The sequence below is a fragment of the Pinus tabuliformis genome, chromosome 8 (genome assembly GCF_031772625.1).
Source record: "Pinus tabuliformis cultivar Carrire ecotype Pingquan chromosome 8, CPIR1, whole genome shotgun sequence".
In the NCBI taxonomy this organism is placed as follows: domain Eukaryota; kingdom Viridiplantae; phylum Streptophyta; class Pinopsida; order Pinales; family Pinaceae; genus Pinus; species Pinus tabuliformis.
This window is the reverse complement of record NC_142294.1, coordinates 642151953-642224041: the sequence shown is the minus strand read 5'-3', so window position 1 is coordinate 642224041 and position 72089 is coordinate 642151953. Positions and strand designations below refer to the sequence as shown.

General features: G+C 35.0%; 1 pseudogene; it reads left to right on the top strand.

The window, feature by feature from the left end:
• Positions 1-49450: 49450 nt before the first annotated feature.
• Positions 49451-55125, top strand: LOC149237172 (enolase 2-like; annotated as a pseudogene).
• Positions 55126-72089: the final 16964 nt, after the last annotated feature.

Sequence of the window (72089 nt, the reverse complement as noted above, 5' to 3'; positions counted from 1 at the left end):
TACTTCTTTTAGGGAATATATTCATAATTTTCTTGAAGTCTACATGGAGTTATAATAATGATTAAAAATGTAATCAAATGTTGGGAACCTGGGTTGACATCTTAGATGTACTGTACCATGTCACCCAAGAAAAAAATATATTTCTTTCAACACAAATCCCATTGGATTTTCCTACCACTACCAAATATCCTTTCGATGTATAATACATTGAGAAATTTTGATACCAAAGTGTAATTTCACACATAACCATAAGGGATGTTATTAAATGCAATGTAAATCAAAGCATAAAAGTGAACAAAACATTAATCAAAATTTCATTAAGGGTAAGAAATATCACGATGTCATGTAACAATAACATTTCACATATATAAATATAAACCCTTTCAAACACATATATACCTATGTTATGAAAAACTTCATGAGAAACAAAGCATTGACAATCCATAGACTCGTATAATACATAATAATCATGGCCCACATGCAAATTTAACCAAAATCAGAGCAAGGGAATATATAAAACATAATGAAAACTTTAAAATTCATATGTAGGCTAGGTTAAATAGGTTTATGGCCTCATGAAGTGACTTAAAGAACAAGGGTCATATTATTACCACTAAAAAATAAGAGGTGGCCTTATGACCAAGAACCATAGTCAATAGAATTTGAGATGATTTTTTGAGTTCCTTTGAGGTCATTAACATATCACTTAGGAAATGAAAAGAAAGTCATATCACAATCCAAAACCAAACTTGTACTTCAAAATCGTTATCATTATTTCAATTCAAAGCTAGTAATGAAAATAAAATAAAAAATAAGGAAATCAAAATAAGAGACCCATTTCATTTGGAAAATGAGAGGAGATTATGTTGGGTGGCCAATAATACTCTAGTAGAATATTCCATGGCATCAGCCATACTGACCTAACCATCGAAAAATCCTTAAGGGTGGGAGCATTGACTACATCGATCCAACTTCATAGTAGACATCTGGTAGTCATCATCACACATTTAGGGGCCTCCCATGACTCTAGGTTTTAGAGGATAAATGGTGGGAAATGTCTCCATCCCTATTGGTAGGACCACGATTAACACCCTAACATGGATTCTCATTTATCCTCACTATTCCTGGAGTTTTGTCATCATGTAGTTGTTTTGGATAACGATAACATCTATAACATAAATAACTATACACACATCACAACATATGCATTGATATCTTCGTAACCAAAATATATTCAAATAAAATTTTCCCATCATTCATATTTTGTTGACATCTATGATATTGATCTTTAAGTTCATATAACATAACTTGGCTACATCTAGCCAATATACCTATAAATTAACTTTCACATCAAATAGTCAAGTGTGATTACTATAATTATATCCATCTCATCAATAATAATAAATATATGGTCTTTAACATAATATCACATGCTCATAAGTAAAACATAATATGTAGAAATCTCATTCATAACATAATTCATGTTGGTATCCATGTACCAACAATATGTGCACATTTAATTAAGCATACATGACAAAACATAAGCATTTGAAATAATAGTCTTATGTGTAACTCTTCATAGTTATAGATAAGTTCAAAATGATAGTTTCATGAATCTCGCTAACAAAAGTAAGGATATACAAAATAAAGTTTTAAGTGTTTCAAAAATCAAAACAAGTTGGGATAATTCCAATGCATGGTCTCTATGTCTTCCTAGGTAGTAGATCTAGGACCATACATGTCCTAATGGACATTAGCATTGTCCACTAGTCAATGCCTAAGCTGTCAAACTCTATGATCCAGTATACATAATGGTTAGACCATGATTGTTCCATCATATGATACCTATGTTCCTTCCATTCAAGTTTATGAGATTTGTCAACTATGTAGTGCCTTGGTATAGATACATGAAAAACATTATGAATTTTATACAAGTGGGGTGGCAGTGCAAGATGGTAGGCAACAGGTCCAATTCTTTTAAAAATTTTAAATGGTCCAATAAACCGGGGTGACAAATTTTTACCCTTTCCAATTATGATGGTGCTTTTGTTTGGTCTGATGTAGATAAAAATATGACCTCCCATTTCATAATTATTTTCCATCATATGAGCATCAACATAGCTTTTATATCTATCTTGTGCTTCTTTTAACCATTGCCTAATTTGTGTTACTTTCTCTTCCATCTCTTGAATTAAATTTGTCCCCTCAATCACTCAATCCTCCAACCTATCCTAAATTAGTGGTGTCCTACAAAGTCTTCCATATAATACTCCATATGGAGGCATTCCAAGTAAACTATGGTAACTGTTATTGTAGGGAAATTCAGCTAAAGGAAAGCACATGTTATCACCTAAAAATTAATCACCTATCCATTTTCCACTAGGATGATCGAATAACACCATGTAGTATGGGTTTTTAAACATTAAAACACACTTTGACCTTAGGTAATAATTTAGGGAACATTTTTTCTTAAATTATTTTTGAAAATAACCTGAAACCCCTAGGAATAATTAAATAAACTATTATTTATTTATTATTCACTTGAAGTAATTATTAAATCACTATTTATTAATTATTTCTAATAATATTGCCCAAGAATAATTAAATAAATCATTATTTATTTATTATTCCTTAATAATCACACATTCCTCGCATGAAATAATTATTAAATGATTACTTAGTAATTATTTCTAACTCACTTTGACCATCTATCCTTAAAGTATTTGATAAATAATTTTTATTTATTGATTACATTAACCTTTTTTATTAATTAATTGAATTAGTTATTATTTTTTTGGTTAGGTCACTAAATAAATATTTTTGACCCATTCATTAATAGTTCCCTCTCTCAAATATAATAAATTACTCCTAATGTTTAGATCTTGATTTACTCTAATAATATTTTATTGTTTGACTAGGTCTATATCTATCTTAGCATTCTGTTATAAATAGAGAGTCTTTTTCTCACTTTCTACACTTGACCATTTCATTGTTTTCATTATCATATCAAGACTTTTGAGCTTCAATATTTGAGTTCATATCTTCTCTTTGATTTTTTCACACTTGCTAAGGAGGAGAGAGAAACTAGCCTACAACAAAAAAGGGAATACAAAGAACCCTCCCACAGAGGAGGACTTGGAAGCCCAAAGTCTCACTTTTCTTGATCCACCAAGTGTAATAATTTATTATTGATAAGAATTCATCTATTCCATTGGGTATATTTGTGGGTTTCTCTTGCATTTTAGTTTTTGTAATCACTCTTTCGTAGGGTTTTTATCTAACTATTTTTGTAGATCTAAAGTTGAAAGCTGAAGACTACTAAGTATATTCTTCTTTTTCTTTCTTTGTTTCATTGTTAGGGATATATGTCATCGATATCTAAAGTGGAGACTTTTGGTACATCTTCTAGAAATTTCCATACTAACAAAAGGCAACTCCAGTAGGGATCAAACCCAAAATCAGCGATTGATGCACAACCTCAAGTATCCGCAGATCCTATTTCATCATCAAATTGTACCTTAAAGATCCATCCACCTAAGGTAAAGGGTCCATTGAAGATTTCCAGAGTTCCTTTATGTCAAAATGTTGTCAATTCTCAAGCTGCACATACTCACAACATAGTAGATGACTTAGCATAATCTCTTGTTTCTATGTCAGTGCTGGAAGTTCTCCAGGCATGCCCAACTCAATGAGAGTTCTACTATTTTCTTTAGGTGTTATGTACCCTTCACATTATGGCATGATAATTTTTGACATTTACACTACATATCATCGATGCCTTCTTATGTCACTTTCTAGATACCAATCTCCATTAAGAACATTGTTTTCCAACAACGTATCATCAATGAAGGCACATCCACTTGTGTGATGTATGCTACTATATGGAAGCGACTTGGTTCCCTAAAAATTTAACCATCCACTATCACTCTTTGTGCATATGATGGTCACCCCTCGCAACCCTTTGGTGTCACCATAATTTTCCGCATCTCAGTTTCTTGCAAGAAGTTCATGGTTGATGTTGAAGTTATCGACACCCATGTCGATTATAACCTGTTTCTTGGTCATAGTTTCATGTATGACATAAAAGTAGTTGCATATTTCATCTTTCATACTATGAGATTTCCTCACAATGGGAACTTTGAAGCTAGCTATGCCAACATTATGAGTCAGTTCTCTAGGAATGTAGACTCAACAACTTGGGCCATTTTTATCCCTTTCCATTTGTTAGTCCACTCCAATGGAGTATGCATAAGATCTTCCACCAATAACTAGGTAGAATATAATGCGATCATAGGTGTGTTGACCAATTCCCTTTCTCATCACATCCTTCACCTTCATATTTGCCTTGATTCCTTATTACATGTCATGCAATTGAATGGCATCTATCATGTGCATAACCTTGTCCTATTTAGAAAAAATATATAATTTAAGCTTTTGGCGTGTGAATTTGAATCCATTTCATTCAATCATGTTCCCAGAGCTCAAAATAACTATGTAGAAACCATTGCAAATCACATTCTAGATTTTCATTTATCTCATGCATTAATAAGAAGACAATCATAATCATAAATGATGACACCAAAATAACATGCATAATCAAATTATGTATCAAAATATCTATAACATGCATTTATAGTCCATCATTATAAATACATCTGGCATATCCTGATCTGGGTGGCTCCATAAATAGAAGTGGCCTTGAAATAGCTCTTTATCAAAGGCATCAAATTGAAATGAAACCAAGACCAGATTGTAGTGCTCATTGTCCTGATTCTAATGATGCAAATGACACTCAAATCCGAGTTCATATGCTCAATATATAACTGGTCAAATTTATGGTCAAACTTGGTGAAGTGGTAGTCACTAATGAGGCAAAAATTTAGTGAAGGGATGGCGCATGGAATCTAGAGGTTGGAAAGGGTGAATTTGTTGCCTCTTTAATTTTCCTAATAACCCTTAAAAAACTGTCAGTGAAATTTTAACTATATATATATATAAGGAACCAAAGTTTTGGGTTGGTGAGCCACCAACCCCACCAACCCAATGAAATACGTATATAGATATATATATGTATGTATGTATGTAAATGTGGTGGGCGAGCCATACGCTAGTGGATTCATCCCCACCCAACAACTGTCAAAACATTATGGGGCCGGCGGGGTTGAAACCTGCTCGACCCATGTGGGCTGGCCCACCAATCAGGCGACCCTTCATTATATTTAAATCGTAAGAAAAAAAACAACAAACTGCCTACTAACACACGGGCCAAGCCACAATTGGGGTGTGGTGGGTTTGAACCCGGTCTGCCCCCAACAAACATACTAAACACACCATTGTTTACCAATGAGCTAATGGCTTGATTATGTAAAATCCACCCACAAAAATATATTTAACTTGACTCATTTCCATTCAACTGACCGGCAGAGAGTAGAGTGGGGTCAAACCAGCATAACCCTGAGTGGACCATGGGGGCAGAACCACGAAGAGGGGAATCTTGGGATGCTGAAAATATTCCTTTGGGGTCCAAAAGCGGTAGTGTCATTATTTGGTAAATTTATAGTGGTGTTTACATGATTTTGCACCATGAATCCAATGGTGGCGTCTGTTTCTGCATCTGAGCTCTGGATTTTTCATCCATGATAGAGATTGGAGGTATAAGGGTCATTTATGTAAATTTGATTGTAACTCATTTCTTTGCTGCTATTTAATGAAAGAAGGCCTCCCCACTTTAAGCAAGGTCTAGAGCTGTAGCCCACATTGGGTGAAATTCGTAATAAAATTTTTTGTGTTCTTTTGATCTCATGGTTTATTTATGATTTCCGCTTCTTTTTTCATGTGTTTAAGTTACTTGGTTACATGCTCTTTCATACGCAATTTTGTATGCATCCTTGAAGTAAAAGATCTGGAACAAGTTTGGTATCAAAGCAGGTCTTATTGATGTGAGTTGCATTAGTGAATTCTAGCCATGAACAAGTTCCAAAGAGGTGAAGGAAAACTTAAATCCTTTGATCCTGAAGTGGGGAGTGCACCAGAAAAATGAAACATGGAAGATGAGGAAGCTCGGATGGTGGGAGAAAAATTATTTCAAGATATTCTTCACCATGGTAGATAAACTTGACAAGTTGTTTGCATAATATGAGAATACAATCAAGCTTGAGAAAAAAGAACTAGATGATCATCCCATGGTAAATTATGAAGGTGGAGGAGAAGAGCCTCCTCCCTCTCTGTCCTCCAGTTAGTTATTTTTCTTCCTCTTCTCTTCATTCTAACAGGAATCATAGGAATGCATATAAAATTCCCTTTTTCAAGATGGATATCAAGTTTGATTTACGTATATTTAGTGGAGAATCTAATGCAAAAAACCTAAATGATTAGATAAGACAACTTGAAGTATATTTCCGCATAGAAAAAATCAAAGAGGATGAAGCCAAGATCCAGGTAGCATCCCTTCGATTGAGTGGCACTACTCTCATTTGGTGGGAAGGAAAACTGTAGAAAGGTTGTAAGAATAATTATAAACTTCTTTCACCTTGGTCTGAGTTTGTCTTTGCTATAAGAGGACAATTTTACCCATTAGGCTACAAATAGAAAGCCATAATGAAATGGCAACATTTGAAACAAGGTAAAGGTCAAATTGTTTAGAATTTTACAGAGGAGTTTAGAAAACAAGCATTAGCATTGAATGTTCCATTAGACACTTCTGAGATGTTGATGAAATATATTGGCTATTTGCATAATTATTTGTGTCATTCATTGTTAATATTTGAACCTATGTCTCTTAATGAAGCTAGTGTGAATGTTGTACATATTGAAAGCAAGGGGAAGCATGAGCAAGATGCCCTACAAAGAGGGTAGAAACAACCAATAGAATGGAAGCAAGGCCCTCTTGTACTCATTGTGAGAAAGAAGGGAATGATGAGGATAATTGCTAGAAAACCGCATTGAAAATTGAGACCTAAGAGGAACGACATAAAATAGAAGCATAAGACAGTTGCAAATATGCAACAAGACCAAGAATCTAAATCAAAGGATGATGAGAAGATCACAACTGTGAGGTTTAAGGGTGTTGGACAATTGAACTGGGATCAGACTCAGGTGACTAAATGAATATTGCAGCTCTTGAGATTGTAGAGGATGGACCTATCAATTTGGGTTCCGATTCGGGCAATGAGTAAAATATTTTAGCAGATGTTGTGCCAAAAATGAAAAGGGAACCAAATGTGGCATGACTCCGAGAACTTGAAGAAATAAACCAAAGCATTCAGGCGGAGAACATACAAAAAGTAGAGAAGGAGAAACAAAGGTTGTAACATCAGTTACAAGCCAAGGAGGAGGCCTTGGAAAAGGTGCAACACAACAAGCCTGAGGTAAAAACTGATTCTTCAATTTCATGTACTTTTAATGATGATGACTTCGCTGCTTTTGAGAAACATACTACATGAATTGGATCAAAATTGTTGAAGAAAAATGGGGTATCAAGGAAAGGGCCTCATCATTAATGGCCAAGGCATTATGAATCCCATCAAAATGGAGGAATTTCCTCCTTATGCAGGACTTTCATATGTCAAAAATGAGTTTGGGGAATGCTCCAAGACATCCAGTGACAAACAAATGAAATATGATGAGAGTACTTCATCACATTCTAGTGATAGTGAGGGTTCCACAAGCACTTATCAAAGGCACACTAGAAATAAGCGTTCCAAGACAATTTTGAAAGTTTTGAGGAGAAAGAATCATTGTATTCACTGCAACGAGGTTGGAGACTAGAGAGCCATGTGTCATATGCTTTGGCTTAGAAAGCACCTCTGAAGAAACCAACGGGAAAAGTTGTTCATCAAGAAAATATGCTCCAGGATGACGACCCCTTCACTTTGATGAGTAAGAGATGGTTTTACTAGATATAGTACCTTGTCATGCCCACATTTTGTAAATCATGTGTTGCGAATAATTATAAAAGTGGTGATGTGTTTTGCATCACTTATTAAAGCAACGATGATGTTTTTGTCATTTTGTTGATAGCTATGGTATTGGTTTCTATTATGATGTAAATTTGACCAAAGAGTGTGTGTTATAAAATCTTGGCAAGTATGGGGTTGTTTGAGTCATGTGTGGTTTTGTATGAGATTGCAAAGAATGTACCATATTTGCATGGAATGCAGATGTTGAAAGTGTGGCTTGACAAGGACATAAGTAGTGTGCATGATGCGCTCATACTTTTGGAAGACAAAAATCTCTGTAACAGCCCTGGTAAAAATTCCATGTAAAAATATATAAGACCACTGTTGATGGGAGACGTATTCCAAGTTGAATGGTGAGCAAGACATCCTAGTGTGGGTGTTCATTTGGTTGTGTATGGCTAAGGAAATTGGCAAAGGCAATAAATAAGTCTTTGGAAAGGCAAAATGGCATTTTTGGCACATTTATTTATGAAAATAATGGAAATTAGGACAAAAGGAAGGTGAAAGGTCACAGGTTTCATGTGAGGATGAAATTCAAGGAAAATGATGGAAAATGAAGAAAATAGAGGGCTCATTGATAAAAAGGATTATGAGGATCAGTTGGTAAGCTCTTGGCTCGAACTTGATCAGTTCAGTTTTGGAGCTCTCTTCTATTCTCTCTCTCTCTCTCTCTCTTTCACTCTTGGACACTTAGAGTTTTCTTAGAGAACTTTAGCATTTGAGCAAGAAAGGCAAAGAAGGAAAGAGGAAACAAAGATCAAGCAGGAAAAGGCAAGATCAATTAGCTAAAATAGCATTCATTGTAGGTATAGATTTGCATGTGTATTTTCCTTTGCTAGGTTTGGAATGCATGATATATCATGTGGTTCTTTTCTATCATGGTATGGGTTTCTCTAGGTGTGACAGTGTTCTTCAGCCTAGCCTTCCCATTTCCTGATAACCTTGATGAGATGGGTTCTCATATTTGGTTAATTTGGGATGGCCGAATGGATTCAAAGCTGAGTGGGGTGGATCTATGAAATGAAAAACACATGGCCTAGTGGTCCCTGAACCAGACTGTGGATCACAGTAAAACCACTGGCCTAGTAACCCCTTAACCACACTATGGGTTGCGGTAAAGTCAATATTGTGTGCCTCGGTGGGCCTAGGAATCATTGTCAGTGAATGGTGGGATATACGGTAAAGCCAAGATGTGGATCTATCTCTATTGGGCCTAGTAGTCCCGAGATATGATGTACGCTAAATCCTGGAGAGTGTGTCTCGGTGTAGGGCCTAGTGATTCCTGGATCAGACTATGGACTATGGTAAAGCCTGAGAGACTAGGAGTCTTTTAAATTCCTCATGGTGTAGGTGGAGAAGTCTAGTGGCATCCATACTTATTTTGTTTTTATTTTTGATGTGTTCCATGAGTCCCATATTCACGCCTAGAATATGGCACGAGGGTGATTGGCTGAAGAGAGACTTGGCTCAGCCAATCTATGGTCAAGTTGAACGTGGTAGTCCCATATCCCATTGGTTTATTGCATTCATTAATGAGAAATTCATTCCCTTGATTTTCATGTGTAAATGTACTAATGTATATGTGGATTTTATGGCTGATATGCTTATTATATTTATATCCCTATTATGCTAGTTATATGTATTTTTTATGACAACAACTATGTATGGCTCTCAACATGTTTTTACTTGTAAATGAATGGATCATGCATATATCACCTAATAGATGATAATGCAGTAAATGACATGAGGGAACGATGGTTCATAGTGAATCCCAGATAAGTATGAGATCCCTATGCTTAATTCTGTTGTTTACAACTATAGGTTACATGTTGATGACATGTTTGACGAAATGTTTGTCATGGCTAGTAGGGATCTGATTAAGGTCTTGTTTAAATTATTGCTTATGCATCATTGTTTCCCTGTTCTTTGACTGATAACAAGCTATCATTCCATTTTGGGTAGTGACCTAGGCTCTGGTCTTAAAAAAGTGTCTCAAATCTCAAGGACACTGGCACAAAATTGGAAAATTGTCTTTGGATGTTAACAGGAAAGCCTATGAGAGAAACTCTGGGTTTCTAGATGCACTCATGCCTATAGCATGAGAGTGACTCAGGCTTAAGATGTCGAGAACATCAGTGGGACCTAAGGACATGATGTATGAGTGGATGACATGTGCCCCAATGGTTCTGTTGCTGATGTGGAAAGGTTTGTTGATGTGTTTAATCAATTCCACTTCCTTAAGGTCACATAGGAGGTTGAATTAAACCATGGTAGCCTCTCATCACATGTTAACCCCAGTTGGCTGCTTACTTGGGTAGATGTGCGAGGAAGGTGTTACAAAGTGGTATCACAGCATGGTTCAAACCTCAGACTAGATGGGCGGTCTGTGTTGGTTATGAATGCATGTTGGTTGCATGTGTGTCTCTTACACTTACATTCCATGAGCTTGTTTCATTGCATAATGTTGATGATGATTGTAGTAAGGTTGTCATGAGGAACTTGATGTTGATTTGTGGAATGCATCATCATGAGTATATGACTGGTTACATATTGTTATATGTCACTTACATGTTGCTTGATTACATCCTTGTATAGTAGGTTTCATTCTTGTATGTTTGATTACATGTATCATTCTTGTAGGTTGGTTACAAGAATCGATCGCTTATGCTCGACTACATGCATTCATGCATATGTGTAGTTGATTATGGATTTCTTATGCAAGTCAATGGTTTCATGTGGCAATGTATACAAAGGAGTAATGGTTGTTGTTATGCATGAGGTCATGGTTTGTGTAGCTGATATGGTCATGCATTGATCACTAGACTCTAGCTAGAATAATGTGTATATGTTTTCGAACTCGTGCTATATGTCTATATGAATTTTTCATGCATGTATGGTCCTGGCTATAGTTATGCATGAATAGTAGGTCAAACATGCCTTCTGAAGTCATGGTATGCAATTTAGATCATCATGGTGATATTACTATGTTATGATGATAATGTGTTAGCTGAGATAAAGCAGGAGATGTAGATCATCATAATCAGGTTGCAGCATTGGACTTAGGGGTAAGATTGGATCATCATACATGTACTGTATGTTTGGCATGCATATATGTAAGTCAAGGATTGTTATATGCAGTAGGTTTATATACATTAGGCTTATGTACATGTCTTTTTATGTTATGGTTACATTCGTGATAGATGTTAGTTAATTAGTGTAGTTATATGCACATGTGTCATATAGTCAAGAATGATACTAACATGTAGTTATATGCATTGCTATTGTTGATAGATATTAGATAACCTAATGATTATGTTATATGTTGTTGATGAAGTATCTTATAGGTTAAGTTTTTGTTTTTATATGATAGTTAGCTTGATGATTAGGTCATATGTTGTTGATGAGCATGTTATATGTTAACTAATTGTTGTTATATGTTAGTTAACTTGACGATTATGGTTATAACATTAATATCTTGATTTTATATGTATCATGCTAAGCTAGATTGGAATATGTAGATGGTTATGGTTATGATATTAAGGTATGATCTGACATATTTGTAATGACTTTCCACACATGGTTGTTATGCATGAATGATAAATTCTTATGAATTTATGATGTGAACATGTTAGTTAGTTAGTGTTATGTATATCATGATATTATTTATGTTTGAGTTGACATGTTGTAAAGTTATATCTTGCTAACTAGATTGATTGTGCAGACAGGATAGCCTCCCATGAGCTACACTAATGTATGAGTTTTCTTATGTAGTATACTTGGTGCTTCATTCTTGATTATGTTGTCTATTTGATGTTGACTGTTTGGTGTCTATCATGTCATGTAGTTGATTTATTTAACATGGTATGTTTGCAAGTTGGTTGGATGTTTGATTTATTGCATAACATGAGTATGCGTTCAAATGATCTTGTTTTAAGATGACTGTAATAACATATGTGTTGAGACAGTTGATATGTACTTGAGTGTAGTAGGTGAGAGTTGTAGCATTATGTTTAAGGACTATGAGTTGACTATGGATTATGACATGATTGTTAGTCTTGGTAAAAGTTGATTTCAAATTGATAGATATGATTGTCTTGACATTTGGAACATGTGGTTTACATGTGTGAAGAGTTGCAGGAAGCATGCTGGTATTATCCTGATAATGTAATAGTTGATGTGTTTATATCACTAACAACTAGTTGAAATGAGAGTACATAGTAAACCTTGATTGTAACAAGGTAAAAAGGTAAAATAAAGAAATTGGGCAAGAAATCCTTTGGCTATGTTTGGAAACCCTAATTCTATACGAATGAATGCTTCACATACATGAAGTCTTATTAACCTTAATCTTATATGAAATTATGTGGATACATGCTATATTCATGAACACGTACTTGACAGGTATATTATCTAGTCTTTAGTTACAGGTGGATCTGTCAAAGGATTAGAATCCCTTGAGAGATGGTGTGAATGTTTTCAGTTGCAAGCAACGTTCTTGGCACAACAAGATGAGGTAACTAGTGTATTGTTATGTTTATTTATGCACTAAAAGTTATGTGCTAATGACAACATGATGCAGGGAGTTGCATGGGAAGAGAGGTTGCCATGAAATCTTGAAGAAGGCTTGGGTTGAGCTTTCGTTTGGAATCACTGGGAACCATGGGGATTGTGTCATGGTGTCTGTTGTTATTCTTATGATTTTGGTCTTTTGTGATTTTCTTGTGCTTGATATGTAGTTTTGTTATGTCTAGTGCATGATCATGCCACTTTGTTTGTGGTGTCATATTGTTGTTGGTTTTCCATGGTTTTTTTCTTGTTTTCTTCTCGGTCTTTCCTTTATTGCTTTGAGAGTCTTGGGAATTGATTGGGAAAAGAGCAAATTAATGGAGCTTGGGGAGAGTCATGTGGCACCCAACCTGTAATGTAAGACTCATATGAAGCTCTGTGCATGAGTAAGCACAACGAAAGGTAAGACTATGATAGTCGATTGGACTGGCTGGGTCCATTGTGGTAAATGGACGATGGCAGTAAAGTCATGAGAAAGGTAACCAAAAAGGTAAAGTAAATGGATCCAAGGTGTCAGATGCCTTGGCTATGTTGGGAACACCTATTCTTAATGTTACGCATGTGTTGCATGAATAAAGGAATTTCTCTTAACCCTTGACCTTGATATCCGGTAGTTATGTTATGATCGCGATTATGCTAATGTTTATATATGTATACATGTAGTTGTGTATGTATGTCATGTTTTATAGGGTCATCGTGGATCATGAATATTAATGCTATATCGTTGTCTGAAAAGATCATGATTTTTTATGCTAATATTTACATATATGTAGGCATGTATCCATGTATCTATGTCACTATTTGACATATAATCAAGAATCCATCTTGTGGCAGAGTGATTTCTTATGATGGAGAATGGCATGAAGAAGTTCCTGGCTATGACGAATCAAGTGGGAAGAGTAGCCATGACAAATATATGAGGTCAGTATCATGTGAATATGAATTTACATTTTATGCTTTTATTATGCATATGCTTATGTTATGGACAGGTTATATTGAGGGATACAACAACAAAATGAAAGCAGTGTGGTCTACGACATGCTAGGATAAGTAAGGATAAGACACTAGAAGCAAGGTTTCTTGGTAAGGACAATGTGGTTTTGGATATGTGGTACTATTGTTGTGCATATGTTGTATATGCTGTACATTTGGCATAAATGATGTGTGCACATGTGGTGTTGTGTATACATAGTGTGTGTACATGTTGTTTATGAAATGTTATGCACAAGATGGTATAGATAGTGTTGTTGGAATATTGCATATGGTGTTGTGCGCATGATAGGATATGCCATGATTTGTACATATGATGTTATGTACATGTTGGATATGAAGTGCTATGTACAAGTGGTGTTGCGTGCATATTGTACATTTGGCACAATGTACATATGGTGTTGTGTGCATGCTTATACAAGTCGCTTCGTGTGCATGTGGTGTTGTATACATGTCATACAAGTGGCATTGTGTGCAGGTGGTGTTGTGTACATGTCGTGCATGTGGCACTATGTACATGTGGTGTCATGTACCTGATGTGCTCGTGGTACTGTGTACATGTGGTATTGTGTACATGTTGTATAGTGGTTCAACGTACATGAGGAATTGTGTACACGTTGTGCAGGTGGTGTTGTGTACATGTGATGTTGTGCAGATGTTGTGCAGGTGGTTCTTTGTACATGTGGTACTGGTGTACATGTGGGATTGAGTGCATGTCGTACATGTTGTGTTGCGGGCATGCAATACTATGTATGCTCATTGTGTATTCATGGTATCGTGACATATGCATTCATTGTTTTACACTCTATATACATATTTCTGTTGTGTTGTACACCAGGTGTAGGTGTATGTGTTGTATGTCAGGTTTAGATGCATGTATTGCATGGTTTTGTATGCAGTGTGTGATTGTATGTGTGTGTTGCACACTATGTGTACGTGCACATGGTTTAGGAGAAGGTATAGGGTGTTTGTCTGGTGTGTCAACTGATCCTGAGTGCGTACAAAATAAAGACAAAGGTCGAAGCTAAGGATTGATGAAAGGATAACTATTAACATTTTATTTAGTTTTATTATGCATGTGATTTACGATTATGGTATATGATGATTATATGTGATCTATGATTCTAGTTTATGATGGTTACATGTGATTTATGATGCTGATCTATGATGATTGTGTTTGAGCTAACCTAATGTGATATGTTTATACATGACGATTTGATCAAAGATTCTAGTTTGACTTGTTGTGAAAGAAGTAAATAGGATTGCAAGTATACCTTATTGACGAGCTACCAATGTGGTATTATTTGAAGTTTTTTCAATTTATTCTGAATCTAATTGACGTTATGTGCTTGTTACATGAAACACGGAAATGCTTATTTGGATGGTTGAAATCGACTGCAAGAATTAGCATCAAAAATGAAAGAAATAGGAATAGGCAGCAGTATGCTGGTAAAGCACTTCAGGAGCAAGGCCATTGTGGGACACTGTCTCCCAATAGTGTCCATTGATTTCCATGAGCACGTTATGACCGGTATGATGGTTTTGTGGGAGGTATATGCCTTGGTCATTTGATCTTCTGATGCGAAGAAGCCTTTCCATGGGATGGATCTAGCAGTATAGGGGATGTCGAGGAACGTGGATGGTGAGTGACTGCACGAAAGGGGTGATCGGATTGCTCGAGGGACTGTGTAGGAGAGGAGGGAATGTCATGTTGAAGAATCTAGGGAAATTAGGATTAGTATGATTCTTCTTGACTTGATAACAATTTGTGAAGTCTTTTTACAATTTGTCTTGTTATATTAATCTTCTTGTTCTCCTTATTATTTCGTGTGTGTGTGCTTTATCAAACTTCTACCAAAACATAAAAACAAGAACACAAGATGTTGGCTCTCTGCTAGGGCCAAAACCTCTCTTTTCTTGAGAGGAAAACCTTTTCGTAAGTTTTCTCTTATTGAAAATTCCTATTGATCAATGCCAAACCCTAGAACCTTGAATAAAATATCCTCCAAGCACAAGTCAAGTCCTTTTTCCTCTATGCACTTGGTTTCCCTAGCACTTTGACTTCCTCCTTTCAGTACTACGTTCCCTAACACTTTTTCCTCTTTCTTCTGAAACTTTGTTCTTCCTTCAATTGTTATTGTACCTTGTTGCACTTGCCCTAGAAGAGAAAATTGTGATGATTCCCTTCCCTTGTGATATTCCCTATCACCTCCTTGACTAAATGAGCTCTTCCTTGAGGTGTAGATGCAGAATTGGTAGCACTTTTCTGCAACCCTAATTCTTGCACGTGTGGGAGGTTTTCTTGATGTAATATGGTTCCTTTCTCCTTCGCTTGAGGACCCTCATTCTTCGGTTGGATAGGAGGCCTTGTAAGATTATATTCAAGCTTAAACAATGAGATATGCTTGACAATAAGTTGCTTCTATCATAACCGCAGGAATCCCTCTTTTTCCTTCACACATGTGATAGTTGGTATTGGCCCTAGAACAGTCCCAAAACTTTCAATGTCCCTTCTATCTTCTTCACTACACTTGGATGCTTCTTCTTCGTCCTTCTCTCACATTTTATCACCTCCTTCACTTTGTTAATTCCAGATGTAGATGAATGGGACTTTGGAGGAGTGGACATACTCTATATATAGAGGATTGTCCCTCCTTTAGGCTGACTTGTAGGCTGACTTGAAGATTGATGTCTGAATTTTCTTCTTTGCTTAAATTTGCTTCATTTAATGGTGCCATTACTAGGAGGAGGCTTGACTTTGCTTGGAGGTGTATTCTTTGACTCTCATACATAAACATAGATGGTGTAACATTCCCTTAAGGTCTTCAACATAATTCTTTTGACTCTTTGACTCACCTATATGACTTTAACATGTGGTAGACCCACTTCAACGAGAAAGAAACTCATTGACATATATTATAAAAATAATATTTCTTTTCTTGAATAAATACAAATATCAAAAATACATTTATGAAGACCGAACCTAGTTACATTTCCTTCAACACCCCCTCTTAACTAGGGAGGTATTCATACAACATTACAAGGTGTTTGGCTTTTATCAATCTTGAAGAATTCACATAAGAGAAACCGGGTTGGAAATCCATCTGTTATAGCATCATAGTAACCAACATTGTATCCATAAGAAGGCCTTGACTAACAAATCTATCTCTCACTAGACCAGAGCACAATGTTGGTGATAGTAATGACTTATAGACACCATAGTCATTGTCTCTCAAGGTGCATACCCACCTGGGTGTTCGTTGAGTATAACCTTCTTGAACTATTCTTATCTTGGGTTCCCAGCCCTCAAATGATATTGGTCCTCTTGCCTACACTTGTCTTGGATGCGCTATGCATCCTCAAAGAGTATCAAATGCCAGATGATTACCCGATCCTCCCATTATTTCTTCACAAGTGAAGACAAGAATGTTGTGTCTATCCTTTCCTCTAGAATGAGGAAGACATGCCCAATTTTCCTTTGATAGGTAACTTGCCCAAGTTCCTTTGGGAAGTTGTCAGAATCCCCTCTTAGTTAAGGATTTGTCCATTCATCAACAACTTCTTCTTCATGGGTCCTTCAAATTCTTGATCTTCTTCTTTCCTTAGATGTCATGAAGTATTTGTTTGAACTTCGTTTTGGTAGGGCACCATCCATTGATCACTTTCCTTTCTAGTTTGTCATGTCATTGCTTCCTTTGTGGAAAGTGGTCTTCTTGTCATATGGCTACTCCTTTGCCATCTTGTCCATGCTTCTGAATACTCTTCTCATGGATTCTTTGTTGAACTTGATTGTTCCCATGCTTTGGTTGAGTAGCCCTTCATGACTTCATCATGTTATTGCTTCAAAATTAATTTTTGCTGGATGGATTCTTCATCATGACATCTTTATAGAGTAAAATCAGTTATCTGCACCTTTTGTATCTCCAAGGCCTTCGTAGGTGTCAAGGGTCTTTCATTCCTTTGTTAGAGTTTTCCTACCTTCTTTTGAGAGATATCATCAATGGATCTTTTTCAGATAGTGATTCGTGTGACCATGGTGTTCTTCACATGCTTGATCTATTTCTTCATTTTCTTCTTCTTGGATAGATTGATCAACCACCTTCTACTTCTTGATGAAGCACTTCTTCATTGCTAGTTTCTAGGACTGGTCAGCAATCTTATGCTTCAACTTTGTAGATGTCCTGCCTTGATGAGTCAACTTATGAGTGTTATTGCGATGCCCTTTCCTTGATGTGTCACCTTAGCTTTGATACAATGTTGATGAATCTATCGGAATTAAGATTAGTATGATTCTTCTTGACTTGATAACAATTTGTGAAGTCTTTTTAAAATTTGTCTTGTTATATTAATCTTCTTGTTCTTCTTATTAATGCATGTGTGTGATTCATGAAACTGCTACCAAAACATAAGAACATGAACACAAGATGTTGGCTCTCTTCCAAGGCCAAAACCTCTCTTTTCTTGAGAGGAAAACCCTTCGGTAAGTTTTCTCTTATTGAAGCCTCTTATTGATCAATTCCAAATGCTAGACCCTTGCTTAGAATATCCTCCAAGCACAAATTGAGTCCTTCATCCTCTATGCACTTGGTTTCCTTGACACTTTGTTTTCCTCCTTCTCGCACTTCATTCCTTGGCACTGCGTCGTCCTTCCAACACTTTGTTCTTCCTTCAACTGTTGATGTATCTTGTTGCACTTGCTATAAAAGATACACTTGTGATAAGTGTTAGGTCCCTATAAGACTAGTGTATTCCATTATTATTATTGTCATTGTAGCCCCTTATTTTTATTATTGTGCCCCATGGAAGTCCACTATTGTCATTTTTGTGCCCTCACATTATTATTGTTATGTCGACTTTGACTATATTGTGACACCTTAGCCTACTATATATAGAAATGCAGTCTTTTCATTTATATCATCCAAGAATTGTTAATTTGTGTAATGTAAAGGAGGTTTCCCCCTCGAAGAGGTTAATTTTTAAGTCGTTGCTTTATATTTTCTTCTATTTTGTGAGCTAGTTGCATATCAATTGGTATCAGAGCTTTGGATTCTAGGGTTTTGCTACTTCAAATAGGTCATCGTGGAATTTTCGCTGTAACTTTTTTTCTATGACATTTTAGAAGCCTAAAGTAAAACCCATTTGAGCCGAAATCTCGATGAGTGTCGGGCCCAAACTTCAGATCTTGTATTATTGCATTTTCAGAGATATGATCCAAGGAAGTTAGGTTTTTTGCAGGCTCTCGAATTATATCTCAAACAAGTGACCTGGGGAAAATATTCATAACATTCTCTTTGAGAATCGGAGTACAATTTCATAAAAGGGTACAAAAAAATTACATACCGTAACTTTCTAGTATTGGATTTAGGTTTGACGGTCGAAAAAGTGACAAGTGGTGCACTTTACACAAGTTCGCTCCACTGAACTAGTCTATAATCAAGTCATCGTGGGAAATTTGGAATAACTATTTCTTGGAGAATCCAATTGTGGTCAGACTTGTGGGGTTGGAATGAGACTCAGAGGACTACCACAGGACAAAACTTTGGAAGTTGGAGATATGAAATTATAGATATACAATAGATTCAATATCGAGCTCCTACAAAGACAAAAAAGGTGTGTAGTCTTTTTAAAATTTTGCATAAGTTTGGTAAATTAGTTTGAAGGAATTCAAAGGACATAATGAAGCATAATTATCACTAATTCATGCCCCGAAGAAAGGAAATGGAAACACCTAGTAAGCAACCTGAAAGTTCTAGCATGAACCATGAAGAAGAGGAAGAAATGCAACATGATATATCAAAATTATGAGACCAAGTGCAACAAATGTCACTCTCACAAAAAGTAACAGAAGCTAAGATGGATGGTTTAAAGAACGGCATGGAAGCTAATATGAATGGTTTAAATAATGGCATGGAAGCTAATATGGATGGCATGGAATCTAATATGGATGGTTTAGAAGTAAACATTGAAGATTTGAAGAAAGACTTGGAAGGTTTGAAAGGAGTTTTGGAAAAGTTGCTACAAGAAATGCTTCCTAATGGCGAAAAGGTAGTAGAGGAAACTCATGATGAGAACAAAAGAAATTTTAGTCATGATTTCATAGACTCTAACATTGGATTGAAGACCCACCATGTTCCAAAGATCGATATGAGGAAGTTTTATGGCAAGGATACCATAACATGGATACTACAGATGGAACAATATTTTGATCTCCATAATGTGCAAAACACATAAAAGGTACGCACTATGACTTTATATTTGGAACCCAATTAGTTTGTATGGTATCAGTGGCTTTTCTCTCATAAACAAATTGTAACTTGGGAAATTTTTATGGAAGAAATAATAGCACATTATGAGGATAAAAAAAGAAACACCTTTTTTAGCCAATTGATAAATCTCAAACAAAAAGGTTCAATGGTGGACCACATTGAGGACTTCCAAAAATTGAATATAAGGGTAAAAGATATTCCATAGGAGCATATAATTGATGTGTTCATAGGGACATTAAAGGATAACATCCAACATGAGGTTTGCCTTTGGGAACTCGCTTCATTGAAGAAGGCATTCAGGCTGGCAAGAAAAATTGAAAGCAAAATTATGGCAACAAGGAAGCCTACCAATCAAAACTATAAAGATGGAAGTGTTGCTGCCCCTAGCCTTCCACAACCTACAAGGTTGGCACCACAAAAATTGGAAGAAAAAAGAGCAAAAGGGATTTGTTACAGTTGTGATAGCAAATACACTAAAGGTCATAAGTGTCTTGAGAAGAAATTATTTTACATAGATTATGAAGAGGAAGAAGAAAAGGAACAAGAAACATAAAAACACGAGGATATACACTAGGAACAAAGCCTAGAGAAACAAGAAATGAAGATGACCATATCTTGTAATGCATTGGCCAAAATAACCACTTGTCAAACTATCAAGATAGAAGGACATATCAAGAAGAAAAAGGTAATAGTGTTGATTGATTCAGGTAGTACCCATAATTTTATTCATTGTAAGATAGTGAAGGAATTGAATTACTTCCTATATCTAGCACCAGGGTGTCAAGTTATGGTTGCTAATGGAAGAACCATAAATTTCTTTGGAAAGTGCTAAAATATCAAGCTATCCATGGGAGAATATGTGTTGAATAGTACAATGGGTGGTGTTGATGTTGCAATAGGAGTCAAATGGCTACAATCTTTGGGTACGATTGCTTTTAATTGTCAAGAACTTTTCTTGAATTTTTTTTAGAAGGAAAGGAAGCTGAATTAAGGGGTATTATAGGGAAACTGGGAATGATAATTAACTCTAATGGTGTGAAAAATCTTCTAAATAAAGAACAATGTGGCGGAATTGCACAATTATGTTCACTAGAGGTTCCCACGTCGAAATCATCTATTTCTCAAAATCTCCAAAAAGTCTTAGACAATCATTCCAAGGTATTTGAGACTCCCAAAGGCCTCCCAGTTATTCTTGATCATGCTCATGCTATTCATTTGATTCCAGGAAGTTTTCCTCCAAACATCAGGCCTTATAGATATCCCTATGCCCAAAAGAGTGAAATTGAACGTATGGTTGCAAAAATGCTAGAGGCTGGTATAATTCAACCTAGTCAAAGTTCTTTCCCTACTCCATTAATGTTGGTGCACAAGAAGGATGGATCATGGTGCATGTGTTCGGATTATAGGGAGCTCAAAAATCTCACGATTAAAGATAAATTTCTCATTCCTGTCATTGATGAATTATTGGATGAATTACATGGAGAAATTTACTTCACCAAGTTGGAACTTCATTTAGGATATCATCAAATCAGAATCAAGACTAAAGACATTCTAAAAACAACATTTTGAACACATGAGGGTCATTATGAATTTTTGGTCATGCCTTTTGGCCTTACCAATGCACCTTCGACATTTCAAGGTTTGATGAATTCCATTTTCAAACCCTTCCTTAGAAAATTTGTGTTAGTATTTTTTGATGATATACTAATCTGCAACAAGGCTTGGAAGGATCATGTTCAACATGCTGATAGAGTGCTCAAACTATTGGAGGAGAAACAATTATATGCAAAAAAATCAAAATGTATCTTTGGATTATAAGAGGTGGAATATTTGGGTCATATTGTATCTCATGAAGGTTTAAGGTAGACCCTAGCAAAATTAAAGCCATTAAGGAATTGAAAATCCCCACATCCATAAAGAATCAGTGAGGATTTCTTGGGTTGACAAGGTATTATCACAAGTTTATTAATAATTATGGGAGAATAGAAGCACCTATAACATCATTACTAAAGAAAGATGAATTTTCTTGGACTCCAAAAGCAAAGAAAGGCCTTGAACATATTAAAGTGGTAATGTGCCAAGCACTGGTCTTAGCTATGCCAAACTTCACAAAAACATTTATTGTCGAATATGATGCCTCTAGAAATGGAATTGGTGTTGTTTTAATGCAAGAAGAAAGACCCATTGCTTTTGAAAGTAGTCCAATCAAAGGAACGTATTTACACAAAGCTATTTATGAGAAAGAAATGTTGGTAATACTACATGCACTTAAGAAATGGCGACCTTACGTAATGGGAAGACACTTAAAGGTAAAAACATATCATGATAGTGTTAAATACTTTTTAGAACAAACATTATCTTTAGGAGAGCAGCAAAAATGGGTCACAAAGATGTTGGGTTATGAATTTGAAATCATCTACTAAAAAGGGAAGCAAAATGTTTTTGTAGATGCACTCTCAAGAAAGGATGAGGATGTGGAAGCATTGCTTAGCACCATTTCTATTATCCAACCAGATTGGATAAATGAAGTAGGGGATGAATGGAAGAATGATGAAGAAGTGTGGACACTCATTCAAAATTTACAACAAGACCCCAATACATTTGATGCATTTAGCTGGAAAAATGATTCGTTATGGTACAAAGATCACTTATACCTCTGTAAGAATTCCCAACTCAAACAAAATATTCTTATGGAATTTCACACCTCTCCCTTAGGAGGGCACTCAGACTTTAAAAAAACTTACCATAGGGTTAAGAAGGATTTTTTTTGGGATGGCCTTAAATCTGATATTCAAAAGTTTGTGGCAGAATGTTTGGTTTGCCAACAAAATAAAGTTGAAAGAATTAAGACCCCAGGTCTATTACAACCTTTATCCATTCCAAGTTAATGTTGGGAGGAGGTTTCAATGGATTTTATCACGGGTTTACCCAAGTTCAAAAGAAAGAGTGCCATCATGGTGATAGTTGATAGACTTACCAAGTATGCACACTTTGTGCATTATCTCATCCCTTTAAAGCCAATATAGTTTCTACTACATTAATTATGGAAACAATTCAAAAGCTACATGGAAACCCAAAGATTATTGTAAGCGACAGAGATCCCATTTTGATTGGAAATGTTAGGACAAAATTATTTTCTTGTCTGGGTAATCAGTCAACTCATATCTCATCTTATAATCCTCAATCTGATGGGAAAACTGAGATAGTGAACAAACGTTTGGAAGGATATCTTCGTTGCTTTGTATCTGATAAACAAACACAATGGGTCAAATGGTTTCCTCTCGCTAGATGGTGGTATAACACTTCCTTCCATACTGCAGCAAAAATGACCCCATTTATGGCACTTTATGGATATCATCCACCATCCATCACATCATATTTAAGAGGAAATTCTAAGGTTCAAGTAGTGGAAGATCACATTGAGCATCAACAAAAATTTCTCCAACTCTTAAAGGATAACCTCACTTTGGCATAAAATAGAATGAACAACAGGCAGATCAACATCATAGCGAAATAAGTTTTGATGTAGGTGACTGGGTATTTCTATGACCACAACCATACAAACAAGTATCCCTCAAGAAAGCTAAGAAGGATAATAAATTATCACTAAAGTATTATGGTCTCTACAAAGTGTTGCAAAAGATTGATACTATGGCATACAAATTGGAGGTTCCTATAACTTCTCGAGTGCACCTATTTTTCTGTGTTTCATTCTTAAAGAAGGTTATAGGTGTCAAGCTCCTAGTTCAAAGAATATTTCCATAAATTGACGAGGAAGGAAATCATATTGGAACCTGAAGCAATCATAGAAGCAAGAACTCGATAGCTATGAAATCGATCAATTTCAGAGTATCTCATCAAGTGGAAGAACTTACCTGCTGAAGATTCCACACGGGAGGATGTGAATTTTATAAAGAAGCATCCAGAACTACTCAAGTCTTGAGGAAAACACTTTTCTAAAGGAGAGGGGCATGTTAGGTCCCTATAATACTAGTGTATTCCTTTATTATTATTGTCATTGTAGCCCCTTATTGTTATTGTTATGCCCATGTTGTCCCCATATTGTTATTATTGTGCCCCATAGAAGCCCACTATTGTTATTATTTGCACTCACATTATTATTGTTATGTCGGCTTTGACTATATTGTGACTGCTTAGACTCATATATAGAAAGGAGGTCTTGTCATTTATATCATCCAAGAATTGTTCATTTGTGTAATGTAAAGGAGGTTTCCCCCTCGAAGAGGCTGGTTTTGAAGTCATTGCTATATCTTTTCTTCTATTTTGTGAGCTCGTTGCATAACGATGAGTCCATTCCCTTATGATGATCCCTACCTGATCCTTGACCAAATGAGCTCTTCCTTGAGGTGTAGATGCATAATTGGTAGGAATGTTTTGCAGCCCTAATTATTGCATGTGTGGGAGGTTTTCTTGATGTAATATGGTTCCTCTCTCCTTCGCTTGAGGACCCTCCTTCTTCGCTTGGATAGGAGGCCTTGTAGGCCTAGATTCAAACCCAAACAATGTGATATGCTTGACCATAAGTTTCTGATGTCATAAACATAGGAAACCATCTTTTTCCTTCACATGTGTTACTAGTAATTGCCCTAGAATAGTCCCAAAACCTTCGTTGTCCCTTCTATCTTTTTCACTGCAGTTGAAGGCTCCATCCTCATCCTTCACTCACCTTTTCTTGGCTCCTTTACTTCGGCGATTTTAGAGGTAGATGATTGGGATGTTGGACGAGTGGAAAACCTCTAATATAGAGGAATGTCCCTCCCTTCGGTTGACTTGTAGGCTAGCTTGAAGACTGTTGGCCGACTTGTCTTCTTGGGTTCAATTTGCTTCATTTATTGGTGTCATTGCTAGGAGGAGGCTTGAATTTTCTTGGAGATGTATTCTTTGACTCTCATACATAAATATACATGTTGTAACATTCCATTAAGGTCTTTAACATAATTCTTTTGAGTCTTTGACTCACCTATAACACTTTAACATGTGCTATACCTACTTCAATGAGTAAGAAGCTCGTTGACATATATTATAAAAATAATATTTTTTTTCTTGAATAAATACAAATATCAAAAGTACATTTATGAAGACTGAACCTAGTTACATTTCGTTCAACAGGTCGGGGATATATTTTTTTTGGTCATGAGAATTTCCAGATGGATTCAGATGCACATTGCGAGTGCGCCCTAAAACAATGAGCCGGTAAATGTTCGCTGAGAGGACAAGTGGAGCAGGATAGTAGTGCTGGACATTAGCTGTAGCTTTGACTGTGGTAGTGGATTCTGTACTTCTTGGGAAGGAGGTGAATCCTGGTATTACTTTGAGGGTGGAGGTGTGAGTCTCTAGATTCCATTGTTGTGGATGTAGGAATCATATACTTTGTTTTCTAGTTTAGAAAATGTACATATGTGTATATGTGGTTTTTGTAAATACCATAATGAGCTGTGTTATAAAGCTCCAATATGTGATATGGTTGTTAGCTGGTCATGTTGTCATGATGTTTTGATTTTGAGCAGGCCATTCATTGTAAATACTGTAATGAGGTGTGTTATAAAGCTCCATGGGCATTAATTTTTGTTTTCAACAGTCTTGTTGGTTATAGGTGTGATTGAACACCGAGGACAATGTCCACCAAGGGGGAGGGTTTTGTAACAACGCTAGTAAAAATTCCATGTAAAAATATATAAGACCACGGTTGATGGGACATGTATTCCAAGCTAAATGGTGGGCAAGACATACTAGTGTGGGTGTTCATTTGGTTATGTATGGCTAAGGAAATTAGAAAAGGTAATGGCTAAGGCTTTGGAAAGGAAAAATGGAATTTGTGGAAGATTTATTTATGAAAATAATGGAAATTAGAAGAAAAGGAAGGTGAAAGGTCACAAGTTGCATGTGAGGAGGAAATTGAAGGAAAATGATGGAAAATGAAGAAAATAGAGGCCTCATTGATAAAAATGCTTTTGAGGACCAGTTCACAAGCTCTTGGCTCCAGCTTGATTAGTTCCATTTTCAAGCTCTCTTCTATTCTCTCTCTCTCACTCTTGGACACTTAGAGTTTTATTGGAGCACTTTTGCATTGGAGAAAGAAAGGAATAAAAGGAAAGAGGAAGAAAAGATGAAGTAGGGAAACCCAAGATCAAGTATCTGCAATAGGATTCATTGTAGGTATCGATTTGCATGTGTATTTTCCTTGCTATATTTGGCATGCATGGTATTGCATGTGGTTCTTTTCTATCATGGCATGGGGTTTTCCAGGTGTGATAGTGTTCTTCTGCCTAGCCTTGATGAAATGGGTTTTCATATTCAGTTAATGTGGGATGGGCGGATGGATACAAAGATGAGTGTGGTGGATCTCTGAAATGAAAAAAACATGGCATAGTGGTTCCTGAACTAGACTATGGATCACGGTAAAGCCACTAGCCTCGTAACCCCTGAACCAGACTTTGGGTTGTGATAAAGCCAAGATTGTGTACCTTGGTGGGCCTAGGAATCCTTTCCAGTGAATGACGGGATATATAGTAAAAACAAGAGGTGTATTTCTCTCCATTGGGCCTAGTAGTCCTAGGATGGGATGTACGATAAATCCTAGAGAGTGTGTCTCGGTGTAGGGCCTAGTGATCCCTGGATTGGACTGTGGACTATGGTAAAGCCTGAGACACTAGGAGGCACTCAAATTTCTCACATTGTAGGTGGAGAACTCTGGTGGCATCCATGCTTATTTGGTGTTTTTTGGTGTGTTCTATGAGTCCCACATTCATGCTTGGAATATAGCACAAGGGTGATTGGCTGAAGAGAGACTTGGCTCTGCCAGTCTATGGGCGGGTGGAATGTGGTAGTCCCATCTCTAGTTGGTTTATTGCATTCATTAATGAGAAATGCATTCCCTTGATTTTCATGTGTAAATGTACTAATGTATATGTGGATTTTTATGGTTGATATTCTTATGATATTTTTGTTCCTATTATGCTGGTTATATGTATGCTTTATGACGACAACTATGTATGAATCTCAGCATGTTTTTACTTGTCAATGAATTGATAATGTATCTATGGCCTAATAGATGATTATGCACCAAATGACATGAGGGAACAATGGTTCATAGCGATTCCCAGATAAGTATGAGATGCATACAGTTAATTATGTTGTTTACACCTATCTGTTACATATTGATGATATGTTTGACGAAATTCCTGTGATGGCTAGTAGGGGTCTGATTAAGGTCGTGTTTAACTTATTGCTTTTGAATCATTATTTCCCTTTTCTTTGACTGATGTTAAGGTATCATTCCATTCTGGGTAGTGACATGGGATCTAAGCCTGAAACAATGGTTCAAATCCTCGAGATGCTGGCACAAAACTGGAAAATTGGGTCTATGGACGCTGGTAGGAAAGCTTGTGAGAGCGACTCTGGGTTTCTAGATGCTCTAATGCTTATAAAATGAGAGAGATTGAGGATTAATATGTATAGAAAACTAGTGGGACCCAGGGAAAGGATGTGTGAGTGGATGACATGTACCCTGAGGGTTCTGTTGCTGATGTGGATAGGTTGGTTGATGTGTTCAATCGATTCCACTTCCTTAAGGTCACAAAGGAGGTCGAATCCAATCATGGTAGCCTCTCGTTGCATGTTTACCCCTGTTGGATAGTTACTTGGGTAGATGTGTGAGGAGAGTACTACATAGTGGTACCAGAGCATGGTTAAACCCTCAGACTGGATGGGTGATGTGTGTTGGTTATGCATGCATTTCAGTTTCATGTGTGTCTCTTACACTTGCATTCCATGAGCTTCTTTCATTGCATAATGTTGATCATGATTGTAGTAAGGTTGTCATGAGGAACTTGATGTTTATTTTGTGGAATGCATTGTCATGAGTATATGGCTGGTTACATATTATTATATGTTGCTTACATGTTGTTATACGTTGCTTGATTACATCCTTGTATGGTAGGTTTCATTCTTGTATGTTTGATTAGATGTATCAGTCTTGTAGATTGGTTACAAGAATTGATCGCTTATGATCGACTACATGCATTCATGTGTATGTGTAGTTGATTATGCATTACTTATGCATGTTGATGGTTGCATGTGTAAATGTGTACAATGGAATAATTGTTGTTTGCATGGATGAGGTCATGGTTTGTGTAGTTGATATGATCATGCATTGATGACTGCACTCTAGCTAGAATTAAGTGTATATGGTTTCACACTCATGTGTTATATTTCTATATGCAGTTTTCATGCATGTATGGTCTTGGTTATAGTTTTGCAAGAATAATAGGTCAAACATGCCTTGTGAAATCATGGTATGAAATTTAGGTCATCACAGTGATATTGGTATGTTATGATGCTAATGTGTTGGTTGAGATAGAGCAGGAGATGCAAATAATAATAATGAGTTTGCAGCATTGGACTTAGGGGTAAGAGCAAATCATTATACATGTACTGTATGTTTCGCATGCAAGTATGTAAATCAATGATTGTTATAGGCATTAGGTTTATTTACATTAGGCTTATGTACATGTCTTTTGATGTTATGGTTACATTCATGATATATGTTAGTTGATTAGTGTATTTATATGAACATATGTCAGATAATGAAGAACGATACTAACCTGTAGTTGTATGCATTGCTATTTTTCTTTTAGATTATATCATCTAATGATTATGTTATATGTTGTTGATGAAGTATCTTATAGGTTAATTTGTTGTTGTTATATGATATTTAGCCTGATCATTAGGTCATATGTTTTTTATTTGCATGTTATATGTTAACTGATTGTTGTTATATGTTAGTTAACTTGATGATTAGGGTTATAACATTAATATCTTGATGCTATATGTATCATGCTAAGTTGGATTAGACTATGCACATGGTTATGGTTACGATATTCAGGTATGAGCCGACATAGTTGTGATGACTTTGCACACATGGTTGTTATGCATGAATAATAGATGCTTATGACTTTATGATGTGAACATGTTAGTTAGTTATTGTTATGGATATTGTGATCTTATTTATGTTTGAGTTCACATGTTGTAAAGTTATATCTTGCTAACTAGGTTGATTGTGCAGACAAGATAGCCTATGGTGAGGTACACTAAGGTATGAGTTTGCTTATGTAGTATACTTGGTGCTTCATTCTTGATTATGTCATCTGTTTGATGTTGAGTGTTTGGTATCTATCATGTGATCTAGTTGATTTATTTAACATGGTATGTTTGCAAGTTGGTTGAATGTTTGATTTATTGAATAATATGAATATGTGTTCAAATGATCTTATTTTAGGATGACTATACTAAGATATGCGTTGAGATGATTGATATGTACTTGAGTGTAGTAGGTGACAGTTGTAGCATTATGTCTAAGGACTATGAGTTGACTATGGATTATGACATGATTGTTAGTCTTGGTAAAGGTTGATTTCAAATTGATATATATGATTGTCTTGATATTTGGAAGATGTGGTTTACATGTGTGAGTAGTTGTAGGAAGCATGTTGGTATTATCCATACAAGGTAATAGTTGATGTGTTTATATCACTAACAACTTGGTGATATGACAATACATGGTAAACCTCAATTGCAACAAGGTAAAAATGTCAAATAAATAAATTGGGAAATAATTCCTTTGGCTATGTTTGGAAACCCTAATTCCAAACAAATGAGTGCTTCACATACATGAAGTCTTCTTAACGTTAATATTGTCTGACATTATGTGGATACATGCTATATTCATGAACATGTACTTGACATGTACATTAGCTAGTCTTTAGTTACAGGTGGATCTTTCAAATGATTGGAGTCCCTTGATAGATGACATGGATGTGTTTAGTTGCAAGCAACGTGCTTGGGACAACAAGATGATGTAACTAGTGTATTGTTATGTTTATTTATGCACTAAAAGTTATGTGTTAATGATAACATGATGCAGAGAGTTTCATGGAAAGAGAGGTTGCCATAAAATCTTGAAGAAGGCTCAAGTTGAGATTTCCTTTAGAATCACTGTGAACCATGGGGATTAAGTCATCGTGTCTATTTTTAGTCTTGTGCTTTTGGTATTTTGGGAAATTCTTGTGCTTGATTTGCAGTTTTTTTATGTTTAGTGTATGATCATACCACTTTGTTTGTGGTGTCGTATTTTTATTGGTTTTCCATGGTTTTCTTCTTGTTTTCTTCTTGGTATTTCCTTTATTGTTTTGAGAGTCTTGGGAATTGGTTGGGAAAAAAGGAAATTAATAGAGCTCAAGGAGAGTCATGTAGTACCCAATAGGTAATGTAAGACTCAGATGAAGCTCTGTGTATGAGTAAGTGCATTGAAAGGTAAGAATATGACAGTCGATTGTATTGACTGGGTCCATTGTGGTAAATGGACGGTGGCAGTAAAGTCATGCGAAAGGTAACCAAAAAGGTAAAGTAAATGGATCTGAGGCATCAAATGCCTTGGCTATGTTGGGAATGACTATTCTTAATGTTACGCATGTGTTGCATGAATAAAGGAATTTCTCTTAACCCTTGACCTTGATATATGGTAATTATGTTATGATCATGATTATGCTTTGTTTATATATGTATACATGTAGGTGTGTATGTATGTCATGTTTGACAGGGTCGTCATGGATCACAACTATTAACTCTAAAATTCATATATATATATATATATGTGTGTGTGTGTGTGTGTGTATGTATGTATGTATGTATGTATGCATATTGTTAACCTACTTCCATGATCTTATTCTTCATCTCATCCTGATGATGAACCACACTGGGTGGTTCGAAACGTGTCGACCAAAGTTTTCTAATATGATTTCTACCAAAAGTGTTTCAAATATTCAGGATCATGATTGTTTATGAAAAATGTTTACGTATATGTATGTATGTATCCATATATCTTTGTCACTTTCCAATAGATCATCAAGAATCGTTCTTGTGGCGGAATGCTTACTTATGCAGGTGAATGGCATGAAGAAGTTCCTGGCTATGAGGAATCAAGTGGGAAGAGTAGTCATGGCAAATATAAGAGGTTAGTCTCATGTCAATATAAATTTATATTGTATGCTTGTATTATACCTATGTTTATATTATGGCTAGGTTATACCGAGGGATACATCAACAAAATGAAAGCAGGGTGGTTTGCGACACGCTAGGATAAGCATGGATAATACACTAGAAGCAAGGTTTCTTAGTAAGGAAAGTGTGGTTTTGTATGTGTGGTAATACTGTTGTGCATATGTTGTATATGTTGTACATGTTGCATCTATGATGTGTGCACATGCGTGTTGTCTATACATAATGTGTGTACATGTTGTTTATGCAATGCTATCTATAGGATGGTATAGATACTGTTGTGTGAATATTGCATATGGTTTTGTGTGCATGATTGGATATGACGTGCTATGTATAGATGATGCTATGCACATGTTGGATATTCTGTGGTATGTATAGGTGGTCTTGTGTGCATGTTGTACATGTGGTGCTATGTACATATGGTGTTGTGTGCATGATTATACAAGTGGTTTCGTGTGCATGTGTGATGTGTACATGTTGTACAAGTGGTGTTGTGTACATGTTTTCGCATACTTGACGTGCATGTGGTACTGTGTACATGTGGTATTGTGTACACATTGTATAGTGGTGCAGTGTACATGAGGCATTGTGTACACATTGTGTAGGTGGTTCCATGTACATGTGATGTTGTACACACATTATGCAGGTGGTGTTTTGTACATGTGGGATTGAGTGCATGTCGTACATGCTATGTTGTGGACATGCGGTATGATGTATGTGCATTGTGTAGTCATGGTATCATGACATATGCATTCATTGTTGCATTTTATATATGTTGTTGTGTTGTGTTGTACACCAGGTGTGGGTGTATGTGTTGTATGTCAGGTGTAGGTGAATGTATTGCATGGTGTTGTATGGAGTGTGTGATTGTATGTGTGTGATGCACACTATATGTATGTGCACATGGTTTAGGAGAAGGAATTTGGTGTTTGTATGGTGTGGAAACGATCCAGAGTGTCTACGAAATAAAGACAAAGGTAGAAGCTAAGGATTGATGAAAGGATAAGTATCAACATTTTATTTAGTTTTATTATGCATGTGATTTATGATTATGGTATATGATGATTATATGTGATCTATGATTCTGGTTTATGATGGTTACATGTGATTTATGATGTTGATCTATGATGGTTGTGTTTGAGCTAACCTAATGTGATATGTTTATACATGATGATTTGGTCAAAGATGCTAGTTTGACTTGTTGTGATAGGAAGTAAATAGGATTGCAAGTATACCTTATTGACGAGCTACCAATGAGGTATGATTTGAAGTTATTTCAATTTATTTTGAATCTAATGGAAGTTATGGTCTGGTACAGGAAGCATAAAAATTCTTAGTTGGATGGTTGAAATTGACTGCATGAATTAGTAGCAACAATGAAAGAAATTAGAATAGGTAGCAATATGCTGGTAAAGCACTTCAGGAGCATGGGCATTGTGGGACACAAGAACCCAATAGTGTCCATTGATTGCCATGAGCACTCTATGAATGGTGTGATGGTTTTGAGGCAGGTATATGTCTTGGTTGTTTGATCTTCCGATGCGAGGATGGTTTTCCAAGGGATCAATCACCCAGGATAGGGGATGGCAGGGAAATTGGAAGGTAAGTGACTGCACAGAAGGGGTGACCGGATTTCCTGAGGGTCTGTGTAGCAGAGGAGGGAAGGTCAGGGATATATTTGTTTTGGTCATGATCATTTCCAGATGGAATGAGATACACATTGGGAGTGTGCCCCAGAATAATGAGCCCGTAACTGTTCGATAAGAGGACAAGTGGCATAGGATTATAGTGCTGGACATCGGATGAAGCTTTGACTGTGGCAGTGGATTCTGGACTTTCTGGGAAGGAGGTGAACCCTAGTATTACTTTGAGGGTGGAGGTGTGAGCCTTTGGATTCCGTTGTTGCAAATGCAGGCATCATATCCTTTATTGGTTGGTTTAGCAAATGTGCATGAGTATATGTGGTTATTGTAAATACTGTAATGAGTTGTGTTATGAAGCTCTAGTATGTTGTATGGTTGTTATCTGGTCATGTTGTTATGAATTTTTTCTTTTTAGCAGGTCATTAATTGTAAATACTGCAATGATTTGTTTTATAAAGCTCCATGGTGTGGAGTACTAAAGAAGGTATGTTTTTTATGATTATTTTAGCATCTTTTCATTAGAACTTACAAACCTTTTGCTTTATGAACTAGGAAAATGATAAAGAATTGTAATAAAACATGTGAGATTAATGTGCAAGACGAAAACACTGACAATTGTCATTTCCTTATGCAGAAAGGAGGAAAAACGAGAAGTTTCCGTTCCAAAGGAAAGGACAAGGACGGGTTAACCGCTGTCCCTTTGATGGGAGACCGTATGCAAACAAGGCAAAGTAGATCAAAGCGAATCAGCCCGGGAATGGAAGTGGAGATATCAGCTTGGTGCAGGAAAGAAAAGAAATTACTTAGGATTAACGGTTCGGCAAGGATCGCTGTTTTATCTATTTTTGCACTTAGATATCTCCGCCTTCACCCTTATAAAAGGGCCAACACTGTTAGCTCGAGCGAGAGTTAGATATTGTTATGCTTTTATGTAATTCCCTTTAAGATCAAAAGTTTGATCATCGAGTCTCGTTAAGAACTGGTTTATTGTAATTCTGCTCTATGCATTAATATAAACTTGGTTCCTATTTCATCTCTGAGTCTGGAATAACTTCAAGCGGTGTACCCCTGGAGGCTAAGGGCCCAGCCCTGGAGGACACTTGCTCTTGTATGATTACGTTTGGTTTATGCGTGGTTTGATTATTGACGTTATTTGGTAATCTGATGTGTTTTATAAGTTTACATCACATGCTCTGTTATGTTTAATTTATCAAGGTTTCTTCAGACTGAACTATTGTATTGACTCTGCATCATATTACTGTTCTTTTAAGAGTTGATATAATACTGCTAGTCTTTACGGAATACTGTTATTGTTAATCACAGAGCCTTTGTGCTGTGCACTTGTGCATTTACATTACAGAATTCATCTTGGAAGTTATGTTCTTTACGATTGTTGGATTTACAAACAATGTTGTTCTATTTTGAAATGCAGTTGTACTCTTTCTAACTGAGATTGATAACTGGATCAGATTACTAATTAAGTGTGTTGTGTGCGTATATGGTTTTCAAGCGCTGTCCTATAATTCATCATTAATCAGTGTTGTTCCATTTTGGTGTGTTGTTCAAATTCGTCCTTAAGAGTGAAGGATTGTTGTTTAATTCCTTTAGATTACGATTAATGCATTTGACTTGATAGACTAAGGTGTTACTACCTATGAGACTTAGTTGCTGTTCTATTTCTTAACTGCTGTCCCATTTCAAATTTGTTGTTCGATTCCTTAATTTTTGTTCCATTTCTTATCTGCCATTCCATTTCTTGGTATTTGTGTGAAGAACGATCTCGATCTGTAGTGAGCGTTGACACCTACTGTCCGGCTCCCAGATCCACGATCTATTCTCTGATTTCCTTTTCCATCAGTTTCCAAAGGGATGGGTTATTATTACCGAACCCTTGACTGATAGGTTGCTTAGTCTTTTAAATGTGTGATTTAATCTTTTGAAGTAGTTAAGCTGTAGACAAGCATCCCTTTACTCTTGTATTTCTGAACGCTGTACTACTAGCATTACTCTGACAAATGATAGCCTCAGACTGAGACACTCTTTGAAATAACAAAACGTTCCCGGATTGACATATTAATGTGAGGTAATTAGAGGTGAAAGAGACCCTTTTTATAGCTCTACATTTTGGCGCTGTTGCCGGGGAAAGAGTGTAGCCATTTGTTCTTTTTCTTTTTAGAGTAGTGTATGAACCTACTAGGGAAGAATTGGGTTTTAAAAACGGAAGGTAAGAACCTACATGTGGAGCATGTAACGGCCCTGCTCCTCTGCCTGCTTTCCTGCAGATTTGTTGCTGTTTTGTTTGAGTAGAATTCAGTAGTTAATTTGAGTGCATGACTAAGTAGAAAAAGCCAGAAAAAGATTCCAAACCTCTACCCAAGCCAGAAAAAGCTAAGGGGCCAATGACCCTTGGCTGATCGACCTTTATAGACAAAATCTACAAGAAAGCAGAATCTCAACCCTCAGTAGGACCCAGGAAAGTTATTTCTAAACAACCTACTAGTTCCCTTCAGGCCACAGGATCACCATCTGTAGCCTTTGCTGAGGTTCATAGTCAAACTGAAGAGCAGGACTTTCAAGAAATTGAAAATTCTACTCCAGAACTATTGCAAGAAGGGAATTTCAGCAATCTTTGTGAAGGAGGAGGAGAGACAGGAGAAGCATAGGAACTAAGGTCTTGTCTTGGGACAACTCAGCCAGTGAACAACCCAGACAAAGGAAGTGCTGCAAAAATCATTTTTGGAGAAACTCAATCTCCTCAGACATTAGGCACTCTCATTATCCCAGACAGAGGAAGTGCTATTAAAATCATTCCTGTTAAAGCCATTCCATCTCAACCTAGGAATACCCTCCTAGATATCCTAGAAGGTTATTGGCATATATTCGACCCAATGGCTCAAAACCATCCAAACACTCAAACCTCTATATTACAATATCCCATAGTGGATTTTGTAGAAAATGCACCTATGAAAGCAATCCCTCTTCGACATATCTCTACATTCCACGGTCTTACATCAGAAGACCTGGATGCATTTCTATTTGAATTCGATGTACTGTGTAGGGGATATGATTACACCATCGACCCCCAGAAACTGAAATTATTTCCCTCTACCTTAAAAGGGGCTGCTTTAAGATGGTTTATGGGATTAGGTGGCGGGGTTATAAATAACTGGGATCAAATGAAAGAATCTTTTCTAAAAAAATATCAGGACTATTGCAGGTCTAGAGAACTAAAGGACGAAATATTCCAGATGACAACTAGACCAAATGAAACATTAGAGGAGTACGTGGAACGTTTCCAGTATAATCTACAAAGATCTCCCTATGCATCACTACCTTTACCTGATAATGTGTTAAAAACATCATTAATAAGGGGCATGAAGGAACAATGGATTGAAACATTAAACATTATGGGAAAAGGGGATATTTATCAAGAAAATTTTGCTGACATTATTGATTTATGTATCAGGAGCTCGAGAGGCAGCAAAATATTAAAACTGAAAGAACATGATCGATTTGTAAGAGATAATAAAATTTCGACAGAAGGAGTAATGCATGTAGAAATTGGAAATTTATTGGAAAATTTTAAAACTGATATACTAGGGACACTAACTACACAACTTGACATTATGCAGGCCAAACAGAAGCAAATGGAGGCAGAACAAAATTTGGCAATCTTCTGCCCCCGATGCAGGAAAAAGCATAGCCATAAGAAGTGTCCACTGGATACAGTCCAAACATGCGGCATCTGCACAAAAGATCACCTTGCAGAAAGTTGTCCCTCACTTCTCGGATTAAAAGCAATATATAAGGAAGTAGAAGAAGAACCAGAATCGGTGTATTTGCTCAACCAGCACTGTCAGTGGCAGCCGCGACAATCTGGTATGTTTCCAGACCCAACTTCTTCTTTTCAATCTCCGCAGTATAATGATCAACAATATAATATGTGGCAAAGTCAATCCCAACCCCCGTTTCCAAACTGGTCACCACAGTCGTTTCCTTCCTCAAACCCATGCTTGAATCAGGCAAGCCAATCTAGTTGGCCGAATTTTCCTTATACCCCACCATATTGGCAAAGTAACTCATATCCACCACAATGGACTCCCCCTACTTGACAAAGTTTAGCTTGGCAGACAAACTGGCAAAGACCGATGCATCAGCCAGTAGGAACAATTCCGCTCCCTTAACCTACACTGCCAGCTTTACAACAAAATCCCCAGTCTAATCTGAGACCGCAACTCCCAGCCCAACCCAACCCCAATCCAAATAACAGACCGGTCCAATCTGTCCAAATCATAGAAACACCAAAGGTAGGAGCCGATCTGAGGGAGTGTAATGATCTTCAGTTAAGATCTGGGCGTATTATTGAAACTGAGGGAGATAAGACAATTCAGGTTGAAGATCAGTTACCCAGAGAACATCTGTCACAAGAAGAGGATGTGAATAAACAACAAACTCATAATCAAGCAACCACACCCTCTCCCCCGTTCCCAGAATGATTAGTCATACCTCGACCTATACAATATCCTGATTTTGACATTCTGGGAGAATTACAAAATTTGTACATAAAAATTCCATTCCTCCAAGCCATTCAAGACATCCTGATATACGCAAAAACTATCAAATAATTGTGTGCAAAGAAACCAAGGAAAAATATAACAAACAATCCAAGAGTCAATGTAGTTGGCACTCTATCTGACTTATTATCAGGAAAAGAAACACCCATTAAATACGAAGACCCAGGAAATCCAATAGTCACTGTGCAAATTTATGATCAGACCCTTCCCAATGCCTTAGTTGTTCTAGGAGCTACAATCAATATATTAACAACCACTACTTGCCAAAAGCTAGGCATTACATTTGTAGAACCCACCTCTACCTTGCTAGAATTGGCTGACCGATCTGTGGTTAGGCCGGAGGGCACAATACATGATGTCATGGTCTCTGTTGATTCCTGGGAATACCCAACCGATTTTCTGATAATAAATCCTAAAACCCGACTTGATGGACATCCATTGATTTTAGGTAGACCTTGGCTTGCCACTGCCGATGCTTATATTGGTTGCCGGCAAGGGAATATGACCATAACCAGAGGACCAAATATCAAGAACTTAGTTCTATATCCTCCAGCGTAGCCAAGTGTCACAATAATCAAAACCAATAGGCACCCTGTATCATACCTTACTGATAACATTAGATCTCCATTAAATATAGAAGAGGCACTTGGATTTCAAAGATCAAATAGAAGACGATGCCATTAATAATTTCATTAGTCAAACTGAACTCACATCCCGCACATGATGTAATATGATAAAAGCAACGTTTGATAATGAATTAGAAGAAGATCCTCTGAAAGATACACATGATCAAACAATACCTGTTACTTCTGTTGCAAATAGTAAAATTCTGGAAATTGAACTGGGAAAAACCTTAAATATTAATGCCAACCTCACACCCGAACAAGAAATGAAGCTCATCCATTTGTTAAGGAAATATAAAGAAGCATTTGCATGGGACTACTGTGATATGAAAGGAATTGACCCTAAATTATGTACACACCACATTTATACAAAAAAAGATGCGAGACCTGTTCGGCAACCTCAAAGGAGACTTAATCCTCATCTAAAAGATGTGGTAAAAGCTGAGCTTCAAAAACTCTTAGATGTCAATTTCATCTACCCTATCTTCGATAGTAAATGGGTCTCCCCACTTGTGGTGGTACCAAAAAAGAATGGGAAATGGAGAATCTGTGTGGACTACAGAGAGCTAAATAAAGCAACACAAAAAGACCACTTCCCTCTCCCGTTCATCGACCAAGTATTAGACACTTTGGTAGGAAAGAAATTCTTTTCTTTCCTGGATGGCTTCAGTGGATACAATCAGATTCGGATTGCCCCTGAAGACCAAGACAAAATTACTTTTACTTGTCCTTGGGGAACATTTGCCTACCGAGTCCTACCTTTTGGATTATGCAATGCTCCTGCCACATTCCAAAGGGCTATTCTTAGTATCTTTGCAAACTTAATAAATGAAGGACTTGAAGTATACATGGATGACTTCACACCATACGGAGACGATTTCGATCCAGCATTAGACACACTGGAAAAGGTCCTACAACGCTGCATTGCTACCAGGCTTTGTTTTAGCCACAAAAAATGCTATATGATGATGACTGAAGGACTTATCCTAGGACATTATATTTCAACAGCTGGCATTCAGGTAGACCCAACCAAAATCCAAATAATTTTTCTTATTCCCACTCCTACCACTCAAACAGAGGTACGCAGTTTTCTTGGATTTTCTGGTTATTATAGGAGGTTTATAGAACATTATTCACATATTGTTGCACCTTTGTATGCACTAACTGGTAACGTTGATTTTCTTTGGACAGAAAAATGTGAACGTGCTTTCAAGGATCTGAAGAAGCTTTTGTCCACAGCCCCAGTCCTTCGAGGACCGAATTGGGATTTGCCTTTTCAGATATCATTAGATGCCTCAGATACAACCATTGGAGCAGTCCTTGGGCAGGAAGAGGATAAAAAGCCATATGCAATTTACTACATCAGCAAAAATTTATCCCCTGCTGAACTAAACTACACTGTTACTGAAAAAGAATTTCTAGCTGTAATACATGCTGTCAATAAGTTTAGACATTACATTACTGGATATCTTGTTATCTTGTACGCAGATCATTATGCCATAAAATATTTAGCAAACAAACCTATCACAAATGGTAGAATAACTAGATGGTTGATTTTATTGCAGGAATTTGATATTACAATCAAGGATCGACCTGGCAAAGAAAATCCTGTAGCCGATTTTCTCTCAAGAATGCCAAAGCCAATCGATGCAGCAGCAGTTGAAGACCAATTTCCGGACGAGCATCTGTTTGCTGTGGTTGTTCAAACACCCTGGTATGCTGATGTTGCCAATTACCTAGTAGTAGGTAAATTACCAAAGCATCTAACCCCTAATGAGCGGAAACAGATTGTTCAGCGGAGTGCTCGATTTTCTTGGATTGGGGGCTATTTGTTCCACATAGGGGCAGACATGCATATCAGGAGATGCGTTCGAGAAGATGAAATCTTTGACATTTTAAAAGCCTGCCATGACGGACCATGTGGTGGACATTTCGCCGATCGCAGAACTGGACATAAAGTGCTGCAGATGGGGTATTATTGGCCCACGATTTTCAAAGATGCAAAGAAATTCATCCAAGCCTATGACAGTTGCCAGTGAGCAGGATGCCCTGGTTAGTCTGATGAGATGCCTCTGAAACCATAGCTAGTCATCGAACCATTCGAGCGATGGGCTCTTGATTTCGTTGGACCAATTAACCCATCATCAAACCAAAAAACATATATTTTGGTGGCAACAGAATATGTCACCAAGTGGGTTGAAGTAGAGGCATTGCCAAGAGCTATAGAGGACTATGTCATACAGTTCCTGTTCCATCTATTTGTACGTTATGTCCTTCCAAGAGAAATAATTACAGACGGTGGACCACAGTTTTTTGGGAACAAAATAGCTGCAACACTCAACAGCTATCATGTCCAGCATAAAATCACTACTCCATACCACCCACAGGCAAATGAGAAGGTAGAAAGCAGCAATAAAATAATAGAAGCAATCCTAACAAAAACCATTGCATCACATAGACGTGATTGGGCTGCCAGACTACCTGAAGCTCTGTGGGCTTACAGAACAACATGGAGAAGCACCACTGGTTACTCACCTTACAATTAGTGTTTGGAAAACAACCCATTTTCCCCATAGAATTCGAAATCCAAACATTACGAACAGCACAGGAAGTTGGCTTATATCTAACCGAGGCACAGATTAATCGATTACAACAGATCAATGAGCTGGACGAAATTAGGCTCTCTGCACTTCAACACACTGCCCTGATCCAACAGCAGCGAGCTAAATGGCATGATGCTCTTATTAAAAATAAAGTCTTCCACGAAGGAGAATGGGCTCTTTTTTACGACTCCAGGTTTCAGGACTTCCCCGGGAAACTCCAGACTCATTGGTTGGGACCATATGAAATCCAGAAGGTACATGACAATGGGACCCTTACTTTAATCACTATTAACGGTTCTAGATATGCCTTCAAGGCAAATGGCCACCGAGTTCGTCTCTATCACAAACCACTCACTTAGGAGTCCTTCTGCCAGCAGCTACGCCGAGACTCTGATATGGAGATTTTGGGGGAGGAAGAGTAGTCTTCCTCACCTATAATTCATTAAGGAATTTATTTCTTTTTACAGTTTGTACATAATTTTCTTGAATCATTTTTGTACATATTTTTGAATCAACGTTTTGCCGTTATTATTTTTGATGTTCCTTTTTTTTTTCAAAAGAACATAATTTTTTATTTTTGCCGTTCCTTTTCCAAAGGAACGGCATTCATGTGTTTTTGATGTTCCTTTTCTAAAGGAGCAACATTTTCGATTTCTACTATTCCTTTTCCAAAGGAATGACATTTTCCTGTTTTGCTGTTCCTTTTCCAAAGGAACATCATTTTTTATTTTTGCCATTCCTTTTCCAAAGGAACGACATTTGTATGTTTTTGCTGTTCCTTTTCTAAAGAAACAACATTTTCGACTTCTGCTGTTCCTTTTCCAAAGGAACGACATTTACCTGTTTTTGCTGTTCCTTTTCCAAAGGAACAATGTTTTTGATTTCTGCTGTTCGTTTTTCAAAGGAATGGCATTTCTGTGTGTTTTGTTGTTCCTTTTTCAAAGGAACGTAATTTTTGATTTCTGCTGTTCCTTTTTCAAAGGAATGGCATTGGTGTTCTGCTATTCCTTTTCCAAAGGAACAACGTTTTCGATTTCTGCTGTTCCTTTTCCAAAGGAACGAAATTTGTGTGTTTTTTTGTTCATTTTCCAAAGGAACAATAGTTTTTCATCTTTGCTGTTCCTTTTTCAAAGGAACGGCATTTGCATTTTCTGTTGTTCCTTTTCCAAAGGAACAACATTTGTGGTCTTTTGTTGTTCCTTTTTCCAAAAGGAGCACCACTTGCATGCTTATTGCTCCTGTTCTTTCAAGTCTTTTAGAATGCAGCTATGAACTTATGCAATGGATACAAAATCACAACATACTGAAATTAGTTAATCATAAATCGCTATCTTTATAAGAAATTTCTCTAAATTGGTAAGAGGACAGAAGGAAGGACACACTTATTTATCATCTTTTGCTGTCATTGTTCTACTAATTCTGCTCTGATTGGTTATCTTTATCATGTTGGTCCCTTTTAAATCCTCTTTGATTATTATTCAGGAATAAGAGCAAAGGGTTTATATCTTCCTATTGAGATGCTAAGACTTCTTCCACCATTCCTACTCTTAAGGAGTGTTGAACCACCCTTTGTGTATAAATAGGAAAAGTGCTTTATGAAAAAGAAAGAAAAAAGAGAACAAACAATGATGTCTTAATGACTTATAAGTTGTCAAACGCAGGATAGGGGGTCTTATCAAGAGCCAACCTACCATGATCATGAGGATGAAAGTGAAGTGGCATTCCCACTATGGCCACCATGATCTTATTTTGTTTACCATGATCTTATTTTGTTTACATATGGTAACTCAATGTCCAGATTTCTCAACATTTTGTGTCTGTTAAACATAAATAGAAAGTTTCCTCTTTCATTTTGTAAACCAAATATTAGGAAGACATTCTCCAAACACATGGAGGTTTTGAGTCATTGAAAGAAAATAATGAAGTCAACATGGATGTAGGTAATTCCACCTCCTTTTGTAGCCTTGTACACAAATTAGGTGAACAAGCATTCAAATCATTCCAAAATCACCTGAAAATAGTTAATGTTGGTCTAGTAGAACTTAAAATTGATGATAATCATGGTTGGCTCAAGGTATGGCCAAGGGAAGGCATCTAAATTATGTAAATTATAAATTATAAATAAATTTTATTTTAGTTTATATAATAACCAAATAAAATAAAAAAGCTACCATGTTGCGTATAATTTGATATAATCTTCTGAATCTAAAAATAGTGTCTCGAAGAACTATAATAAGCATTGATTAAAGAATTAAGCCATACTTGAATTCATCCTTTAGATAAGTAGATCTTTCCAGGAATAAGTTCAATTCATGTATGTTGCAACAGGGACACAATTCATCTATTCTCATAGGATGGGTATAAAACCCTTCACTTCAATTCATATGGATCACGCAATCCAAGATGCTCACTTGAATTGAATGGAAATATAGGCCTTTACCAGGTCATCAAACAAAACAACAACAAATTTTTGGTGAGAAAGGTAACATCACTAAGTATGACTGTATTAAATACTCATACTATGAAAGATGAAAGTGCAGGGAAACTCGATGAGATCTCCAAAGTCACTCATGGGTATCCCAATAGTAGTTTTAACTTGAGGTGTCATATGCTTAAAATAATTACATGGCTGCCAGGCACAAAGCATGAATAAGTATAGCATGCCACTCATAGTTACCTAAACAATATAACAAATTAGATAATAAATTACATTAGATAACAAATTATCACCCATAATTAATTGAACCATGAACTGAAACTTTACAGAAGCACAGTTCATAAAAAATTCATAACATATTTTCATAGTGTGATAGCTTAACCTAAATTCAACGAAGAAATGAGAAAAAAATTATGCCACTAACAAAGTTGCAATGACATGAGAACACATACAGGGAGATTGGAACTATAAGCCTTTCTAGCAATGATTAAGATACAAACATATACAATTAGTAAGCCTATTGATGAAGAGACACATAAGAAATCATTTCATAAGGAAGCAGGCAATTTGCAAGAATGGTCTGAGGAATGAACATACATTCATATAGATATGTATTGATTTCTTACTCACTTTTGTCTCATATTATGGCAATTAAAACTATTTTATCACAGGGAAAGAAGATTTTTTAAAAAAACACTCCAGAAGCTAAGAAGTTGGAATTCTTAGCTAGTAGAAAAAAAATAGAATTTAACAGATACAAGCCACCCAAATTTATGCAATACATGGTTGTCAGTAAATTTTGTTTTCCATAGTTCTTGCCTCTACACATCGTGAAATGCAATAGCATTAAACTTATTGTTTTCCCTCATACAACTATGTTCCTAGTTTTACCACTTTAAATTTTTGGTGAACATATTAGATTCATCTCAGGATTCTAGACCATGGAAATTGTTACAAAATTTATTGTCAAAAAAATATATTGAAAATCCTGATAAAGAACAGAGTTTATGTCATCAAAGTGTGCCACTATAGAGACTGTCTAGTTACAATGTTAAAAAAAATGCAGGAGATAGGGTATGAAGTGAAGACCAATCTATTTACAATCTTGGTCCATGCATTTTCCAAGGAAGGTAAGCTTGATGTTGCATTGTCTTTGTTAGATGAAATGAAAAGAAATGGATTGGGCGTAGATATTGTCTTGTATAATGTTTTCATAGATTTTTTTTGCAAGTTAGGTAGAATAGATATGGCCTATAAGTTCGTTCATGAAATTAAGGCACAATATATCACACCAAATGAAGTAACTTATAAAATTGTGATTCGCATACTTTACAAGGAAAATAGATTGGATGAAGCAAAAGAATTATTTGAGAACATGAAACTCACTAGAAAGGTTCTATGTGTTTATGCATATACCATGTTAATTATGGGCTTTGGAAAAACTAGCATGTTTGATGAAGCTTACAATTTACTAAACATATGAGATAAAAATGATGCAAACCTAATGCCATAGCATATAATTGTATTCTTACTTGCCTTGGAAAGAGAGGCAGAGTGGATGACGCTTATAGCCTTTTCACTGAAATGAAAAAGGATGCAGAACCTAAACACTCCACCTACAATATTATGTTTGATATCCTATGCAAGGCATACAGATTAGATGATGCTTACAAGGGCAAGAGGCAATGGCACAGGCATGTCTCTTTCCAAATGTAATGACGGTTAACATCATGATTGATAGGTTGTGCAAGATTCAGAGGTTGGATGATGCCTTTTCACAAATACTGATGAAATTTGTTGATATGCTTCTTGTTATGAGGAAGTTTAAATTTAGGCCTACATTCTCTGCCTTTATCACTCTCGTTGGTGCACTTGCTGAAGCTCATGAATGAGACATGGCACTTATAACTTCTTAGACCTTGAAGTATTAGATTTTGTAGGCTTAATGAATCAATTAAATTGAAAATGAAATTCAAAGGTTCAAGAATGTCCCCCTTGATCCATATTAAAATAAAATAAATAAGGTGGCAGATATAAAAAAATCTCAGTGGCAGTACTCTGCAGTGCCCCTTTCACATGCCTTTGTAGAAAAAGGTGAATTATAGGTCAGATATGCCTAAAATCTGAGTCTTGGGATTGTTTATACAACATAAATACCTCTCTAGTCAAATTATAATGGTCTCTCTTGACATGAGATACAGGAAATCACACCGCACCATCCTGAAACAAACAGTGCATTGGAGGATAAGGGTAGAGATTAGTAAAGGGAATTTCAGGGGAAGACATAACACATGAAATCACATGCAGAGAATATTTTCCTGCATTGATATCCAACTTTTTCACATCTAGGAGCATGGCACCCAAAAACAACAAGACACAGGCTGCTATCTTGGCTAAAGAACTAGCTTCTCTAAAAGAAAGTGGAGCAACTTGCAAAGAAATCGAAACTTGTGAACTTACAACAATATCAAGACCCTGAACTTCACAGGACAATGAAGCAACTAGCAATGTTCAAGAAACTTAAGCATGGAAAATTTTAGGGGCGAATGTTCGCCGTTTGGCAAAATTAAGGGGTTTTAAATTTTTAGTGGGCGAATATTTTGTATCATAGTACATTTTTACAAATCACCTCAAATAGCCCACCTTATTTTAAGGGAGAGGGTAAAAAAGGTAAATTTAGCCCTTGAAATTAGGAGTTACAACCTTCCATTCGCCCTAATTTTCAAGAATAGGTTTTATTTAAGTGAATCCTATGGGCCAAATACCATATTTATAAAATATGTATGGTAAATTAATAAAAATATAAATAAATGAGAGGTATCGTAAATAAATAAAACATTTTTTATATTTACTCCATAAGTCACCTTATATACATGCAAGGGTGTAAACAAATAAAAATATAAGTAAAGTGGAGGTATGGTAAATAAATAAAAATTCTTTCTATACTTACTCAAAAGTTATGGTAAATAAATAAAAATATAAATAAACTAGAAGTATGGTAAATAAATAAAACTTCTTTTTATATTTAGTCCATAACCCTCATTCTATTTATGAAGGCTCAAAAAGGAGGTTTTATTTAAGTGAATCCTATGGGCCAAATACCATATTTGTAAAAGAGGTATGGTAAATTAATAAAAATATAAATAAACGAGAGGTATGGTAAACAAATAAAACATTTTTTTATATTTACTCCATAAGTCACCTTATATTTACGAACACTAAAAAAATGCATTATATTTAGGTGAAACCTATGGGCAAAATACTATGGGACAAATACCATGGGCTAGATTATTATTAATACCATGCAAAAAAACATTATTAACCCTAATATTAGTATTAATAAAAATAAAAATGGCACATGGTATTGACCCATGGTATTCACCAAAATGGCACATGGTATTGACCCATGGTATTCACCTGGAATGTAGCTTATGTAAATGGGGGAATTAAACCAGCATAGATCCATCTTTATTCTGGATCTACTAACCCCCGAGAGGTATCAAATATCATGATATGCAAACTAGCATAGAGTGAAAAAATATTTGATCCCTCTCGGGGCTTGGTGGATCAAGAGTAAAAATGGATGTTGTAATTTAATGTATGTTAAACATTTTAGCTTGGTTAAAATAAAAAATAAAATAAAAATCAACTATTAATTTTATTAATTTTTATAAATTACTAATAGTAATTTTTAAGCTCCAGGTTTATGATAACCCATGGTATTGACCCATGGTAATACCATGGTATTCATGTGAGCATAGACTATTTAAAGGGGAAATTATATCATCTTAGATCCATCTTAATTTTGGGTCTACCAAGTGCTAAGAGGGATAAATAGATTTCATCCCCCTAAGAGTGGTAGATGTGGAGTTAAGATGGATATAGGTTAGTGTTTATGATAATGAAGATATTAAATAGACTTAGGAAATTATATTGTAAAAACATCTTAAGGTGAATGGTTAAAGCATAGACATTGGACAAGTATATTTGTATACTTCTGTTTTAAACTGAAACAAATCCAGGGCTAAAAGGAATGGATTGATTGCACTAGTCATCCTTCTATAACTTTCCAACATAGGCTGGAGTAAACAAATTGTAATTTGGGTAATTTTTCTAACTGCAAACAGGAACATACTTGTGTATTAGCAGGGTGGTTACGAGGTCCCTAGAAGTGATGAATTTGAATTTTTCTTGGTTTTATATATAGTATTAGGTTTTTTCTCATGCTTTCTGTGAATGACACGGGTGAATTTTATCTTACACCGACTAGGTTATCGATATGTAATTTCGGTAATTTTGATTTCAAAAGATATTTTAAAGAAATGCAATGATTTCATTTGTGTATTCAATAAACACAATATTCTAATGGAATTCTGCATTTGTGGTTTACCTATATAGATTCCATGGAGAAGTATTAGTGGTGTGACATCAATTGTCCTCAAGCAGAGGCTTTAGTTTTACTCTTTTCTGGAAGCAAATACTTTCTTCCAACATTTTTGAGTTCCATGAAAAATTTGAAAGTCCTGATAGTATTCAATTATGGGTTCAAGAAAGACATAGTATTCAATTATGGGTTAAAGATATCCACACTGAATGATCTATCGGCCTTATCTTCACTTAGTTTAAGACTATTCACTTGGAGAGGCTGCATGTGCCCCCACTTCAAGAACATAGTAAAGTCATGTAGAACTTAGAGAAGCTATCTTTAAGCTTTTAGTGAAGATTGGAAAAATGTCTGGGTTGAATAACACCCAGTCGAGCATTAAGCTTCCAATAATGCTAGAGTTTAACCTGAAGCACTTTTGTTATTTGGAGGAGAAGCCCCCTCGTATTTGTGACACATCTTCAGTTGTGAATTGGACTATTACTAACTGTCATTTCCTTCGAAAGTTACCTGATGACTTGGGGAACGTCAACTCTTTAAGAATATTAAGGAAGGAAAAAAAGTACATTATGCTAAGTTCTCTTATGATTTTCATGTTTTTCTTGGATATCTACAACGTTTTAGGTAGGAAATTACATTCTGTTAATGAAAATTTGTCTTGATAGAAAGGCCCAATTTCAAATACTAATGCTTTCAAAAAACATTGTATAACTATAATGTTTCTAAAAGGAAAGCATATTTTTTCAATTTAAGTATCATGTTCCCATATTCCAACTTATTTTTCAGTAACCCATTAGGCTTTGTAGCTTTGAATAAATCCATGTCCTTTGATAAGATCCTCTTCCAAATTAGAACACAGTTTCCTTTTGGCAATAACCACATACAATGTCTTGATTTTGTTATTGAGAAAATAGAGGTTGTGAAACAAGCCTGTGCCATACAAGGACTTGATTCATTGATTATGTATCAATTATGGCTCTTCATGTAACAATGTCTTGATTTTGTTGCTTGAACATAGAGGTTATGCTTTACTATTTCACAGAATTTCTTACAATCTTTCCATAAGTATTGATTTGTAATCTTAGAGTCACTGAGGGATGACAATAATGACAAAGGTAATATTCCATGGTTTGAAGTTCCCCTCTTACTAAATATTTAAATATATCACCACAATTTAACTGTGAGTTAAAGGAATTGTATTTGATTTGTAAACAATTCATTGCTTGATTTATAGATTTTGATTTTTTCCCTTTTTTATTTTTTTCTCAGATTTGGTATGAGATATCTTCCAAGATTTGGGTTCCCTAGTTTTCCCACCATAGCTACGAGGTTCAGATGCTATCATTAAATATTCTTGGAATGTTACAACTTTTCTAGTAAGTGTGCTTTGAAACATTGTTGTTGCTTTTCCATGGTGTTAGTGCAAATAAGCACTGCAACTAGTGCCATTATTTAGATTAAGTGCCGAAATCTAGGTGGTCTTGTAATGATGGAGTGATTGTTTTCTAGCTACTAAGGCCATATGCATTTTTATCTCTTATTTTGTCCTGAGATATTCAAATTCAGAATAAGAATTGAGGTCTCGTTTCCACTGTAGATTGCAGTCACTTTCTTGAACATAATATATAGTAGATTATCTTTTACTAATCAACTATGGATGTGATCCCTTGTAGGAAAGGAAATTCAAAGTGACTTTGATTTCACATTGATTTGTCAAAACATCCACATAGGAAAGGATATTCAAAGTGACACTGATTTCAGACTGATTTGTCAAAATGGAGGCAAGAGAAAAGGAAACTTTGTATTCAACAATGCTCTTAATTTCATATGTACATGCACAGACATATTAGTAGAAAATATTGAAGGGTTTCCTAAGTAATATTTTCCATTCCACTGCATTCTTTACAACTTGTAAATAAATAACTCAGAACAATTCATTACATTACTCGTTATTCTTTATTAATCAGTGGTTAAGATTTTGATATTGAAATGGCTAAGATTTTTCTTCCTTCTGTGAAATTGTGTGTTCTATAATGCTTCTTTTCCATTCATTGTGTTAGCATATAAAGTGTGTCTAATGGAGTAGGAAGATTGGAAAGTCTTGTGATCCTTGAACTATGTTACAAGGCAGAAACCCAACGGGGAAGGGTAGGTGCATCCCCACAAAGGGGTCACAAATACCAAAGTTGGTATTGGCTAGTGCCTTGAGCTGGAAAATTTCCTTTACCCTTGTATTAATAGTGAATCTGGAGAGGATTCTAATATTATCTTTATATGATTTATATCAGTTAAGATTGATGAATAAAATTCATGAGACATGAGCTAAGATGTCCTTGCAAGGTGGTTGTTGATTATTGGAAGCTATGATGGCCATTATGTCAGGCCAGGTGGTCGCACTCCCTTGATCGTGAGCATGATTGTAATCAAGATGGGAGACTTCATAGTCTAGATTGATTGTTTAGCAGTGATAGTTAGTGGGCTCATTCACAAAAGCTTCTATTTCACTAATCCTTTTTATAGAGTTGTCAGATTAAGTTTCCAAAGGTTTTAATTACACTATAGAGTTGAGTTCTGAGAGATTTGTGATTCACAGTGTTAAGTATAGCAGCTATGACACTTGAATGAAGACAAGCATAGTAGAGGTATCAGACTCTGTTATAAGCGTACCTGCATATTATAAGGGACTTGGTTGGCTTTTTTATAATTTTATAAACAAGTTCCATGTCGTGGAAATGTGAAAAAAAAACAGTGATATTGCCACCATGGGGCTCTTGTCATATATGGTTTTATACTTTTTCAAAAAATTCTCTAAGAGTTCACAATGCTAAGATTCACTAGGACTTTACAAAGTTTTATTATTTAGTGAAAGACTCGCCAAGATCTTACCAGATTTTATAATTGAGTAAAATATTCGCCATGCCTGGTGAGAGATTCGCCAAAAAATTATATATACATATTATATTATTGATAAAATCGCCTTCCATTTTTCCTATATATCATGGAGATTTGCCCATTTATTATACATATAAATTTAGGGGGGGTTCTTAAAATTTTCCCTGAACTTAAGATGTATTTATGAAAAGTATCAAAAATAGAGGGAAAAATAGGAATTCTGGAGGAAATAACATATTCTGGAACATAAGAGTGAGGTCAAGCTTAACAAGGATTGAAGATCCAATAGTCGATGCGTTATCTCCAACACTTGGGAACTCAAAAACCTCCCAACGTAAGTGTTCCGACAATGGATAGAAAGATAATGAATTCAGTATAGGAAGAAACAATGATGAGGAAAACGACCCATCATAGGTTGAAGTTTCTACCATGATCTTATTTTGTTTACATATGGTCACTCACAATCCAGATTACTCAACATTTTGAGTCTATTAAACCTAAATAGAAAGTTGCCTCCTTCATTTTGTAAACCAAATATTAGGAAGACATTCTCCAAACACATGGAGGTTTTGAGTCAGTTAAAGAAAATAATGAAGTCAACATTGATGCAGGGAAGTCCCCCTCCTTTTGTAGTCTTGTACACAAATTAGGTGAACAAGCATTCAAATCATTTCAAAAGCACCTAAAAATAGTTAATGCTGATATAGTAGAACTTAAAATTGATGATGATCATGACTGGCTCAAGGTATGGCCAAGGGAAGGCATCTAACTTATGTAAATTATAAATAAATTTGATTTTAGTTTATATAATAACTAAATAAAATAAAAATGTTTCCATGTTTCGTAGCATTCTATATAATCTTCTGCATCTAAACACAGTGTCCTAAAGAACTATAATAAACATTGATTAAAGAATTAATCCATACTTGAATTCATCCTTTATATAAGTGGACCTTTCCAGGAAGAATTTCAATTTATGTCCGTTGAAACAGGGACACAATTCGTGTGTTCTCAGAGCATGGTTATAAAACCATGCACTTCAATTCATATGGATCATGCAATCCAAGATGCTTATTCGAATTCAATGGACATATAGGACTTTAACAGGTCATAAAATAAAACAACAACAAATTTATGGTGAGAAAGGTAAGATCGCTAAGTATGAGTGTATTAAATACTCATACTATGAAAGAAGAAAGTGTTGGGAAACCGGATGAGATCTCCAAAGTCACCCATGGGTAGCCCAATAGTAGTTTTAACTTGAAGTGTCATATGCTTAAAATAATTACATGGCTGCCAGGCACAAAGCATGAATGAGTAGAAGATGCCACCCATAGTTACCTAAAGAACAATACAAACAATGATTTATATACATTAAATAATAAATTACTCACCCATAATGAATAAAATCATGAATTGAAACTTCACACCAACACAGTTCATAAAAAATCAACAACATATTTCATAGTGTGACATCTTAACCTGAATTCAACCAAGAACTGAGAAAAACATTAAGCCACTAACAAAGTTACAATCACATGAGAACACATATGAAGAGATTGAAACTAGAAGCCTTTCTAGCAATTATTAGGATACAAACTGATACAATCAATCAGTCTGTTGATGAAGAGACACATGAGACATCAATTCATAAGGCAACAAGACATTTGCAAGAATGGTCTGAGGAATGAGTATACATTCATATAGATATGTATTGATTTATTACTCACTTTTGGCTCATATTATGGCAATTATAATTATATTATCACAAGGAAAGAAGATTTTTTAACAAAACACTCTAGAAGTTAAGAAGATGGACTTCTTAGTTAGTAGAAATGAAATACAATTTAACAGATACAAGCCACCAAAATTTTAGCAAAAGATGGTTGTCAGTAACTTTTGTTTTCCATAGTTCTTGCCTCTACACATCATGAAATGCAATAGCATTAAACTTATTGTTTTCCCTCATACAAATAAGTTCCTATTTTTACCACTTTGAAGTTTTGGTGAACATGTTAGATTCATCTCGGGATTCCAGACCATAGAAACTGTTACACAATTTACTGTCAAAAAAATAGATTGAAAATCCTGATAAAGAACCGGAGTTTATGTTATCAAAGTGTGTCACTGTAGCTACTGTCAAGTTATAATGTTTAAATAAATGCAGGAGATAGGGTATGAAGTGAAGACCCATCTATTTACAACCCTGGTCTGTGCATTTTCCAAGGAAGGTAAGAATCTATTTACAACCTTGGTCTGTGCATTTTCCAAGGAAGGTAAGCTTGATGTTGCATTGTCTTTGTTGGATGAAATGAAAAGCAATGGATTGGGTGTAGATATTGTCTTGTATAATGTCTGCATAGATTGTTTTGGAAAGGTAGGTAAAATAGATATGGCCTGTAATTTCTTTCATGAAATTAAGGCACAAAATATCAGACGCATTGAAGTAACTTATACAACTATGATTGGCATACTTTGCATAGAAAATAGATTGGATGAAGCGGAAGAATTGTTTGAGAACACAAAACTCAACAGAAAGGTTCCATGTGCTTATGCATATACCATGTTAATTATGAGCTTTGGAAATGTTGGCACTTTTGATGAAGCTTACAATTTACTAAACATAATGAGATAAAGAGGATGCAAACCTGACGCCATGACATATAATAATTTTATTACATGCCTTGGAAAGAGAGGCAGAGTGGATGAAAATTATAGCCTTTTCACTAAAATTAAAAAGGATGTAGAATCTAAACACTCCATCTTCAATATTATGTTTGATATCCGATGCAAGGCAAACAAATTAGATGATGCTTACAAAGTGCTAGAGACAATGGCACAGACAGGTATGTTTCCAAATGTAATGATAGTTAACATGATGATTGATAGGTTGTGAAAGATGCAGAAGATGGATGATGCTTGCAACCTTTTTGAGAGTTTATAAATGTACCTGAGAATAGATAAGATGGTATTTAAATTTATAAGCGAGCTTAAATGTTAATGATCATGGTAACAAAAGAGTTTATGATTCTATTTGTTGGAGCTTCTTCATTTAGACAGGACATGAAAATGGGTTAATAAGTTTACCATCATTTGAAGGCATGCTTCTACTCCTTTGACACCTCACCAATATTTTGTTGTTCATTTTTTTTTTTATAAATAAAGTTTGAACAATAAACTAGAGAATATGTCCATAATTTTTTTTTAATTTTCCTTTTTAATAAAGATTTTGTTTTGGCAATGATATTGTAAAATTTCCCAACCTTTAGTGGATCTTCCAAGTTGTAATTAAGAAGAAGTATGGTCAAGATGCAACAAATGTTGGAGATGAAGGAGGCTTTTCTCCAAACATTCAGGTGCTTCATTGAATTAAGAGTGAATATTAAACTACAACATTTTTGTTTCTGTAATTGTTATTGTATTAAATGTTATCTTGTTGAAATACAGGAGAATAAAGAAGCCATGGAATTATTGAAAATTGTCATTGAGAAAGAAGGATATACTGGCAAGGTTGGCATTCTTTTCCTTTGTTTCATTAGCTACAATTTTGAGATTAGTTACTCAATTACTCATGAAATATTCTTTCAATTGCCAAGTTGTTATTGGCATGGATGTAGCTGCTTCTGAGTTCTACACTAAGAAGGATAAAAAAATATGATTTGAACTTTAAGGAGGAGGTGAGCCTCTATTTTGCGTTATTGATACCAATGTAACGAATTTAGCATGCTCTCTATAATTAACATGTGCATTGACATGTGGACTTTGTTAACATCAAAAAAATAATTTCAATGCTGAAGAAGGAACAATACCATTATCGCTCGAGTTTTACACCCTTCTTTCCCTTGTAAATAAGAATTAAACAAAAGAGGCCTTAATTAGAAGGAAACCCATTAGAGAAATTATGCTATTTATTTGGATATAATTGTCTTCTTTCCTTGGAATTGGATCCCTCCAGAATAATAATGGTAGGAAGAAGATATCAGGATCTGACCTAATCAAGCATTATGAATTATTTATTGATGATTATCAAATTGTATCTATAGAGCACCCATTTGATCAAGATGATTGGGCTCACTATGCAAAATTTACATCCACAATTGGGGAAAAATTGCAAATGGTTGGGGATTATCTATTGGTGAAAAATCCAAAGGTACGTTCTTGTCTTTTGACACTTGCTTTCAATTTAATCATTGAGTTTTCATTGCCCCAACCCATTCTTCATCGTCATATTTTTCTTTCTACTTTTGTTTCAATTTTCTTTCATATATGTACATGTACTAGTGCAACATGTTGGAAAGGTGATCAATGAAAAATATTCCAATGCTCTTTTACTAAAGGTAAATAGATTGATCCTTAATTTTGTATATTTATTGTTGATGTGACATATGATGTCTAATAATTTTTTACAACCTGTTGTAGGTGAACCAAATTGGTTATGTTACTGAAAGTATTGAAGCATTAAATATGTCCAAACATGTTGGATGGGGAGTGATGACAAGCCATTGCAAGTATTGATTTAATGTTCTTTTTCCAAGTCTCTTTCTTTCAGTCGTTTTTGCAATTTTACTTCATATGTGATATTGCTGTGTATTTTTTTATGTTTCTCTCATTGTCTGTATGCACCAGAGAAATGGAAGACACCTTTATTATAGATCTGGCAGTGGATTTGTCAATAATAATACTCATTTTTCAGTTTTTGATTGCATTATAGTGTGTAGAGAGATTAGTGTGTTCAAGATGTGTTGAATGTGAAACCTTAGTGTGTATGGTGTTGAGCGTTTAATCCTTGTTCGATTATATACTTTAGGATTGAAGGTTTCTAATTATCATGAAGAAATTAAGGTAAAAATTCACTTCTGACCTATAAGGGTTGTGTGTCTGCATCATTAGGGCCAAATCAAGATAGTTTCCCCTTGCATGTCTGAGCAACTTACCAAATATAATCAGGTGCATTTATATTATGGTATTCTAATTTTTTTGGAATCAGTTATCGGTTTTGTATTTTATTTACAGTTTCATCATCAAATTTGCATCTCTTCGAATTGAGGAGGAACTGAATCCTACAATAGTGTATGCAGGAGCAATTTTCCACAAGCATGTAGAACCATACTAAAGAAAAATGTTTCGTCATGTTCAAGAATGTTTTTGATGTTTAGGATATGGTGAAATCAATAAGATGTTTTTCCATTTTCAATAATTATTATCTTTGTTTTGTTTGGAGAGAGCCTCGATTAGAGTGGTGCTGGAAGTAATAAAGGCTATGTGTATGTATCAACAATAAAGTCGAAATACCCTTTTCTTCTTGGATTCGTTGATTATTCAAATTATATTTTTAAACATTTGAATACTACCATTTGGACCTGGACAAGATAACACCTAGCACTTACTTTCAACCAAATCATAAGCATGTTTTGAATTTAACTCATATTTTCTTTAGATCCAACCATGAATCCTATGACACTAGAGATAGATAACTTATAGGGAACAAGATCAGGACTTCATATGCAACACATATCACTCTTGCAATTAATATAAAAGGTTGTTATTCTTTTAACAAATTCATTTATTCAAAATTTCCTAAACATTGTGCTACGTGAGAAACACCTAAAAGTTCACACATAAGCTTATGTCATTCTTGCAAAATAAACAAAAAACACTTGGTGAAAATTTGAAAACAAAACAAAAGCAGTGATATTTCCATCACATGGCTTTTGTTTCTTATATAATGCAATTTTCCGATCAACTATCATACATTATTTATTATATGTTGTCTTTTTCTTTCCATTTGTTTTCACAAGGTATCTACAACTTGAGATTTTTAGCATGTAATTTAGTTAGCATGACTGTGCCTAAGCTTTTCCTGAAGGTTGAATTATAAGTTTATAAGGTGTTATTTTCTATGGTGACATTTTATTTTCTTTGCTTATACAAGTAATCTAGCCACATGGTGGCCACTATTACCCCACTAAATAAAACTTGTTCGAGTTTCTTTCTTTTTTGGATAAAAATGGCAGACATTGCTGATGTTGAGGTATATGCTGTATAAATATTTTATAGTTTACTTTAGCTTATATTCTAGTGTTTATCATCTTTCATGCCTTATACTCTGCATTGTGTCTTCTTTCATTTTCAGAAGAGGAAATCAATATTGTTTGTAAGAAGAAAAAATTGAAGAAAGAGGAGAACAATAACACTGGAGTGAAAAATGCAGAGAGAGAGAAAAGAGAATTGGTATAGTGATACCCTTAAAGCCAATATCCTACATGAGACATACACATACAAATTGATGGTCAAATCTCTAGAGTTGGTGAATTCACCTGCAATGCCTTGGCAAGGTTTTGAAGTGATGAAACAATATTTCATGTGTAAATTGTATTCCAACCGATATTAAGTTAGAAACTCATATTGTAATACTTGACATTTTATATAATATAATTTGTGGTTGAAATTATTTATAGTTTCACTTGATATTACTTAGTATCGTAATTAACATATGTAACTTTGTATTTTCACACTAGATGAACATGCACATTGTATGCCAATTTTTTTTTTTTTTTAATTTAGTTGCAAAATAATAGTAATTAATTTATTTTGATAAATAATGAACACACAAAATCAATCTAAAACTAGTAAATTAGTAGTTTATATTGATTAATGATGAACACAAATAATATAAATATATGACTAAATTAGTCGTTTATAATTATTATTAATGAAAGTAAATGAAATGAATATAAACTATTAATCCGTCATTTATATAATGAATATGAAACTACCAAAAATCAATAAATGACTATTGCAAATGATAAATTTGTGATCACAAATAATGACTAAATTTTACATATATACCAGTATTAGTAGCTAATTTGTAGTGTCTTATAACAAAACTGAAATTTAGTCCTATTTCTTTGGTCACTAATTGGTTTCAAACAATGACTAAAATTTGCATATATATGACTATTAGTAGCTAATTTACAATATATTATAACATGACCAACATTTTGGTCATATTTCTTTGGTCATTAATTGGTTTTCTCGGGTGATCATATAGTAATATATTTTGTTGTATATTTGATCATTAGTTTTGGCGATTAATGACTAAATTTATGACCAAATTTATGACTAAATATACTACTAGACAATAAAATTGAGATAACCAATTAATGACTAATCTAAAAATGACTAAAATTTGGTTGCATTATAAGATACCGTAAATTAGCTACTATTGGTCACCAGCTGAAAAATGGTAATTTATATGCAAATTTTAGTCACTGTTTTAGTAACTAATTAACCATTTTGTACTAGTGTTCATGCAAGTGAACAACTACCTTATGTATGGTTATGGGCTCCTCATAGAGGCCCCGCATGGGTTCTCCAAGGGTTGATACTTCACCAAGTATTGTTGCTCTCATTTCCTCCAAGTAGACCTGTGTGGAGACTATGTTATGTGCTGTTATGTAGAGCTGTTATGTCTCTTGCTAGGTTGCCTGTAAGTCCCATGCCAATTACTTGTTCTTCATCATCAAATATTGAGTGTTTGATCTTGCTACACTAGGAAGATCAAGTTTGCTTCGACAATGGCATTTGGATTCCTGTCGGTGTCCGACACTATCACCCTTTCTACAATGAATTCATGTGATGCATGATTATCTAGAAAATGGTTTCTCTGCATTTGTACAATTCTCTCCTGAAGTTCATTATATGACAGATTGTACACACTCATTACCGGATCATCATTAAGGGGAAGTATATCCACTTCCTTGCTTGGGGCTAACTCTGTGGATGGAGGGGGTGGAGACTGAATGATAGCCTATGATGCACAAAGCATCAGATCAATATGCTCATCTCGTGGCTCCGATAACAACATCATATCTACAACTTCAATCAAATATCCAATCAGCTGAGCAAGCTCCCGGCCCTGCATCTGTTTTCGCTCTCCCACAGCGACTGGTTGGTTTTGTTGATACTATTCAACTTGCATCAATGCTATTTCTTCTACTATGGTGGCTTACCTTTCTTATCATTCCTGCTTCTGCTTATCTTCTTGTTCTTTCCCCCTCAACTCTCATTCTTCCTTCACCTCATGTTATGCTTGCTTCAATATCAGTTTTTCTTCATGCAAGATCTGCTTTTTCTCTTCCTTAGCTCTGGTCTCTATATCCTTTGCTTCCTCTTCACTTAAGCTGCTAACGTTGCTTTCATAAGGATTTAATCCAATTTTATCATGTAACTTTTTTCTCCCTCTATTTTGTCAGCAGCCTGTTGAGGCCTCAAAAATTGATGCTTCAAAACAGGGGGAAAACCACCTGGTCTACACCTTAAGACAACTCCTTTTCCATTTAGGTAGTGGCTCTGAATGGATTGTATGGGACCAGTTTCCCAATGAAATGTGATTGAATGAGTGTGTAATGCTTATAGTGAAGTGAAATAGATGGATTTGTAGTAATGAATTAAATAGAAAAATATATTCATTAATCTACTCTATAACCCGAGATTGTTTAACTTTTATCTAGATGTGATCTATAATGATTTTCCTTAGTAAATGACAATATAGATTTCTCAAATACCAATGGACATGAAACTATTTCAAGATTATTAGTTTGATTAAATAGTTAATAAAAATAATGTGTAAACTCATATCGCATTTAGAATATCAAAGAAATTTTCTTAACATGTATAAAAATATCAATGGCAGCATGATCAGTAGTGAATACATGTAACATTGTTCTTTAAATATAAAATAATAAGAAATCTAAAAAGATAAATTTACTATTTACTTATGAACAAGACAAAGGTATAATCAAAAAAATACCAGATACACTTTGCTCAGCTCATAAAATAAATAGCAATAGTTTATTCCTTAACACAAAGATGATTCCAGGAGTACAGTAATGCAACTTCTCAAAATTCTTTATGAAAAATCCTAAACAATTTTCCAGTCATTCTATTGAGAAAAGGATGAAAGTATAGTAGTGCGACCTTTCATAAGATTTTCTTCATAAAATTCAGGACCCTTATTTCATACAAAAATTAAGCTGAAATAACAGAAAATAAAATGAATCTATTGTGCAGAGCGTTGACGGCATTTAAACAGATCCCTTCAACAATGCTTAAAGGAAAACAAATTTTTGGTAGTAATTTTTGAAAATGATTTGTTGTCATCATCAACTTCATTTGTTCCATCGAATTCTCTGGATGTTTGTCTGCTTGTTTGAACTGATATGCCACTTATCAACACAGTTTTCTTCCTCTGTCATGAACCTGAACATAGAAAATATGAATTGATAAGATAAACATAAATGAGATGATAAGCGAATTTTATTTGAAACAAATCATGTTTTGCAGGAAATCAGGAAAAACGTAGAGCGCAATAAATCCCAACACAGACATCATGGAGAGGAATGCAGAGTGAGGAGGTGGACTTTATGGCTTATCACAATCGGAAATTAGAGTTTGGGGTAAATCATAAAACAATTGCAATCAGTTTAGACCAGGAGTATTACATACAAGATGCCTAAAAGGCATTTTCAAATAAATATCACAATGCATAGTATTTATCGCAATCGCAAATCAGAGTTGTAGATTATAAGAAGTGGCCAAAATATTTGAGATTTGCTATATGCAGGATGAGATCAGGGATGACATCATGGTGATGTGGCGGATGATGTAGTAGGTGGCATGTGACATTATATCGCAATCAACATTGGGATGAGGCATGACTTTTTAGAACTTTGTGAATGAGATATAGGCCTCGTACGTGATATTAATATATGTCGTAGTGTATAATATAGGTGGGTCTGTGCCTTATTGCATATCGTAATAGACAAAGGGAGCGGGATATGGAATTAAGTTTTTGCAATAGCCTAGGGACGCGATATTAATATTTACTTGCATGTATTTTCCTATCGGGTCTGGGGCTGATCGCAGATTGAAAATCAGTGAAGTTAATGGGGTAGGAATCTTTGGTAACTGCGATAGCTTTGGGCACGGGGATTTATGGAATGGATTTTATAATCTCATCAGGTCCGGGCTTCATCGCATTCACAATCAAGAATCTGGAGTGGTATTTGATTTCAAACTTCGTTTATTTGCGATGCGGGGGAGTCTTAGCCTTTAGATAAGACGCAGTTTCCTGGAAATTCTTTGCCTTTAGAAACTTTAGATTATTTTTATTTTTCATTTAAATAACCCATGTTTTCATACTTAAGGCTTTAATTAAAAAACCTAAGTGTAGGTCTTGGTTCCGGGGGCTATTTAATTTCACTTTTTGGGATAATCAAGGTTTAATACTTGGGTTTTAATTAAAAATCCTAAGTTTTAAACTTTGATTATAAGTTTTTTCTAAAATTGAAGGGTCCCTATTTTAATAAAATACATTTCATAGGAAATTTATAATATATTAAAATGGGGGGATGTTGAACAGTACAACAATTGGCAATTCACTAGAAGAACCAGTTATCTCTAATAAATGAAATTTTCTAAAAATTCAGTAAAAATAATCTAAGAAGTGAAAACTACTTTTCGAAACATTTAGATAAATAAAATTACTCTGACTATAAAACTCATTAAATTGCAATCTCTTTTAAAAACATTTTGTGAATGAAAAACACTTATTTACTTGTATCAATCATTAATCAGTTTATAAAAATAAAGTAGGGGGCCTTTTATGACTTATCTTAAAATTTACTCGTTCATCACAACTAGAGCCACTACTTCTAGTAGGCGTTCATAGCCTCGACAGGGTTACCTTTAACCCAACAACAATCCAGTATCCCATCCATTTAATAGTGCTATAATTAGAGGTAAATTTTGTTTTTTCCTTTCTTTTCCTTTTTAATGCTAAAAAGCCATTGTCCTATTTTGGTGACCAGATAATGACAATGCCATTCACAAGTAATAATTAAACTGAAAAAGCTGGCTCGTGATGAGACCCCTTGTCTTACAATTAAAAAGCATAAATCATTACCCTGATTTGGTGTTCAGTGTGGTAATGTCAGTTTAATTGGTTCCCTATGAACATGGTAAGTAGGCTCATGATGAGACCTCTTATCTTTTTAGATTTATTATATTTTAGAATTACACTCTAAAAATTCCCTTTTTAATGGATGGGGAGGACTACTGACTCAAGAGTTTTGGATGACAAATCCGAGTTGAAAGTTTTTAGTCATAAGACAGTCTTTACTTTTTAAGGATAACCTTTTTTAACTGAAACTAGAGTAAAAGGATATAATTTTTGAGGTTTTTTAAAGATTTTACAACTTAATGGAAAAGATTTTCAGAGATATAACTTTTATCTAATTTTCAATTTTGATAACCACTTCTTAAAAAAATCCTACCTTCAGATTGAATAAATGAAAAACTTTTTTTAAAAGATATTTGAAAAGTAAATAGCATACTATTTAACATTTTATTAACAAAATTTGTAAAAGGGAAAGTAAATTGTAGCGGGATGTACAATGGTAGTGATTTTTTACAATATTTTTTATTATTTTATTTCTTTTAAGAAAATATTTTGTTTTTTTAGATGAGCCCGTTTACATGGAGAGAAAATATCTTTCCTCATAAATCTTGAAGTATAAATGTAAATGGTCTTATCTGTTCAACAATCTGAAATGGACCAAGCCATAATTTTTTAAATTTGGTATGTTTCCCTTTTTCTTCGTGTGCTTTGTCCCACTTAAGAACTAGATCTCCAACTTGGAATGATCTTTGTGTTACTGAAATTGCATCAAAATAGGTTTTCATCATCTGTTGATGTTTGGTGTGTGTGAGTTTGACCTTTTCCCTTTCTTTCCCTAGTTTTAGGATTTGTGAATTTCTTAATTGCAATGAAGAAGAAGGTGTTTCTTCAATAAATTTAACTAGGACTAATGAAGGAAGAGACAAATGTGATGGAATAATGGCTTCCTTCCCATAGAGTAGGTTAAATGGAGAAGTGCCTATAGATGCCTTGTGAGTTATCCTATCATCCCATAAAGCAAATATTAAAGCTTTATGCTGGTTTCTTTGATTTTGATCTACAGTTCTTTTGATTATTCTAAGGAGATTTTTATTAGTGGATTATGCCAAATCAATTCCCTGAGGATAGTAATTAGCAGAATATTTGAGTTAAAAAAATCTCCTAATTGCAAATTCAATCATATTGGTACCCGAAAAATAAGATGCATTATCAAATATAAGAGCAGAAAGCAAACCAAATCTTGTAATGATAAATTGACAAATAATTTCAATATGAGATTCAGAATTGACTATCTTTAGCAGAATTGCTTCCACCCACTTAGTGAAGAAATATGTAGTAGTGAGAATATATCTATGTTGTTTAGAAGAATGAGGAGCAATCTCACATATGATATCTAGTCCCCATTGTTCGAAAGGTTGTTCGATGTTGACAGGCTGCAAAGGCAAAGGTGGTTTCCTTTGTCTTCTAGAATCGTTTGGCATGTTTTGCATTTCCTCACATATGTGTGATATCTTTGAAGAGAGCAGGCCAGTAGTATCCAGCATGTAAGATTTTGTGTGTTGTAGTATCTCCTCCAAAATGTCCACCTGCTAGTCCATCGTGAAGTTCTTGCAAAACTGTATGTGCTTCATAATTTTCTAAGCATCTTAACAATATGGAATCATAGTTTCTCATAAATAACACATTATCAACAATCTCATAATTTTTTTCTTTTAATCGTAAAGATCATTTTCTTTTATAATTGAGATCAAGAGGACCATCTCCATTTTTTAAATAAAAAATTAAATCAACATATTCAGAATCATCATCAATTACATTTACCTCAGAAATGTGTTCCCTGTTACCTATGTCCCCTTCGGATGGTATGTTGGATTTTCCTGTAAGAATCTTGCAGAAACATTGCGCTCTAACAATTTTGGCTAGTTTAATTTCAATATCGTATTCCTGCAAAGGTGTTACCCAATTCACTCTCTTTTCTCCTAATTCTTTCTACATTAGTAATTGCCTCACTGCTAGGAATGGGACTATTACTTTCATGTGTGTTTTTAAAAGAAAAGGTCAAAAATGCTTTACAAATTTAGATATAGCATATGCTTGTTTTTCTATTTCTCAATAATTTAATTCAACACCCTGGAAATTTGAAATGAAAAATAAGATGGGTGCTTCGATTTTAGTTATCAATTTGTGTCAAAACAATAGCATATGGCATTGAAGAAGAAAAGGTATATAAGATGAAATGATTGGAGAAATTAGCAGTATTTAAAGATGTATCGTTGATAATTTCCTGTTTAATTAAATCAAATGATTGCTTTTCATGTTGGCCCCATTTAAAAACTGCATTTTTCTTAATCATGTGTTGTAACGGAGAAATAATTTGTGAGAAATCAGGGACAAACCTTTTGACAAGATTGATCTGTCGAAAGAATGATTGCATGATTTTTGTTGTATGGTGGAGAAATTTCTAAAATTTCTTTTATTCTATCAGGTTCAATGTAAAATCCATTTTTTGACACAATAAATCCTAAAATTTTCCTTTCATTAAGAGCGAAAATATAATTTTTCGGATTTAATGAAATACCACCATATTTTCTACAACGTTCAAAAATTTATTTTAAGTCCTACAAATGACTATTTCTAATCATTTAATAAACAGTAATATCATCTAGATAAACATCAGTTGTTTTATTTAACAGACCTTTGAATGCTATATCCATGACTCATTGGAAAGTGGCCAGTGCGTTTATTAAACCGAATGGCATTTTTTGGTAGGCATAAGTTCCCCATTTGGTTATGAAAGTAGACTTTAGCCTACCATTTGGGTGGACAATGATTTGATTATATCCTGAGAAATGATCAAGGAAAGATAGAACTTCGGAACCAATAACTGATCGTAAAATTTATTCCGTAGTGGTTAGTGAAAAATTATCCTTTTGACTAACCTTATTAAGATTCCTAAAATCTATACAAATGCGGAGATCACCATTTTTCTTCCTAATAGGTACCAAGTTGGAAAGCCATCTTGAATGCCTAACAGGAAAATTAATTTTAGCCGTAAGGAGTTTATTCAATTTCGTTTTGATTTGATTTTCTAAGTTCGGGTGAGTTTTCCTTAATTTATGATGGACAGGTTTATTGTTTGATATCATTGGGATTGTATGTTGAATGATGGAAGTGTCGAATGTTTTCAGATCTTCATAATTCCAAGCAAATACATCCTTATATTTTTTAAACAATTGAATGAAGGATAATCTTTCTTCAGACGAAAGACCAAGTCCTAAATTGACATTCTGAGGTTTAAGATCTGTCCCAAGATTTATTAATTCAAATCTCAGAGTTGAACTCTATAGTTTTGAATTAGTAACTATTTTAAATTTGTCTTTTAAATCATAGAGATCCTCAAGTTTTACTACAGATTTGGGTATGGGATTATCATCAATTTTTTGTTTTAATTTATCATTGTGTTCATCCTCATCAATTATTTGGTCATCATATGATTTTTCAGAAGTTAAGAAGCTTAAAATGTCTTCATCATCATTGAATACCCGCCAGTTGGTGATATTATCGGGAATGGATGGTCTAAATATTAACTCTATAGAAAATCTATCGGGACTGTAATATTTAGATGGGATCAATTTTGATGCAACATTAGCAAGAAGGCCAACATTGGCATTTTGAATCCTAGGAATAGCATAAATGTTAAACGCTAAAAAATGTGAAGTGAGAGACTGAACTAAATACTGATAATGATTCAAGTGTGTAGAGATACAATGCATCATGTTTTTTACTTGTTTAACTACAATTTCTGAATCTCCAAAAATTTGAAGGTATTTAACATCAAGGCTAATTGCTTTATACATACCTTGGACTAATGCCTCATATTCTGCAATATTATTTATGCATTGGAATTCCAATCTACAAGTCAGCAATGTCTTAACACCTTCTGGATTAGTTAATATCCAACCTTCTCCTGCACCATCACTTGGTTTCGACCCATCAAAATATAATGTCTAGAATAAAGAACTAATTAATTTTTTTTCTAGCATATTTACACATCTGGAAAAGTCTGTCTGTGAAAAATTTTCAATTTGAGAAGTTACAGAATTACTCAGAAATGGTGACATTTGTGCTTTAAAATTCTCAAAAAATGATTTAGTAGAGTAGTTTCCAAGAATGTTGTTATTAAATGCTACTGCCTCATTTTCACCTTTGAAATTTGTTACTGAATGTTTCATATGTTTTTCTCGGTTGATTCTAATTTGATTCAGATTTCCATTAAATGGGAGCCATAAGTGAGACCAATCAGTGGCAAAATAACCGTGTAGTTTTTCTGACCAATCTCTACTAAGAATTAAACCGTAGAAATCTGGGATATTAGCAACAAGTATATCAATTATTTGACAAACTTCAGGATTCAAAGGTAATCTCATAAGAATTGAATTCATTTCTCCTATGAATTTTACTTTTGTCCTATCGAGTTGCACAATGTGAACTGAATTTTTCTAGGGTGTCATGTTTAATTTCAGACAAACTGAATATGGCATGATATTCGAAGAAGCCCCTCAATCTACCAAGAAATTATGTACATTTTTATTAAATATTTCAAAAATCAAAATAAAAGGAGGAGTATGTGAGTTAGGCTTGTCACCTATCAGAATAGCATCAGATGAATCAAATAATGGATGACCAGGAGGTTTACCCATTCCATTAGAAGCTTTGGATACCATAGAATTAGGAAGCGGAGAAGTAGATATTGCATTCTATTCTTTTAGTAAAAAGATTTTTTGTTGTTGTTTGAGTAAATAGTGAGTTCATGAAGGGAAATGTTTTATTTTATTTTCTTCATATCCTCAACTATATTGTACTCAATAGTATATAAAACTACTAAGGTTCTGGGTGAAGATGGAGAATGGGATGAAGATGGAATTACTTGGGGAGAAGTGGAAGTGGATTTTTTAACAGCAGCTTTATCTTTAGTAGTGGAAGCTGAAGGTTTCTATTTTTGAATTGGTTGTATAGGATCAATTGATCCTTTACTTCTTGTGATAACAGGTAATGCTTCATATTCATTTTGACTATTAGAAATAGGAAGAATAAAATCCCACATTCCATTTAACTCAGTTGTTTGTTCATCTTGAGATTCATCAGCATAAAATGATGCCTCCTCCTCATCTTTATCATCATTTTTTGCATTAGAGATTGTGTTTGGAGGTTGTGGATTAGGTGGCTGATTTCTTCTAAATGGTCTAAAAGGTTTTTTAAAAGACGATTCAACTACTTCTTTTTTTATCTCTACCATATCATTAGATAAAGTGTTAAGGACTTGTTGTAAGCCTTCAAGGTCATCCTTATGTGCTTTCTTTTTAGCTTCATCCTTAAATGTAACTCTTTTTAATTTTCAGTCTTCTTGATCTTTTTTATTTTCTAGTGCATTGATCCCCTTCTCTACAGACACAACTTCTTTCATGTTTTCTACCAAGGCATTTTTATTAACTCTATCTACCAAAATTCTTATATTAGAAGGAAGAGATGAAATATACCATTCAATTTGTACTTCAACACCAGGTCTAGAAGTAGTTGGGATTTTATTTAAAAATTTGTTAAATATGGAATTGATATCTTTTATCTTTTCCCATATGATTCGTTTTCAAATTTGAAAGGTCATGATGAGAGATGTAGTTGAGCGATCATCGCCAAATTTAGTCAAAAATTGCTCTTCAAAAATATCCCAACTAGTAATAGAATTAGTTGGGAATGAAAAGTACCAAGACCCTACTTATCCTCTAAGAATGTATGGAATAATCTAACAACAACATCTTCATCTACCTCATTGAGATTGATGGCTAACATATATTTATGAAGGTGCTCTTCAGCAAGTAACCCATCGTTAAGATTGAATTTGGGAAGCCATCTTTCAGGATGTTTTGGTAGAGGATGAAGTGGTGTTGGAATTTGAACAACTCCCGGATTCGACCATGGTCTAGCTTCCATTGTAATAGTTGGGGAGGTGGATGTGATGAAAGAAGAATTGGTAGCTATGATAATACTGTTTGAGGCAGCACTAGTTTTTTGTGTATAGGAAATGGAAATAAATGAGGCGGTCGGTAGAGAGAAAGGAAATTAAAAAGGAAGTAATGGAGATGTTGGTGAATGAGAGAATGGGGTAATCTCACTAGTAGATATTTGGGAATCTGATTTAGTAGTTTTTGTTCAGTGGGATTGAAGTGGAAATTCAAATGGCGAGTTTCCAAGTTTTTCACTTTGGGACCGAGTTAAAACACCAATTCCTTAAAAAATAGAAGTTATTCTTTCTTTAGAATCTTTGAATGATTCAGGCTTTTTGCTGAAATGGAGACATCTTCCAATTTCCTTATCAAAGCTGTAATTTCTAGTGATTCTAGAGTATAATCGGCAGGGATTACCTTAGGAAGTATTCTATGAGACTTGGGAGGTGATTTTACAACTCTTGATCTAAAAGTAGGAGATTCTGGAGGGGATTTGGAAGTTGTAGGAGATTTGGAGGGAGAATTACTCTTGGAATACCCTTTTATTTTTGGATTGGACTTACTTGCCATTCATAGTCTGCAGGCCATCCTTCTAAAAAGTGTTGAGGCCTTGAAAATCATTGCTTCAACACAGGGGGAAAACAACCCGGTCTGAACCATAATATAACTCATTTTCCTTTTAGGTAGTGGCTACGATTGGATTGTATGGGACCAGTTTCCCAATGATAGGTGATTGAATGAGTGTGTAATGATTATATTGAAGTGAAATAGATGGATTTGCAATAATGAATTAAATAGAAAAATATATGCATTAATCTACTTTATAACCCAGGATTATTCAACTGTTATTTAGATGCGATCTATAATGATTTTCCTTAGTAAATGAAAATATAGATTGCTCAAACACCAATGGAAATGAAACTATTTCAAGATGATTAGTTTGATTAAATAGTTAATCAAAATAATGTGTAAACTCATATCGCATTTAGAATATCAAAGAAAATTTCTTAACATGTATAAAAATATCAATGGAAGCATGATTAGTAGTGAATACATGTAACATTGTTCTTTAAATATCAAATAATAAGCAATATGAAAAGATAAATTTACTATTTACTTATGAACAAAACAGAGGTATAATGATAGAAATACTAGATACACTTCGCTCAACTCATAAAAGAAATAGTAGAAGCTTATTCCTTACCACAAATATGATTCCAGGAGTACAGTAATGCAACTTCTCAAAATTCTTTATGAAAATTCCTAAATGATGTTCCAGTCGTTCTATTGAGAAAAGGATGAAAGTATGATAGTGCAAGATTTCATAAGCTTTTCTTCATAAAATTCAGGACCCTTATTTCATACAAAAAGTAAGCTTAAATAGCAGAAAACAAAATGAATCTATTGTGCAGAGCGTTGAGGGAATTTAAATAGATCGCTTCTACAATGCTTAAAGGAATTTTTTTTTGTTTGAAATTTCTGAAAATGATTTGTTGTCATCATCAACTTCATTTGTTCCATCGAATCGTCTAGAAGTTTGTCTGCCTGTTTGAGTCGATATGCTACTTATCAACACAACTATCTTCCGCTGTCATAAACCTAAACACATAAAATAGGAATCGATAAGATAAACATAAATCGGATGATAACTAAATTTTATTTGAAACAAATCGCATTTTGAGGAAATCAGGAAAAATGTAGAGCACAATAAATCCCAACACAGACATCATGGAGAGGAATGTAGAGTGAGGAGGTGGAATTTACGACTTATCACAATCAGAAATCATAGTTTGGGGCAGATCATAAAACAATTGTAATCGGTTTAGACCAGGAGTATTTCATCTAAGATCCCAAATCGAGCTTTCAAATAAATATCGTAATACATAGGATTTATCACAATCGCAAATTAGAGTTGCAGATTATAAGAAGTGGTCGAAATATTTCTGATTTGAGATATGCAAGATGACATCAGGGATGAAATCATGGTGACGTGGCAGAGGATGTGGCATGTGGCACATGATATTATATCGCAATCAGCATTGGATGAGGAATGACTTTTTAGAACTTTGAGAATGCGATATAGGCCCAAAACAAGATATCAATATATATCGTAGTGTATAATCCAGGTGGGTCTGGGTCTTATCACATATCGCAATAGGAAAAGGGAGCGGGGTATGGACTTAAGTTTTTGCAATAACCCACGAACACAATATTAATATGTATTTGCCTATATTTTCTCATTGGGTCTGGGGTTGATTGTAGATCACAAACTGACGAAGATAATGGGGCATGACTCTTTGGTAACTGCAATAGCTTCGGATGTGGGGATTTACGGAAAGGATTTTATAATTCCATCGGGTCTGAGCTTCATCGGAATTGAAATTGAGGATGCAGAGTGATGTTTGATTTAGAACTTTGTTTATTTGTGATGTGGGGGAGTCTTAGCCTTTAGATAAGTCAGAGTTTGCAGGAAAGTATTTGCCTTTAGAAGCTTTCGATTATTTTGATTTTTCATTTACATAACCCATGTTTTAATACTTATGGCTTTAATTAAAAAACCTAAGTGTAAGTCTTGGTTCCGGGGGTTGTTCAATTTGGTTTTTTGGGATAATCAAGATTTAATACTTGGGTTTTAATTAAAAAGCCTAAGTATTAAACTTTGATTATAATATTTTTCTAAAATTGAAAGATCCCTATTTTAATATAATAAATTCCATAGGAAATTTATAATATATTATAATGGGTAGATGTTGAAAAGTATAACACAACCTTTCTCTTTCCATTATCTTGCACCATAATGATGCCTTCTCCTACTACTGTTGAAATTGCTTCCATGTTACTGTTAACTCCTTTTCTATAAACAATTGAGTGCCCGCATATATTGGCAAGTTAACTGGATCTTGCTCAACTACTTCTCCAATATTGATTTCAGTGGTCTCTTTTGAAGTATATCTCTTTGGTGCCATGGTAACAATCACTGATGGAGAGAGGTGATCAACAACTATGGTACCTGTGGGACAAAAAGGACACTCATGGAAAGAAAACATTAGCTTCAACAAATCTACATTTAAAGCATGATCAAGCAGCAAGGAAAGCAACTGGAAAGAAGGATTACAAAATTTTCATTGGAAATAGGGACTGGATGTATGTGGGAACTATGCACTACACACTTCCTATAGCCAAGAATGAAGATTGAGGCGTGGGACAGCCTAGGCAAAGACTGGGAGAGACTACGCATTGTGCAGTCTCAGTGGCCAAGGTTAGAGGATGATTGTGGGAACTATGCAGTGCATAGTTGGAGATAGCCTATAATGCACACTGCATAGTTCCAGAGGCCAAGAATTTGGCTTGAACCTTAGGATTATGCGGTGCCTAGCTAGGCAAATTGGAAACTAGCTAATGAAAGTGCAGATCTACCCAAGGGAAGTGTGGAAAACAAGTAGATATGATAGATATTGTGAGATTGAGTGTAGATTTGACTAATTATGAATGAATCATGGTAGATCAAGTGTAGAAACTAAATAAATGAGAAGAAAATCAAATTGGCAAGGAGAGTTACCACAATGGCAACCATCGGTGCAAAAAAAAGAAACTGATGCGACACTTGGTCAAGGAAAATGATAACTTGAAACAAAACTTATAAAAGTTAATGCAAGTTGAAATGGCAACAACCATGAAGAGAAATAAACAAAACAACACTCAAGCGAAATGCTAACAAGAGATAGAAAAGGTGGTAAAAGGCGATAAAAGAAAAACTCACCTGAAAAAAGCAATGAAAACTCCACTGAAGGTTCATTGATCTCTTCAGGAATGCTATAGCTTCAATATCGGATGTGAAAATGAGCTCTAGAGGCATCGATTGACCATATTTGATCAAATGAGGTTTTATGATGTGCATGCCTATAATCAAGGAAAATGCAACACTTGGCAGAAACTTCTAAAATAGTGAGTGTGCCTCCTTCAAGATACTAATAATGGATCCCTATTTCCTAGGGATTCTTTCTTTTAAGGAAAAATTTCCATGCACAATTCCGGGAAAGACTGTGTAGTTCTGGAGAACTGGGAAAATTTCTGGCTCAGTGCACTACGTAGTTTCTGAGCTTAGTGATGGTTGCATTGCACAATTTCTGGGCATGTTGTTAGGCTTCCTTCCATGACTGCATAGTTTCTAAGTGAAAGGAAGACTTCCATTTAGAACTGCACAATTTCTATCATCAAGGATGCTTTCCCTCAAGGATTGCGCAGTTTTTGGAGGCAAGCCAAGAACTGCTAAAAGACCAAGTTAGGATGTTAGCTTATAACTTAGAAAGACCATCTAAGTATAAAAATGAGCAAAACATGAGCACACATAAAAATATAAGTCTCAATCAAATCACGAGTACTTGAAAATAGTACAAGATAAGCTCCTATGGTTAGGAAGGAAGGCTTCAAAATCGAAGCATAGGTTGTAGTGGCTAAAACACTAGTGAAACACTGGTAGAAATCCAACTCTCTGTATGGATATTGTCTCATGTAAAAAATGTCTAAATCTTCTAAAAGTATTTTTTAGTTCATTAAATGTCGCAACTTCTTCACTTAACTTGAGTTAAATATATAGTCCCTACCATTTTGTTTATCGCAAACACACATACCAAGGTAAGTAAAACTAAGTTGTTTCGATTGGGGAGGATAATTATATAAATGCATATGTAAAATAAAATGTGAGATTCTTAGTTTTCATCTATGGTTTTGCTCCACTACCAGCAAGCCTGGACAATACCCCAACAGAGTCACTTTAGGAACACAAAAATTGCTCATCTACCAATGAGCTTGGAAAGTACCACAGTGGAGTTGCTTGCTTCACCTCTTTGTCCAGGAAGCCTTTCTCTTCTTTCACCCTTTATTTCATTTTTCATTTTTTCATTTTTATTATGTTCAAAGAACTGTGCATAGAAACTTATTTATTTCATTGAGAGAAGAAGAGGTTATCCCTTCAGAGAAGGATATTTATATACTCCTCTGACATACTTGCTAAGGTTTTCCTCCCCTCCTTTCTCTACTCGACTTAGTTGACAAGGATTATCTGAAAAATAAAATACCGATTAGAGTAGGCAGTACTAGTTAAAAGTGCAAGTA